Consider the following 72,089-nt stretch of genomic DNA (forward strand, 5'->3'; position numbering starts at 1 on the left):
ACAAAAAATGTAAGCGCACTTAAAGTGATCAATACAAATAAAACTTATTAACTGTCCCATATATTAAAGCTAATTTAAAAATCTATTAAACTACAAGATGAATTTTATAACTACTAAAACAAACTATTCTATTATACTTACGTGAAGTGATCAGAAGTGAAACTTGATACCTAACACATAGATACTAAACACTATAACAAATATTTATATAATGACTACAAATCTAAAAAAAATGTAAGCGCACTTAAAGTGATCAATACAAATAAAACTTATTAACTGTCACATATATTAAAGCTATTTTAAAAATCCATTAAACTACAAGATGAATTTTATAACTACTAAAACAAACCAATCTATTAAACTTACTTGAAGTGATCAGAAGTGAAACTTGATACCTAACACATAGAAACTTAACACTATAACAAATATTTATATAATGACTACAAATCTACAAAAAATATAAGCGCACTTAAAGTGATCAATACAAATAAAACTTATTAACTGTTACATATATTAAAGCTAATTTAAAAATCCATTAAACTACAAGATGAATTTTATAACTACTAAAACAAACCATTCTATTAAACTTACGTGAAGTGATCAGAAGTGAAACTTGATACCTAACACATAGATACTAAACACTATAACAAATATTTATATAATGACTACAATTCTACAAAAAATGTAAGCGCACATAAAGTGATCAATACAAATAAAACTTATTAACTGTCCCATATATTAAAGCTAATTTAAAAATCCATTAAACTACAAGATGAATTTTAAAACTACTAAAACAAACCATTCTATTAAACTTACGTGAAGTGATCAGAAGTGAAACTTGATACCTAACACATAGATACAAAACACTATAACAAATATTTATATAATGACTACAATTCTACAAAAAATGTAAGCGCACTTAAAGTGATCAATACAAATAAAACTTATTAACTGTCACATATATTAAAGCTAATTTAAAAATCCATTACACTACAATATGAATTTTATAACTACTAAAACAAACCATTCTATTAAACTTACGTGAAGTGATCAGAAGTGAAACTTGATACCTAACACATAGATACTAAACACTATAACAAATATTTATATAATGACTACAAATCTACAAAAAATGTAAGCGCACTTAAAGTGATCAATACAAATAAAACTTATTAACTGTCACATATATTAAAGCTATTTTAAAAATCCATTAAACTACAAGATGAATTTTATAACTACTAAAACAAACCAATCTATTAAACTTACTTGAAGTGATCAGAAGTGAAACTTGATACCTAACACATAGAAACTTAAACTTAAGTGATCAGAAGTGAAACTTGATACCTAACACATAGATACTAAACATTATAACAAATATTTATATAATGACTACAAATCTACAAAAAATGTAAGCGCACTTAAAGTGATCAATACAAATAAAACTTATTAACTGTCACATATATTAAAGCTAATTTAAAAATCCATTAAACTACAAGATGAATTTTATAACTACTAAAACAAACCATTCTATTAAACTTACGTGAAGTGATCAGAAGTGAAATTTGATACCTAACACATAGATACTAAACACTATAACAAATATTTATATAATGACTACAAATCTACAAAAAATGTAAGCGCACTTAAAGTGATCAATACAAATAAAACTTATTAACTGTCACATATATTAAAGCTAATTTAAAAACACATTAAACTACAAGATGAATTTTATAACTACTAAAACAAACCATTCTATTAAACTTACGTGAAGTGATCAGAAGTGAAACTTGATACCTAACACATAGATACTAAACACTATAACAAATATTTATATAATGACTACAAATCTACAAAAAATGTAAGCGCACTTAAAGTGATCAATACAAATAAAACTTATTAACTGTCACATATATTAAAGCTAATTTAAAAACACATTAAACTACAAGATGAATTTTATAACTACTAAAACAAACCATTCTATTAAACTTACGTGAAGTGATCAGAAGTGAAACTTGATACCTAACACATAGATACTAAACACTATAACAAATATTTATATAATGACTACAAATCTACAAAAAATGTAAGTGCACTAAAAGTGATCAATACAAATAAAATTTATTAACTGTCACATATATTAAAGCTAATTTAAAAATCCCTTAAACTACAAGATGAATTTTATAACTAATAAAACAAACCATTCTATTAAACTTATGTGAAGTGATCAGAAGTGAAACTTGATACCTAACAAATAGATACTAAACATTAAAACAAATATTTATATAATGACTACAAATCTACAAAAAATGTAAGCGCACTTAAAGTGATCAATACAAATAAAACTTATTAACTGTCACATATATTAAAGCTAATTTAAAAACACATTAAACTACAAGATGAATTTTATAACTACTAAAACAAACCATTCTATTAAACTTACGTGAAGTGATCAGAAGTGAAACTTGATACCTAACACATAGATACTAAACACTATAACAAATATTTATATAATGACTACAAATCTACAAAAAATGTAAGCGCACTTAAAGTGATCAATACAAATAAAACTTATTAACTGTCACATATATTAAAGCTAATTTAAAAACACATTAAACTACAAGATGAATTTTATAACTACTAAAACAAACCATTCTATTAATAGAATGGTTTGTTTTAGTAGTTATAAAATTCATCTTGTAGTTTAATGTATTTTTAAATTAGCTTTAATATATGTGACAGTTAATAAATTTTTTTTCTATTGATCACTTTTAGTGCACTTACATTTTTTGTAGATTAGTAGTCATTATATAAATATTTGTTATAGTGTTTAGTATCTATGTGTTAGGTATCAAGTTTCACTTCACGTAAGTTTAATAGAATGGTTTGTTTTAGTAGTTATAAAATTCATCTTGTAGTTAAATGTGTTTTTATATTAGCTTTAATATATGTGACAGTTAATAAGTTTTATTTGTATTGATCACTTTAAGTGTGCTTACATTTTTGTAGAATTATAGTCATTATATAAATATTTGTTATAGTGTTTAGTATCAATGTGTTAGGTATCAAGTTTCTCTTCTGATCACTTCTCGTAAGTTTCATAGAGTGGTTTGGTTTAGTAGTTATAAAATTCATCTTGTAGTTTTTTGGATTTTTAAATTAGCTTTAATATATGTGACAGTTAATAAGTTTTATTTGTATTGATCACTTTTAGTGCGCTTACATTTTTTGTAGATTTGTAGTCATTATATAAATATTTGTTAGTGTTTAGTATCTATGTGTTAGGTATCAAGTTTCACTTCTGATCACTTCACGTAAGTTTAATAGAATGGTTTGTTTTAGTAGTTATAAAATTCATCTTGTAGTTTAATGGATTTTTAAATTAGCTTTAATATATGTGACAGTTAATAAGTTTTATTTGTATTGATCACTTTAAGTGCGCTTACATTTTTTGTAGATTTGTAGTCATTATATAAATATTTGTTATAGTGTTTAGTATCTATGTGTTAGGTATCAAGTTTCACTTCTGATCACTTCACGTAAGTTTAATAGAATGGTTTGTTTTAGTAGTTATAAAATTCATCTTGTAGTTTAATGTATTTTTAAATTAGCTTTAATATATGTGACAGTTAATAAAGTTTTTTTCTATTGATCACTTTTAGTGCACTTACATTTTTTGTAGATTAGTAGTCATTATATAAATATTTGTTATAGTGTTTAGTATCTATGTGTTAGGTATCAAGTTTCACTTCTGATCACTTCACGTAAGTTTAATAGAATGGTTTGTTTTAGTAGTTATAAAATTCATCTTGTAGTTTAATGTGTTTTTAAATTAGCTTTAATATATGTGACAGTTAATAAGTTTTATTTGTATTGATCACTTTAAGTGCGCTTACATTTTTTGTAGATTTGTAGTCATTATATAAATATTTGTTATAGTGTTTAGTATCTATGTGTTAGGTATCAAGTTTCACTTCTGATCACTTCACGTAAGTTTAATAGAATGGTTTGATTAAGTAGTTGTAAAATTCATCTTGTAGTTTAATGGATTTTTAAATTAGCTTTAATATATGTGACAGTTAATAAGTTTTATTTGTATTGATCACATTAAGTGCACTTACATTTTTTGTATATTTGTAGTCATTATATAAATATTTGTTAGTGTTTAGTATCTATGTTTTAGGTATCAAGTTTCACTTCTGATCACTTCACGTAAGTTTAATAGAATGGTTTGTTTTAGTAGTTATAAAATTCATCTTGTAGTTTAATGGATTTTTAAATTAGCTTTAATATATGTGACAGTTAATAAGTTTTATTTGTATTGATCACTTTAAGTGCGCTTATATTTTTTGTAGATTTGTAGTCATTATATAAATATTTGTTATAGTGTTTAGTATCTATGTGTTAGGTATCAAGTTTCACTTCTGATCACTTCACGTAAGTTTAATAGAATGGTTTGTTTTAGTAGTTATAAAATTCATCTTGTAGTTTAATGGATTTTTAAATTAGCTTTAATATATGTGACAGTTAATAAGTTTTATTTGTATTGATCACTTTTAGTGCGCTTACATTTTTTGTAGATTTGTAGTCATTATATAAATATTTGTTATAGTGTTTAGTATCTATGTGTTAGGTATCAAGTTTCACTTCTGATCACTTCACGTAAGTTTAATAGAATGGTTTGTTTTAGTAGTTATAAAATTCATCTTGTAGTTTAATGGATTTTTAAATTAGCTTTAATATATGTGACAGTTAATAAGTTTTATTTGTATTGATCACTTTAAGTGCGCTTACATTTTTTGTAGATTTGTAGTCATTATATAAATATTTGTTATAGTGTTTAGTATCTATGTGTTAGGTATCAAGTTTCACTTCTGATCACTTCACGTAAGTTTAATAGAATGGTTTGTTTTAGTAGTTATAAAATTCATCTTGTAGTTTAATGGATTTTTAAATTAGCTTTAATATATGTGACAGTTAATAAGTTTTATTTGTATTGATCACTTTAAGTGCGCTTACATTTTTTGTAGATTTGTAGTCATTATATAAATATTTGTTATAGTGTTTAGTATCTATGTGTTAGGTATCAAGTTTCTACTTCTGATCACTTCACGTAAGTTTAATAGAATGGTTTGGTTTAGTAGTTATAAAATTCATCTTGTAGTTTAATGGATTTTTAAATTAGCTTTAATATATGTGACAGTTAATAAGTTTTATTTGTATTGATCACTTTTAGTGCGCTTACATTTTTTGTAGATTTGTAGTCATTATATAAATATTTGTTATAGTGTTTAGTATCTATGTGTTAGGTATCAAGTTTCACTTCTGATCACTTCACGTAAGTTTAATAGAATGGTTTGTTTTAGTAGTTATAAAATTCATCTTGTAGTTTAATGGATTTTTAAATTAGCTTTAATATATGTGACAGTTAATAAGTTTTATTTGTATTGATCACTTTAAGTGCGCTTACATTTTTTGTAGATTTGTAGTCATTATATAAATATTTGTTATAGTGTTTAGTATCTATGTGTTAGGTATCAAGTTTCACTTCTGATCACTTCACGTAAGTTTAATAGAATGGTTTGTTTTAGTAGTTATAAAATTCATCTTGTAGTTTAATGGATTTTTAAATTAGCTTTAATATATGTGACAGTTAATAAGTTTTATTTGTATTGATCACTTTAAGTGCGCTTACATTTTTTGTAGATTTGTAGTCATTATATAAATATTTGTTATAGTGTTTAGTATCTATGTGTTAGGTATCAAGTTTCACTTCTGATCACTTCACGTAAGTTTAATAGAATGGTTTGTTTTAGTAGTTATAAAATTCATCTTGTAGTTTAATGGATTTTTAAATTAGCTTTAATATATGGGACAGTTAATAAGTTTTATTTGTATTGATCACTTTAAGTGCGCTTACATTTTTGTAGATTTGTAGTCATTATATAAATATTTGTTATAGTGTTTAGTATCTATGTGTTAGGTATCAAGTTTCTACTTCTGATCACTTCACGTAAGTTTAATAGAATGGTTTGGTTTAGTAGTTATAAAATTCATCTTGTAGTTTAATGGATTTTTAAATTAGCTTTAATATATGTGACAGTTAATAAGTTTTATTTGTATTGATCACTTTAAGTGCGCTTACATTTTTTGTAGATTTGTAGTCATTATATAAATATTTGTTATAGTGTTTAGTATCTATGTGTTAGGTATCAAGTTTCACTTCTGATCACTTCACGTAAGTTTAATAGAATGGTTTGTTTTAGTAGTTATAAAATTCATCTTGTAGTTTAATGGATTTTTAAATTAGCTTTAATATATGTGACAGTTAATAAGTTTTATTTGTATTGATCACTTTTAAGTGCGCTTACATTTTTTGTAGATTTGTAGTCATTATATAAATATTTGTTATAGTGTTTAGTATCTATGTGTTAGGTATCAAGTTTCACTTCTGATCACTTAGTAAGTTTAATAGAATGGTTTGTTTTAGTAGTTATAAAATTCATCTTGTAGTTTAATGGATTTTTAAATTAGCTTTAATATATGGGACAGTTAATAAGTTTTATTTGTATTGATCACTTTTAAGTGCGCTTACATTTTTTGTAGATTTGTAGTCATTATATAAATATTTGTTATAATGTTTAGTATCTATGTGTTAGGTATCAAGTTTTACTTCTGATCACTTCACGTAAGTTTAATAGAATGGTTTGTTTTAGTAGTTATAAAATTCATATTGTAGTTTAATGGATTTTTAAATTAGCTTTAATATATGTGGACAGTTAATAAGTTTTATTTGTATTGATCACTTTAAGTGCGCTTACATTTTTTGTAGATTTGTAGTCATTATATAAATATTTGTTATAGTGTTTAGTATCTATGTGTTAGGTATCAAGTTTCTCTTCTGATCACTTCACGTAAGTTTAATAGAATGGATTTGGTTTAGTAGTTATAAAATTCATCTTGTAGTTTAATGGATTTTTAAATTAGCTTTAATATATGTGACAGTTAATAAGTTTTATTTGTATTGATCACTTTAAGTGCGCTTACATTTTTTGTAGATTTGTAGTCATTATATAAATATTTGTTATAGTGTTTAGTATCTATGTGTTAGGTATCAAGTTTCACTTCTGATCACTTCACGTAAGTTTAATAGAATGGTTTGTTTTAGTAGTTATAAAATTCATCTTGTAGTTTAATTGATTTTTAAATTAGCTTTAATATATGGGACAGTTAATTAAGTTTTATTTGTATTGATCACTTTTAAGTGCGCTTACATTTTTTGTAGATTTGTAGTCATTATATAAATATTTGTTATAATGTTTAGTATCTATGTGTTAGGTATCAAGTTTTACTTCTGATCACTTCACGTAAGTTTAATAGAATGGTTTGTTTTAGTAGTTATAAAGTTCATATTGTAGTTTAATGGATTTTTAAATTAGCTTTAATATATGTGACAGTTAATAAGTTTTATTTGTATTGATCACTTTTAGTGCGCTTACATTTTTTGTAGATTTGTAGTCATTATATAAATATTTGTTATAGTGTTTAGTATCTATGTGTTAGGTATCAAGTTTCACTTCTGATCACTTCACGTAAGTTTAATAGAATGGTTTGCTTTTAGTAGTTATAAAATTCATCTTGTAGTTTAATGGATTTTTAAATTAGCTTTAATATATGTGACAGTTAATAAGTTTTATTTGTATTGATCACTTTTAGTGCGCTTACATTTTTTGTAGATTTGTAGTCATTATATAAATATTTGTTATAGTGTTTAGTATCTATGTGTTAGGTATCAAGTTTCTCTTCTGATCACTTCACGTAAGTTTAATAGAATGGTTTGCTTTAGTAGTTATAAAATTCATCTTGTAGTTTAATGGATTTTTAAATTAGCTTTAATATATGTGACAGTTAATAAGTTTTATTTGTATTGATCACTTTAAGTGCGCTTACATTTTTTGTAGATTTGTAGTCATTATATAAATATTTGTTATAGTGTTTAGTATCTATGTGTTAGGTATCAAGTTTCACTTCTGATCACTTCACGTAAGTTTAATAGAATGGTTTGTTTTAGTAGTTATAAAATTCATCTTGTAGTTTAATGGATTTTTAAATTAGCTTTAATATATGTGACAGTTAATAAGTTTTTTTTGTATTGATCACTTTAGTGCACTAACATTTTTTGTAGATTAGTAGTCATTATATAAATATTTGTTATAGTGTTTAGTATCTGTGTTAGGTATCAAGTTTCACTTCTGATTACTTAACGTAAGTTTAATAGAATGGTTTGGTTTAGTAGTTATAAAATTCATCTTGTAGTTTATTGGATTTTTAAATTAGCTTTAATATATGTGACAGTTAATAAGTTTTATTTGTATTGATCACTTTAAGTGCGCTTACATTTTTTGTAGATTTGTAGTCATTATATAAATATTTGTTATAGTGTTTAGTATCTATGTGTTAGGTATCAAGTTTCACTTCTGATCACTTCACGTAAGTTTAATAGAATGGTTTGTTTTAGTAGTTATAAAATTCATCTTGTAGTTTAATGGATTTTTAAATTAGCTTTAATATATGTGACAGTTAATAAGTTTTATTTGTATTGATCACTTTAAGTGCGCTTACATTTTTTGTAGATTTGTAGTCATTATATAAATATTTGTTATAGTGTTTAGTATCTATGTGTTAGGTATCAAGTTTCACTTCTGATCACTTCACGTAAGTTTAATAGAATGGTTTGTTTTAGTAGTTATAAAATTCATCTTGTAGTTTAATGTGTTTTTAAATTAGCTTTAATATATGTGACAGTTAATAAGTTTTATTTGTATTGATCACTTTAGGTGCACTTACATTTTTGGTAGATTTGTAGTCATTATATAAATATTTGTTATAGTGTTTAGTATCTATGTGTTAGGTATCAAGTTTCTCTTCTGATCACTTCACGTAAGTTTAATAGAATGGTTTGGTTTAGTAGTTATAAAATTCATCTTGTATTTAAACGATTTTTAAATTAGCTTTAATATATGTGACAGTTAATAAGTTTTATTTGTATGGATCACTTTATGTGCACTTACATTTTTGGTAGATTTGTAGTCATTATATAAATATTTGTTATAGTGTTTAGTATCTGTGTTAGGTATCAAGTTTCACTTCTGATCACTTCACGTAAGTTTAATAGAATGGTTTGTTTTAGTAGTTATAAAATTCATCTTGTAGTTTAATGTGTTTTTAAATTAGCTTTAATATATGTGACAGTTAATAAGTTTTATTTGTATTGATCACTTTAAGTGTGCTTACATTTTTGTAGAATTGTAGTCATTATATAAATATTTGTTATAGTGTTTAGTATTTGTGTTAGGTATCAAGTTTCTCTTCTGATCACTTCACGTAAGTTTCATGTAGTGATTTGGGTTAGTTATAAAATTCATCTTGTAGTTTTTTGGATTTTTAAATTAGCTTTAATATATGTGACAGTTAATAAGTTTTATTTGTATTGATCACTTTAGGTGCACTTACATTTTTTGTAGATTTGTAGTCATTATATAAATATTTGTTATAGTGTTTAGTATCTATGTGTTAGGTATCAAGTTTCACTTCTGATCACTTCACGTAAGTTTAATAGAATGGTTTGTTTTAGTAGTTATAAAATTCATCTTGTAGTTTAATGGATTTTTAAATTAGCTTTAATATATGTGACAGTTAATAAGTTTTATTTGTATTGATCATTTTAAGTGCACTTACATTTTTTGTATATTTGTAGTCATTATATAAATATTTGTTAGTGTTTAGTATCTATGTGTTAGGTATCAAGTTTCACTTCTGATCACTTCACGTAAGTTTAATAGAATGGTTTGTTTTAGTAGTTATAAAATTCATATTGTAGTTTAATGGATTTTTAAATTAGCTTTAATATATGTGACAGTTAATAAGTTTTATTTGTATTGATCACTTTTAGTGCGCTTACATTTTTTGTAGATTTGTAGTCATTATACAAATATTTGTTATAGTGTTTAGTATCTGTGTTAGGTATCAAGTTTCACTTCTGATCACTTCACGTAAGTTAAATAGAATGGTTTGTTTTAGTAGTTATAAAATTCATCTTGTAGTTTAATGTGTTTTTAAATTAGCTTTAATATATGTGACAGTTAATAAGTTTTATTTGTATTGATCACTTTAGGTGCACTTACATTTTTTGTAGATTTGTAGTCATTATATAAATATTTGTTATAGTGTTTAGTATCTGTGTTAGGTATCTAGTTTCACTTCTGATCACTTCACGTAAGTTTAATAGAATGGTTTGTTTTAGTAGTTATAAAATTCATCTTGTAGTTTAATGTGTTTTTAAATTAGCTTTAATATATGTGACAGTTAATAAGTTTTATTTGTATTGATCACTTTAAGTGCGCTTACATTTTTTGTAGATTTGTAGTCATTATATAAATATTTGTTATAGTGTTTAGTATCTATGTGTTCGGTATCAAGTTTCACTTTTGATCACTTCACGTAAGTTTAATAGAATGGTTTGTTTTAGTAGTTATAAAATTCATCTTGTAGTTTAATTGATTTTTAAATTAGCTTTAATATATGGGGCAGTTATTAAGTTTTATTTGTATTGATCATTTTTAAGTGCGCTTACATTTTTTGTAGATTTGTAGTCATTATATAAATATTTGTTATAATGTTTAGTATCTATGTGTTAGGTATCAAGTTTCACTTCTGATCACTTCACGTAAGTTTAATAGAATGGTTTGTTTTAGTAGTTATAAAATTCATCTTGTAGTTTAATGTGTTTTTAAATTAGCTTTAATATATGTGACAGTTAATAAGTTTTATTTGTATTGATCACTTTAAGTGTGCTTACATTTTTGTAGAATTGTAGTCATTATATAAATATTTGTTATAGTGTTTAGTATTTGTGTTAGGTATCAAGTTTCTCTTCTGATCACTTCACGTAAGTTTCATGTAGTGATTTGGGTTAGTTATAAAATTCATCTTGTAGTTTTTTGGATTTTTAAATTAGCTTTAATATATGTGACAGTTAATAAGTTTTATTTGTATTGATCACTTTAGGTGCACTTACATTTTTTGTAGATTTGTAGTCATTATATAAATATTTGTTATAGTGTTTAGTATCTATGTGTTAGGTATCAAGTTTCACTTCTGATCACTTCACGTAAGTTTAATAGAATGGTTTGTTTTAGTAGTTATAAAATTCATCTTGTAGTTTAATGGATTTTTAAATTAGCTTTAATATATGTGACAGTTAATAAGTTTTATTTGTATTGATCATTTTAAGTGCACTTACATTTTTTGTATATTTGTAGTCATTATATAAATATTTGTTAGTGTTTAGTATCTATGTGTTAGGTATCAAGTTTCACTTCTGATCACTTCACGTAAGTTTAATAGAATGGTTTGTTTTAGTAGTTATAAAATTCATATTGTAGTTTAATGGATTTTTAAATTAGCTTTAATATATGTGACAGTTAATAAGTTTTATTTGTATTGATCACTTTTAGTGCGCTTACATTTTTTGTAGATTTGTAGTCATTATACAAATATTTGTTATAGTGTTTAGTATCTGTGTTAGGTATCAAGTTTCACTTCTGATCACTTCACGTAAGTTAAATAGAATGGTTTGTTTTAGTAGTTATAAAATTCATCTTGTAGTTTAATGTGTTTTTAAATTAGCTTTAATATATGTGACAGTTAATAAGTTTTATTTGTATTGATCACTTTAGGTGCACTTACATTTTTTGTAGATTTGTAGTCATTATATAAATATTTGTTATAGTGTTTAGTATCTGTGTTAGGTATCTAGTTTCACTTCTGATCACTTCACGTAAGTTTAATAGAATGGTTTGTTTTAGTAGTTATAAAATTCATCTTGTAGTTTAATGTGTTTTTAAATTAGCTTTAATATATGTGACAGTTAATAAGTTTTATTTGTATTGATCACTTTAAGTGCGCTTACATTTTTTGTAGATTTGTAGTCATTATATAAATATTTGTTATAGTGTTTAGTATCTATGTGTTCGGTATCAAGTTTCACTTTTGATCACTTCACGTAAGTTTAATAGAATGGTTTGTTTTAGTAGTTATAAAATTCATCTTGTAGTTTAATTGATTTTTAAATTAGCTTTAATATATGGGGCAGTTATTAAGTTTTATTTGTATTGATCATTTTTAAGTGCGCTTACATTTTTTGTAGATTTGTAGTCATTATATAAATATTTGTTATAATGTTTAGTATCTATGTGTTAGGTATCAAGTTTCACTTCTGATCACTTCACGTAAGTTAAATAGAATGGTTTCTTTTAGTAGTTATAAAATTCATCTTGTAGTTTAATGGATTTTTAAATTAGCTTTAATATATGTGACAGTTAATAAGTTTTATTTGTATTGGTCACTTTTAGTGCGTTTACATTTTTTGTAGATTTGTAGTCATTATATAAATATTTGTTATAGTGTTTAGTATCTATGTGTTTGGTATCAAGTTTCTCTTCTGATCACTTCACGTAAGTTTAATAGAATGGTTTGTTTTAGTAGTTATAAAATTCATCTTGTAGTTTATTGGATTTTTAAATTAGCTTTAACATATGTGACATTTAATAAGTTTTATTTGTATTGATCACTTTAAGTGTGCTTACAATTTTGTAGATTTGTAGTCATTATATAAATATTTGTTATAGTGTTTAGTATCTATGTGTTAGGTATCAAGTTTCACTTCTGATCACTTAAGTTTAATAGAATGGTTTGTTTTAGTAGTTATAAAATTCATCTTGTAGTTTAATGGATTTTTAAATTAGCTTTAATATATGGGACAGTTAATAAGTTTAATTCGTATTGATCACTTTAAGTGCGCTTACATTTTTTGTAGATTTGTAGTCATTATATATATATTTCTTATAGTGTTTAGTATCTATGTGTTAGGTATCAAGTTTCACTTCTGATCACTTCACGTAAGTTTAATAGAATGGTTTGCTTTAGTAGTTCCCCCTCCCCGCTCAGCTCGTTGTCGCCGTGTGGGGGCTTAGTGGGCGGCTGCCGGAGTGTGATGCTCCTTGGGACAGTCCTCTGTCCTTTTCTAGCCTTGTGCTCCTGCTGCCGTCCTCTCCAATTCTGCTGAGCATCTTTTCCTTTTCCTTCTGTTTCGTTTTTCTCCCCCCTCTTCTCCTATCTGCTTGCCGTTTCCAGCCGACCTTTTGCTCGTTCTGGTTCTTCCCTTGGACTTCTTCTATTTTGACGCCCGGGTGCTTGAGGAGGCATACTCTTGCACCCATAGAACTGCAGTACCCGACGTAGAGAGCGAGGGGAACCTTTTATTGTCAATCCCCACTTCGTCACTGAACCCGATCTCGCCGGACTGTCGGTTTCTTAAGGTGGCGTTTGTGGGGCGTATACTCACGACGCACCCCTAGGAGGCCCCGACAAGATCGGCGATAGCTTCTTGTTGGGTGTCCTGCCTCTAATTGTGGCTCCATGGTGGGTGTGGGGTCACATTCGTGAGTGAATTCTTCTTTCGTCAAGATGATTACCCCTGCTTCGGCTTCTTCTGGTTTACCTTCTCAGGCTCGTGGGGTGAGCGACCAAGCCGCCGAGTCGGTCCGTATTGGAAGACCGGGCTCTGTAGCCTCCGCTGCATTGGGCCCCGACCTTGCTCCCCCTTTGGCGTCTCTGACTCCTTCCTCTGGCTCCCCTCCCTCCTCTGTGGTTGGGTCGAGCCCCAAGCCCCCAGTGGTGACTACCTCGTCCCCTGGCGCGGCTGCTTCTCTGGTTGTAACTACTGCACCTTTTAACCCCTCTCTCTCTGGGGGTTCTCACCGCCGTCCTCGTCACGGCCGCCCTCGCTCGATTCCTTCCAGTTCTGCTACCTATCAAGCCTTGTTTGGTCCCGCTTCGTGGGCCAAATATTTTGATCTCCTCCCTCTTGATTCTGCGCCTCCTGACGATTTCTCCCTCCATCGACATCTCATTGATTCCGTGGATGCCTCCATTACTTTCAACCCCACTCGTCTCGGTACACGTGTCGTTGCTGCCCCTTCTCAGGATGCTGCTTCCCGCTTGGCTGCCTTATCCTGCCTTGGCGAGACCCCCGTTCGGGTCTCGAAGAACGCTCAGTTGAATGCCAGTGTTGGCACTATTTGGCTCCCGCCCCATGTTGCGACCGGTGTTCGGGACCTGCGCGACTGCCACGACGATATTCGCCATATCCTTGCTGCCCAGGGCCATTCTATTCTCCAGGTGGACACGTTTACTCGTCCCCCTCGTGGTAGTCGCCGTCAACCCCTCCGGGTTGTGAAGATTACCTTTGATGGTAGGACCCTTCCACCCTCTGTCATTCTTGCTGGTGCCAGGTGCTCTGTCCAGGAGTACATTCCTTCTCCTCGGCTCTGCAACAAGTGCTGGAGGTTTGGGCATGGTGCCCTCCGCTGCTCCGGGACTGTCTCTCTCTGTCCTTTGTGTGGTGGCGAAGGTCACTCTAAGTCGGAGTGCGCTTCTCCCCAGGCTCGTTGCCTCAACTGCGGTGAGGCCCATCCTACCTTCTCCCGTGCGTGTGTCCATTACAAGCTTGAGGCAGCTGTCCTCAACTTGAAGCACCGGGAGCGTTTATCTTTTCCTGAGGCGAGGCGTCAGGTTCGCCGGCTCCCGCCTTATGCTAATATCTCTTATGCTCGCGTGTTGCGCTCTTCCTCTCCTCGTCCTTCCCGCCTTCCTCAGACTCACAACCGTTTCCGGGCCTTGGACCCTGATGCGCCCACTGCCCCCTCCTCTGTCCCTTTGGGTTCTCTCCCGAAGGATCCTCCTCCTGGTCCTCTGTCTGGGTTTCCCCTTCCTTCTACCCGGTCTGTCGTGTCTTCTGTGTCTTCTTCCTCGTCCCCCTCCGATCCTCCTTCCCATCCTCTTCCTCCATCTATCGGCTCTCCCCACCGCCTGTCGGTGCGGGCGGATGTCCATCGCTCTCCTAACGGCCGTCGTGTGTGCTCTCGTTCGGCTTCTCCTGTTGAGACACTGGAATCCGTTGCCCGGTACGTAGTTGCTGGGACACCGGTCTCTTTAAGTCAGAAGCGTAAGCCTGGCTCCTCTCCTTCCTCTTCCCCGGCGGGTAAGAAGGCTTCGCTTTCTTCATCAGCTCCTCCTTCTGGCTCTGTTGCTCCTTCCCCTCCCGTTTCAGTGCTTGCGCCCCCTGTTCCTGCTATGGAGGTTTCTTTGGCCCCTGCTTCCCTTTCGGTTGCTGCTCTTGCTGGGGTGCGCTCCCCTCTTTCTACTCCCCCTCTTCCTGCTGCTGTCCTTGACTGCTCCTCTCCGTTGTCTCCTCCTCTTCCTCCTCCTCCTCCTCCTGCTCCGGACCCTGCCCGCCCACCTCTGATCTGTTCTCCCGTTTCCTTCCCTCCGTCTTTGCTCAGTTTACCCATGCCCCCTAACCCTGACTTTGCTGACCCTGATCCCGACCCTAATATTCTTTAACGTGCTCTGTTGCTCTTTCGCCTTTGTTTCTTCCTTGTTCTCTGTTTTTGTCCTTTCTCTTCTCGTCGTTGTCCATTCTTCAATGGAACGTTCGAGGTTATTACGCCAATTTCCTCGAACTCCAACTTCTGATTTCGCGGTTTTCGCCCCTTTGTGTCTGTCTCCGGGAGCCAATGCTTGGTGCTCGTCCTGGTCGTTTTCGTGGCTATTCCTTTCTCTCCCCCCCCCCCCCCAGCCATTGCTGGGGCTTCTAATTCTTCTGCTCTCTTGATTCGGGCTGATGTTCCCTTTGTTCCTTTACTTTTTCCTTCGCCTCTCCATTGTTCTGCTGCTCGTATCTTTGTGGGGAAATGGTACACAGTTTGTTCCATTTATCTCCCCCCGAGTGTCCCGCTCTCTTCCTGATTTGAAACACCTCCTAGACTCCTTGCCGGAGCCTGTGCTCCTGCTGGGTGACTTCAATTGTCGTCATTCTCTTTGGGGTGACGTTCTGACGAATACCCGGGGTCGCCTCCTTGAGCCGTTTCTCCTCTCTTCTTCCCTGTCTCTTCTGAATTCTGGTGAGCCCACTCATTTGGACTCTCGAACTCGCACCCTTTCTTGTCTTGATCTTTCTCTCTGCTCTTCTTCTCTTTACTTAGATTTCACGTGGCAGGTTCTTGATGACCTCCATGGAAGTGATCATTTCCCCATCCTTGTTTCCTTTTTCTCTTTTCGCCCTTCCCTCTCTTTCCCTAGGTGGCAGTTTGCTAAGGCGGACTGGACCCTATTTTCCCTCAGTGCTACTCTCTCTGACCTCTCCCTTCTGCCCCTCTCTCGCGCTCTCCTCCTTTTTCATGACTGTCTTCAACGCTGCCCTCCGCTCTATTCCTCGCTCTTCCTCTCGGGGTCCACGGAAGTGCGTTCCCTGGTGGAATGCGGACTGTGCTCGGGCTGTCCGCTGTAAGCGTGCAGCCTGGAAGAGGCACCGCCGTAGGCAGACGACCGATTCTTTTCTTTTCTTTCGGAAAGCGAGTGCGGTGGCCCGTAGGGCCATCCGTACGGCTAAACGTGAATGTTGGGCATCTTATGTCTCAACAATTACGTCCGAAACCCCTCTGGCCCAGATCTGGAAGCGTATCCGCAAGATAGCGGGTAAGTTCGTTCCCGATGTTTCTCCGGTCCTTCACCTCCATGATGCTCTTGTGGCGGACCCGTTGCAGGTCGCTTCCGAACTGGGTTCCCACTTTTCTTCTGTTAGCTCTGGTCTTCATCTTCCCCAATCTTTCCTTCTTCGTAAACCTGTCCTTGAGTCTCGTCCTTTAGATTTCTGCACTCATCTTCAGCTTCCCTATAATGATCCCTTCTCTCTCTCTGAACTTCGTTCTGCCCTGGCCCTCTGCGGTTCTACGGCGGCGGGCTCCGATGGTATTCATTATGAGATGCTTCGCCATCTCCCTCCGAGCACGTCTCAGTATTTACTGAGTCTGTATAATCGGATCTGGGAGTCGTCGTCAGTCCCTGAGGACTGGCTCGATGCCGTTGTCCTCCCTGTTCGCAAACCGGGGTCTCTGGGTACTTCCCCTAAGGACTTTCGCCCTATTGCTCTCACAAGTTGTGTCTGCAAACTCTTTGAACGTATGGTTAACGTTCGTCTGATGTGGTTCCTGGAACACCATCACCTCCTCTCCCCTTCTCAATTTGGTTTTCGCAAGTGCCGCAGCACGACAGATGTCCTGGTGAACTTGGAGGTCTATATTCGTGCTGCTTTTGCTGCAAAGACCTCCGTTGTTGCCGTCCTTTTTGACCTAGAAAAGGCTTATGACACCACTTGGCGTTATCATATCCTATCTCAACTTCATTCTTTTGGCCTTCGTGGTCATCTCCCTCTCTTTCTCCGCAGCTTCCTCTCTCATCGTACCTTTCGGGTGCGCCTTGGTACCGCTCTCTCTCCCTCCTTTCAGCAATACGAAGGTGTGCCCCAGGGTAGTGTTCTGAGCACTACTCTTTTTCTGGTTGCCCTCAATGGTCTTCTTTCCTCTCTTCCTTCTGGTGTCTTCTCCGCTCTCTATGTCGATGATCTTACCCTTTGTTGTCAGGGTGATGATTCGCCTCTCCTTCAACGCTGGCTTCAACTTGCCATTGATGCCGTGTCGTCTTGGGCCACAGGTCATGGCTTCAAGTTCTCTACTTCTAAGACTTGTGCCATGACTTTTACGCGGAAACGGGTTGTTCTTCGTCCCTCTTTGTCACTTTATGGTCATCCCCTTGAATACAAAGATTCCGCGAAGCTTTTGGGGTTATTTCTTGACACTCGTTTGTCTTGGTCTCCCCATATCTCTTACCTCCGTGTTGAGTGCTCTAAGGCCCTTACCCTCCTTTGGGTCTTGTCCCGTACTTCTTTGGGGGCAGATAGGCGCACTCTCCTTGCTTTACATTCCTCTCTCGTCCTGTCTAAGCTCGATTATGGTTGCCCTGCTTACTCGTCTGCTTCTCCTTCTACTCTTCGCCGTCTTGATGCTTTGCACCATACTGGGTTGCGTCTCAGTTCTGGTGCCTTTCGTTCGACTCCCATCCTTAGCTTGTATGTTGACACTGGCTTCCTGTCTCTCCAGGACCGCCGTGATCGCTACTGTCTTCGCTATCTTGCGCGGTCCTTACAACATCCTTCCTCTCGCCTCTGTCGTGCTTTAACTTTTACCCCTCCTGCGGTTCCTGTTCCTCTTCACCACCTCCCTCTTTCTGTCCGGTTATCTCGCCTACAGGATTCTCTTTCCGTTCGTATTTCTGATGTTTCTCCTCGTGTTGTTCCTTCTTTGCCCCCGTGGAGGGTCCCTCTTCCGCGGTTTTGTACATCCTTGACCCGTATCACTAAAGCTTTTACCCCTCCTACGGTTCTCAAACGCCTTTTCCTCGAGCACTTTTCTTCTCACTCCCGCTCCGTTTCTGTCTTCACCGATGGGTCTAAGTCAGCGGACAGTGTTGGCTACTCTGTTGTTTTTCCTGATCGCACTTATATGTGTCGCTTGCCTCCGGAGACTAGCATCTTTACAGCGGAACTTTATGCTATTCTCTATGCTCTTCGTCTCCTGCTTTCTCGTTGTCAGTCTTCCTTTGTGGTTGTTGTTGACTCTCGTAGTGCCCTCATGGCTCTCGGGTCCTTTAATCCGGTTCATCCAGTAGTTGTCGAGATCCAGCATTGGCTGTTTCTCGTTCACAGTAAATTTAAGTCGGTTGAGTTTTGTTGGGTTCCCAGCCATATTGGTGTGTCTTTAAATGAGCGTGCGGATGCTGCCGCTAAGGAAGCTGTCCGCTCTTGTCCCATCTCTCGTAAAGGCATTCCGTACTCCGACTTTTACCCAGTTATCCATTCCTCAGTCCTTACCCGTTGGCAGGCTTCTTGGTTGTCTGTTACTGGTAACAAGCTACGTACTCTTAAATATTGTGTTTCCTCGTGGCCGTCCTCCTTCCACTGTAACCGGCGGTGGGAAACAGCTCTGGCGAGGTTGCGTATTGGCCATACACGCTTAACCCATGGTCACTTGATGGAGCGCCGCCCTGCTCCTTATTGTCCTAGTTGCATCGTCCCTCTTACGGTCGTGCATGTCCTTCTTGAATGTCCTGACTTCCAGGACGAGCGTGTGTCTTGCTTTCCGACCGCCCCTCGCGGTCACTTGTCCCTCGATAGAATTCTTGGTGACTCGGATACTTTTGATGTCGTTCGCCTTATGCGTTTTTGTTCTCGTATTGGCATCCTTGGTGATATTTAGCGCCCTCTGATTATTTTGCGTACTTGATGGTGCTACATAGCCTTCCCGGTTTGGTGCCTTCTTTTGATAATTACTTACTTACTTACTTGCTTTAGTAGTTATAAAATTCATCTTGTAGTTTAATGGATTTTTAAATTAGTTTTAATATATGTGACAGTTAATAAGTTTTATTTGTATTGATCACTTTAAGTGCGCTTACATTTTTTGTAGATTTGTAGTCATTATATAAATATTTGTTATTTTGTTTAGTATCTATGTGTTAGGTATCAAGTTTCACCTCTGATCACTTCACGTAAGTTTAATAGAATACTTTGTTTTAGTAGTTATAAAATTCATCTTGTAGTTTAATGGATTTTTAAATTAGCTTTAATATGTGACAGTTAATAAGTTTTATTTGTATTGATCACTTTAAGTGCGCTTACATTTTTTGTAGAATTGTAGTCATTATATAAATGTTTGTTATAGTGTTTAGTATCTGTGTTAGGTATCAAGTTTCTCTTCTGATCACTTCACGTATGTTTATGGATTGGTTTGGTTTATTAGTTATAAAACATATCTTTTAGTTTAATGGATTTTTAAATTAGCTTTAATATATGTGACGGTTAATAAGTTTTATTTGTATTGATCACCTTAAGTGCGCTTACATTTTTTGTAGATTTGTAGTCATTATATAAATATTTGTTATAGTGTTTAGTATCTATGTGTTAGGTATCAAGTTTCACTTCTGATCACTTCACGTAAGTTTAATTGAATGGTTTGTTTTAGTAGTTATAAAATTCATCTTGTAGTTTAATGGATTTTTAAATTAGCTTTAATATATGTGACAGTTAATAAGTTTTATTTGTATTGATCACTTTAAGTGCGCTTACATTTTTTGTTGAATTGTAGTCATTATATAAATATTTGTTATAGTGATTAGTATCTGTTAGGCATCAAGTTTCTCTTCTGATCACTTCACGTAAGTTTATGGATTGGTTTGGTTTAGTAGTTATAAAATTCATCTTGTATTTAATGGATTTTTAAATGAGCTTTAATATATGTGACAGTTAATAAGTTTTATTTGTATTAATTCACTTTAAGTGCACTTACATTTTTGGTAGATTTGTAGTCATTATTTAAATATTGGTATAGTGTTTAGTATCTGTGTTATCAAGTTTCACTTCTGATCACTTCACGTAAGTTTAATAGAATGGTTTGTTTTAGTAGTTATAAAATTCTTCTTGTAGTTTAATGGATTTTTAAATTAGCTTTAATATATATGACAGTTAATAAGTTTTATTTGTATTGATCACTTTAAGTGAGCTTACATTTTTTGTAGATTTGTAGTCATTATATAAATATTTGTTATAGTGTTTAGTATCTATGTGTTAGGTATCAAGTTTCACTTCTGATCACTACACGTAAGTTTAATAGAATGGTTTGTTTTAGTAGTTATAAAATTCATCTTGTAGTTTAATGGATTTTTAAATTAGCTTTAATATATGTGACAGTTAATACGTTTTATTTGTATTGATCACTTTAAGTGCGCATACATTTTTTGTAGATTTGTAGTCATTATATAAATTTGTTAGTGTTTAGTTTCTATGTGTTAGGTATCAAGTTTCACTTCTGATCACTTCACGTAAGTTTAATTGAATGGTTTGTTTTAGTAGTTATAAAATTCATCTTGTAGTTTAATGGATTTTTAAATTAGCTTTAATATATGTGACAGTTAATAAGTTTTATTTGTATTGATCACTTTAAGTGCGCTTACATTTTTTGTAGATTTGTAGTCATTATATAAATATTTGTTATAGTGTTTAGTATCTATGTGTTAGGTATCAAGTTTCACTTCTGTTCACTTCACGTAAGTTTATGGATTGGTTTGGTTTAGTAGTTATAAAATTCATCTTGTATTTAATGGATTTTTAAATTAGCTTTATATATGTGACAGTTAATAAGTTTTATTTGTATTGATCACTTTAAGTGCGCTTACATTTTTTGTAGATTTGTAGTCATTATATAAATATTTGTTATAGTGTTAGTATCTATGTGTTAGGTATCAAGTTTCACTTCTGATCACTTCACGTAAGTTTAATAGAATGGTTTGTTTAAGTAGTTATAAAATTCATCTTGTAGTTTAATGGATTTTTAAATTAGCTTTAATATATGTGACAGTTAATAAGTTTTATTTGTATTGATCACTTTAAGTGCGCTTACATTTTTTGTAGATTTGTAGTCATTATATAAATATTTGTTATAGTGTTTAGTATCTATGTGTTAGGTATCAAGTTTCACTTCAGATCACTTCACATAAGTTTAATAGAATGGTTTGTTTTAGTATTTATAAAATTCATCTTGTAGTTTAATGGATTTTTAAATTAGCTTTAATATATGTGACAGTTAATAAGATTTATTTGTATTGATCACTTTAAGTGCGCTTACATTTTTTGTAGATTTGTAGTCATTATATAAATATTTCTTATAGTGTTTAGTATCTGTGTTAGGTATCAAGTTTCACTTCTGATCACTTCACGTAAGTTTAATAGAATGGTTTGCTTTAGTATTTATAAAATTCATCTTGGTGTTTAATGGATTTTTAAATTAGCTTTAATATATGTGACAGTTAATAAGTTTTATTTGTATTGATCACTTTAAGTGTGCTAACATTTTTTGTAGATTTGTAGTCATTATATAAATATTTGTTATAGTGTTTAGTATCTGTGTTAGGTATCAAGTTTCACTTCTGATCACTTCACGTAAGTTTAATAGAATGGTTTGTTTTAGTAGTTATAAAATTCATCTTGAAGTTTAATGGATTTTTAAATTAGCTTTAATATATGTGACAGTTAATACGTTTTATTTGTATTGATCACTTTAAGTGCGCTTACATTTTTTGTAGATTTGTAGTCATTATATAAATTTGTTAGTGTTTAGTTTCTATGTGTTAGGTATCAAGTTTCACTTCTGATCACTTCACGTAAGTTTAATAGAATGGTTTGTTTTAGTAGTTATAAAATTCATCTTGTAGTTTAATGGATTTTTAAATTAGCTTTAATATATGTGACAATTAATAAGTTTTATTTCTATTGATCACTTTAAGTGCGCTTACATTTTTTGTAGAATTGTAGTCATTATATAAATATTTGTTATTGTGTTTAGTATCTATGTGTTAAGTATAAAGTTTCTCTTCTGATCACTTCATGTATGTTTATGGATTGGTTTGGTTTAGTAGTTAAAAAATTCTTCTTGTATTTAATGGATTTTTAAATTAGCTTTAATATATGTGACAGTTAGTAAGTTTTATTTGTATTGATCACTTTAAGTGCGCTTACATTTTTTGAAGATTTGTAGTCATTATATAAATATTTGTTATTGTGTTTAGTATCTATGTGTTAAATATCAAGTTTCACTTCTGATCACTTCACGTAAGTTTAATAGAAAGGTTTGTTTTAGTAGTTATAAAAATCATCTTGTAGTTTAATGGATTTTTAAATTAGCTTTAATAAATGTGACAGTTAATAAGTTTTATTTGTATTGATCACTTTAAGTGCGCTTACATTTTTTTGTAGATTTGTAGTCATTATATAAATATTTGTTATAGTGTTTAGTATCTATGTGTTAGGTATCAAGTTTCTCTTCTGATCACTTCACGTATGTTTATGGATTGGTTTGGTTTATTAGTTATAAAACTTATCTTTTAGTTTAATGGATTTTTAAATTAGCTTTATTATATGTGACAGTTAATAAGTTTTATTTGTATTGATCACTTTAAGTGCGCTTACATTTTTTGTAGATTTGTAGTCATTATATAAATATTTGTTATAGTGTTAGTATCTATGTGTTAGGTATCAAGTTTCACTTCTGATCACTTCACGTAAGTTTAATAGAATGGTTTGTTTTAGTAGTTATAAAATTCATCTTGAAGTTTAATGGATTTTAAAATTAGCTTTAATATATTGGACAGTTAATAAGTTTTATTTGTATTGATCACTTTAAGTGCGCTTACATTTTTTGTAGATTTGTAGTCATTATATAAATATTTGTTATAGTGTTTAGTGTCTGTGTTAGGTATCAAGTTTCTCTCCTGATCACTTCACGTAAGTTTAGTAGAATGGTTTGTTTTAGTACTTATAAAATTCTTCTTGTAGTTTAATGGATTTTTAAATTAGCTTTACTATATGTGACAGTTAATAAGTTTTATTTGTATTCATCACTTTAAGTGCGCTTACATTTTTTGTAGATTTGAAGTCATTATATAAATATTTGTTATAGTGTTTAGTGTCTATGTGTTAGGTATCAGGTTTCTCTTCTGATCACTTCACGTAAGTTTTTGGATTGGTTTGGTTTAGTAGTTATAAAATTCATCTTGTATTTAATGGATTTTTAAATTAGCTTTAATATATGTGACAGTTAATGTTTTATTTGTATTGATCACTTTAAGTGCGCTTACATTTTTTGTAGATTTGTAGTCATTATATAAATATTTTTAGTGTTTAGTATCTATGTGTTAAGTATCAATTTTCACTTCTGATCACTTCACGTAAGTTTAACAGAATGGTTTATTTTAGTAGTTATAAAATTTATCTTGTAGTTTAATGGATTTTTAAATTAGCTTTAACATATGTGACAGTTAAAGTGATCAATCCAAATAAAACTTATTGTCACATATATTAAAGCTAATTTTAAAAACCATTAAACTACAAGATGAATTTTATAACTACTAAAACAAACCATTCTATTAAACTTACGTGAAGTGATCAGAAGTGAAACTTGATACCTAACACATAGATACTAAACACTATAACAAATATTAATATAATGACTACAAATCTACAAAAAATGTGTGCGCACTTAAAGTGATCAATACAAATAAAACTTATTAACTGTCACATATATTAAAGCTAATTTAAAAATCCATTAAACTACAAGATGAATTTTATAACTACTAAAACAAACCATTCTATTAAACTTACGTGAAGTGATCAGAAGTGAAACTTGATACTTAACACATATATACTAAACACTACAAATATTTATATTATGACTACAAATTTACAACAAATGTAAGGGCACTTAGTGATCAATCCAAATAAAACTAATTAAGTGCCCTTACATTTGTTGTAGATTTGTAGTCATAATATAAATATTTGTAGTGTTTAGTATATATGTGTTAAGTATCAAGTTTCACTTCAGATCACTTCACGTAAGTTTAATAGAATGGTTTGTTTTAGTAGTTATAAAATTCATCTTGTAGTTTAATGGATTTTTAAATTAGCTTTAATATATGTGACAGTTAATAAGTTTTATTTGTATTGATCACTTTAAGTGTGCATACATTTTTTGTAGATTTGTAGTCATTATATTAATATTTGTTATAGTGTTTAGTATCTATGTGTTAGGTATCAAGTTTCACTTCTGATCACTTCACTTAAGTTTAATAGAATGGTTTGTTTTAGTAGTTATAAAATTCATCTTGTAGTTTAATGGTTTTTAAAATTAGCTTTAATATATGTGACAATAAGTTTTATTTGTATTGATCACTTGAAGTGCGCTTACATTTTTTGTAGATTTGTAGTCATTATATAAATATTTGTTATAGTGTTTATTATCTGTGTTAAGTATCAAGTTTCACTTCTTAAACTTCACGTAAGTTTAATAGAAATGTTTGTTTTAGTAGTTATAAAATTCATCTTGTAGTTTAATGGATTTTTAAATTAGCTTTAATATATGTGACAGTTAATATGTTTTATTTGTATTGATCACTTTAAGTGCGCTTACATTTTTTGTAGATTTGTAGTCATTATACAAATATTAATTATAGTGTTTAGTATCTATGTGTTAGGTATCAAGTTTCACTTCTGATCACTTCACATAAGTTTAATAGAATGGTTTGTTTTAGTAGTTATAAAATTCATCTTGAAGTTTAATGGATTTTTAAATAAGCTTTAATATATTGGACAGTTAATAAGTTTTATTTGTATTGATCACTTTAAGTGCGCTAACATTTTTTGTAGATTTGTAGTCATTATATAAATATTTGTTATAGTGTTTAGTATCTGTGTTAGGTATCAAGTTTCACTTCTGATCAATAGAATGGTTTGTTTTATTAGTTATAAAATTCATCTTGTTGTTTAATGGATTTTTAAATTAGCTTCAATATATGTGAGTTAATAAGTTTTATTTGTATTGATCACTTTAAGTGCGCTTACATTTTTTGTAGATTTGTAGTCATTATAAAATATTTGTTATAGTGTTTAGTATCTGTGTTAGGTATCAAGTTTCACTTCTGATCACTTCACGTAAGTTTATGGATTGGTTTGGTTTAGTAGTTATAAAATTCATCTTGTATTTAATGGATTTTTAAATTAGCTTTATATATATGACAGTTAATAAGTTTTATTTGTATTGATCACTTTAAGTGCGCTTACATTTTTTGTAGATTTGTAGTCATTATATAAATATTTGTTATAGTGTTTAGTATCTATGTGTTAGGTATCAAGTTTCACTTCTGATCACTTCACATAAGTTTAATAGAATGGTTTGCTTTAGTATTTATAAAATTCATCTTGTAGTTTAATGGATTTTTAAATTAGCTTTATTATATGTGACAGTTAATAAGATTTATTTGTACTGATCACTTTAAGTGCGCTTACATTTTTTGTTGATTTGTAGTCATTATATAAATATTTGTTATAGTGTTTAGTATCTATGTGTTAGGTATCAAGGTTCACTTCTGATCACTTCACGTAAGTTTAATAGAATGGTTTGTTTTAGTAGTTATAAAATTCATCTTGTAGTTTAATAGATTTTTAAATTAGCTTTAATATATGTGACAGTTAATAAGTTTTATTTGTATTGATCACTTTAAGTGCGCTTACATTTTTTGTAGATTTGTAGTCATTATATAAATATTTTTAGTGTTTAGTATCTATGTGTTAAGTATCAATTTTCACTTCTGATCAATTCACTTAAGTTTAACAGAATGGTTTATTTTAGTAGTTATAAAATTTATCTTGTAGTTTAATGGATTTTTAAATTAGCTTTAATATATGTGACAGTTAATAAGTTTTATTTGTATTGATCACTTTAAGTGCGCTTACATTTTTTGTAGATTTGTAGTCATTATTTAAATATTTGTTATAGTGTTTAGTATCTATGTGTTAGGTATCATGTTTCACTTCTGATCACTTCACGTAAGTTTAATAGAATGGATTGTTTTAGTAGTTATAAAATTCATCATGTAGTTTAATGGATTTTTAAATTAGCTTTAATATATGTGTCAGTTAATAAATTTTTTTTGTATTGATCATTTTAAGTGTGCTTACATTTTTTGTAGATTTGTAGTCATTATATAAATATTTGTAGTGTTTAGTATCTATGTGTTAAGTATCAAGTTTCACTTCTTAAACTTCACGTAAGTTTAATAGAAAGGTTTGTTTTAGTAGTTATAAAATTCATCTTGTAGTTTAATGGATTTTTAAATTAGCTTTAATATATGTGACAGTTAATATGTTTTATTTGTATTGATCACTTTAAGTGCGCTTACATTTTTTGTAGATTTGTAGTCATTATACAAATATTAATTATAGTGTTTAGTATCTATGTGTTAGGTATCAAGTTTCACTTCTGATCACTTCACATAAGTTTAATAGAATGGTTTGTTTTAGTAGTTATAAAATTCATCTTGTAGTTTAATGGATTTTTAAATTAGATTTAATATATGTGATATTTAATAAGTTTTATTGGTATTGATCACTTTAAGTGCGCTTACATTTTTTGTAGATTTGTAGTCATTATATAAATATTTGTAGTGTTTAGTATCTATGTGTTAAGTATCAAGTTTCACTTCTGATCACTTCACATAAGTTTAATAGAATGGTTTGTTTTAGTAGTTATAAAATTCATCTTGTAGTTTAATGGATTTTTAAATTAGCTTTAATATATGTGACAGTTAATAAGTTTTATTTGTATTGATCACTTTAAGTGCGCTTACATTTTTTGTAGATTTGTAGTCATTATATAAATAATTGTTATAGTGTTTAGTATCTATGTGTTAGGTATCAAGTTTCACTTCTGATCACTTCACATAAGTTTAATAGAATGGTTTGCTTTAGTATTTATAAAATTCATCTTGTAGTTTAATGGATTTTTAAATTAGATTTAATATATGTGACAGTTAATAAGATTTATTTGTATTGATCACTTTAAGTGCGCTTACATTTTTTGTAGATTTGTAGTCATTATATAAATATTTGTTAAAGTGTTTAGTATCTGTGTTAGGTATCAAGTTTCACTTTTGATCACTTCATGTAAGTTTAATAGAATGGTTTGTTTTAGTAGTTATAAAATTCATCTTGTAGTTTAATGGATTTTTAAATTAGCTTTAATATATGTGACAGTTAATAAGTTTTATTTGTATTGATCACTTTAAGTGCGCTTACATTTTTTGTAGATTTGTAGTCATTATATAAATATTTGTTATAGTGTTTAGTATCTATGTGTTAGGTATCAAGTTTCACTTCTGAACACTTCACGTAAGTTTATGGATTGGTTTGGTTTAGTAGTTATAAAATTCATCTTATATTTAATGGATTTTTAAATTAGCTTTAATATATGTTACAGTTAATATGTTTTATTTGTATTGATCACTTTAAGTGAGCTTACATTTTTTGTAGATTTGTAGTCATTATATAAATATTTTTAGTGTTTAGTATCTATGTGTTAAGTATCAATTTTCACTTCTGATCAATTCACGTAAGTTTAACAGAATGGTTTATTTTAGTAGTTATAAAATTTATCTTGTAGTTTAATGGATTTTTAAATTAGCTTTAATATATGTGTCAGTTAATAAATTTTTTTTGTATTGATCATTTTAAGTGTGCTTACATTTTTTGTAGATTTGTAGTCATTATATAAATATTTGTTATAGCGTTTATTATCTGTGTTAAGTATCAAGTTTCACTTCTTAAACTTCACGTAAGTTTAATAGAAAGGTTTGTTTTAGTAGTTATAAAATTCATCTTGTAGTTTAATGGATTTTTAAATTAGTTTAATATATGTGACAGTTAAAAAGTTTTATTTGTATTGATCACTTTAAGTGCGCTTACATTTTTTTGTAGAATTGTAGTCATTATATAAATATTTGTTATAGTGTTTAGTATCTATGTGTTAGGTATCAAGTTTCACTTCTGATCACTTCACATAAGTTTAATAGAATGGTTTGTTTTAGTAGTTATAAAATTCATCTTTTATATTAAAGCTAATTTAAAAATCCATTAAACTATGTGACAGTTAATAAGTTTTATTTGTATTGATCACTTTAAGTGCGCTTACATTTTTTGTAGATTTGTAGTCATTATATAAATATTTGTTATAGTGTTTAGTATCTATGTGTTAGGTATCAAGTTTCACTTCTGATCACTTCACGTAAGTTTAATAGAATGGTTTGTTTTAGTAGTTATAAAATTCATCTTGTAGTTTAATGGATTTTTAAATTAGCTTTAATATATGTGACAGTTAATAAATTTTATTTGTATTGATCACTTTAAGTGCGCTTACATTTTTTGTAGATTTGTAGTCATTATATAAATATTTGTTATAGTGTTTAGTATCTATGTGTTAGGTATCAAGTTACACTTCTGATCACTTCACGTAAGTTTAATAGAATGGTTTGTTTTAGTAGTTATAAAATTCATCTTGTAGTGTAATGGATTTTTAAATTAGCTTTAATATATGTGACAGGTAAAAAGTTTTATATATATAAATATATATATATAGTTTTTGCATACCAGCCTCTATATATATATATATATATATATATATATATATTAGTATATATATATATATATATATATATTAGTATATTTTGGTAGCAGTCTTTCTTGTAAACATATGTTGTAAAATATGACCAAAAAAGTGTGATTATTAATTCTAACACGAATTTTCTCTATTTCTTATGTTTTTTTTTCACTGTCGATGGTAATTGAAAAATCAATTCTCCAAAATTCATTTTTATTTCTAGTCTGAATTGATGCCCGAACGCGTTTCATAATAACTTACTACATTTTCAAATTCTTTAGTTTACACACACAATTGTAACCTGTAAGCATGCAAAATACGTCCATAGTTATACTCGAATTTGGGTGAGGTGATATGGTACAACAGTTTTGGGTAAAGTGAACAAACTTGTGACAAAAACTAGACAAAACACGAAACAATGGGTATAAATTGGATATGAGAGCATAAGAATGGAAGTAACTGCCGAGGGACTATTGGCCCATACCTACTCCTGATGCTTATATATTGGTTTGGAGTTTTGAAGTGTGTAGAATATAGTTGTCCATTATTTGGCTGTTGATTGCTGGTGTTGACGTTTTGATGTGTAATGCCTCGCAGATGTTGAGCCGCCTGCTATCTATCGCTGTATCTATCGATGATTTCTGTGTTGTTTGTGAAGATTTCTCTGGTGGTGGTCTGGTTGTGAGAAGAGATTATATGTTCCTTGATGGAGCCCTGTTGCTTATGCATTGTTTATCGCTTGGAAAGAGACGTTGTTGTCTTTCCTATATACTGAGTTCTCTGGGGCTTACAGTCCCTAAGTGGGCATTTGAAGGCATAGACGACGTTGGTTTCCTTTACGGCGTTCTGCTTGGTGTCTGGAGAGTTTTTCATGAGTAGGTTGGCCGTTTTTTTTGGTTTTATAGTAAATCGTCGATTGTATTTTCTGATTTTTGTCTTTAAGGATAACGTTCCTATCAACACTATCTTTCAGGACCCTTTCCTCCGTTTTATGAGCTGGTAAAAAGAGTTTAATAACGGGTACATGTGTTGTGTAAGTTGACTCTTCAGAGGTTGCATGGCATTTCGCCTTCCTTTTTATGATGTCTTCAACAAAACCATTAGAGAAGCCGTTGTTGACTAGGACCTGCCTTACCCTACAGAGTTCTTCATCGACTTGCTTCTATCATGAGCTGTGACTGAGAGCACGGTCGACGTAAGCGTTGACAACACTCCTCTTGTACCTGTCTGAGCAGTCACTATTAGCATTGAGGCACATTCCTATGTTTGTTTCTTTAGTGTAAACTGCAGTGTGGAAGCTGCTGCTCCTTTCCATGTCTGTTACATCTAGAAAGGGCAGCTTCCCATCCTTCCCCATCTCGTAAGTGAAACTCAACACTGAATTCCGCTCATATGCCTCCTTCAGCTCCTGCAGACGTCTGACATCAGGTACCTGTGTAAAAAGGTCGTCAACATACCTGCAGTATACGGCAGGTTTGAAGACCATGTCAACTAAGACCCTTTGCTCGATGGTGCCCATGTAGAAGTTCTCAAACAGGACACCTAGGGAAGAACCCATGGCGACCCCATCTACTTGCTTATACATGTGCCCATCTGGGCTCACGAAGGGTGCCTCTTTAGTGCAGGCTTGGAGTAGTTTCCTAAGTATGTTTTCTGGTATTTCAAGATGAGTACAAGCCAGATCACAATACACTCTGTCCGCTATAATCCATCATCCATTAACAGCAAATGATAGCGGACAGAGTGTATTTTATCATTTCATTACACAAAGAGAGTTGTAGAGCTTCTCCAGCTTTTCAGATGGTGGGCAGGAACCATGGCTGCAGTGAGCATTTCTTCTCTGGATCGCCACACTAAGGCACTGAAAGAGAAAACTGGCGGCTCTAGGATCTCTAGTTTTTTTCAGTTACCTTGGACCCCAACTCCTTCAATAAAACTAGCAGCACATTTACCCCTGGCACCAAGTGTCTCTGAGGCAATGGGGACAAAACTGAAGTTGGAATCAAGGTCTCTGTATTTACGTGACTTGGCTGCTTCCCGGTGATAGGCAGCACCTCCTGCTTGAGTAGCACTGAAGGCAACGTAAGTGTTGGCTAAGGGTTAACGTAAGTGTAGTCACACACCAACTGTCTACCATTCTTCCAGGGGTTCATCGTGATCCCGTCTGGGCTACCGACATGCTCATCAGAACTGCGGGACATTAGGTAACGGGGCTCTCTCTCTGTTGGACATCCGGCCGTGGTAAGACTTCTCTTGATAATGTCGTTAACCTCGCCGTGTCTTGCTTTTCATCCTCTTGTCCTTTGGCAGAGAAGGCCATGCCGTCTATACCTGTCGGCCTCTGCCTTGCCGCAAATACACCTGTATTGGGTGTGGATTGTGGCAGCGAGGCAGAAAGCCACAACAATTCGGAGGGACTGCGGTGTGAGACGAGTGCCGGTTACTGACATTGGGTTGCTAATAGGAAGTCACCTGCATAGGGAGCTGCTACAGCTTTAAGTCGGGCAGTGTCTTGTGGTGTTGTCGCAGCTTTCTGGTTTGCAATGGGGAGGTCCCCAGCTGGATTACTTATGGGCTTCAGAAGGCGGTGGTTGGGGTGCTGGTCCTGCGAGAGAGACCCATTTGGTTGTGTAGTCTGTGAAGCTGGGATCATGTACCCCTGCCCGTTGAACTAGGTGCTCAGGTAGGATTTCCTTCACAAAGTTGTCAGACGCCACTGAAGAGGACAGGAATGCTGGTTCAGGTATTTGTGTTGCTGTGCGCACGCCAAGGCCCCCAACCATCTCCCACTTCCACGTCCCTGCGACCTGCCTACCATTTTCCCCCTCTCCTGCCCCCATCGTCCTCCCCACCATCCCCCACTCCTCTGTCCCTGTGTCCTCCCCACCATTCCTCACTCCTTTGTCCGATGCATTCCCAAATGATCTGATGTTCCCATCAGAAAATAGGGAACATTAAATAATCTGATGTTCCCATCACTGAAATATATGATAAACAGTTAAAAAAACGAAATGACAGTGATAAAATAAAATAAATAAACTATACTCACGAAATGAAAGGTATGGTAAACAACACAGCTCAATTCTAACGCAATGTCACACAAAATAATTATATCAAAATATCAATAAACAAAAATCTATGAAAATTAAATTTATCAATGCAATCCGATACATTGTATTGGAATCATAATATATTTAGTATAGAGTATGTTGCTATTATGTGTAACAGACGGCGCTGTTTTTAACAAAAAAACATGTTTTTACTAGTCACAGGTGTGGCATCTATATAAATGGTATATAAAAACACGCATGTGCTCGAATGGAATGTTGCATCAAAACTCAAAGCAATTGGTGAAGATCTTTTAGAGATTACAGTGTATGTTGCTCTTACGTCCCACAGATAGCGCTGTTTAAAAAAAAACATGTTTTTTCTTGTCACAGGTGAGTCATGTATATATATAGTAGGTATATAGAAACGCGCGCCAATTCAAATGCAATGGTGTGTCTCATATTTCAAAGCAATTGGTAAAGAGGTTTCAAAGATCTCCCTCACATGAAAATCCAATGAAAAAAAAAAGTTTTTCGAAAAAAGCATGTTTTCCCGTCACAGACGTGACATCTAAATAGTATGTATATAAACACCCGCTCGGATGCGAAGGAAACGTTGTGTGAAAATTTCATAGCAATCGGTTAAGAACTTTCGGAGATAATCGATTTTGAACCAACGAACATTTCAATTTTTATTTATATAGATATGGGTTCTCCTTCTTTCATCCTCTGGGAACTATCAGCACTGTTGCCAGAGGGACAATAGTGTGGCTTTGTCTTAATATATATATTTTAGTTTACTTCAGGTGCGATTTAATATGTACAAATATTGCGTCGTAATTACAAAGAATTTTTCCGTGCTTGATTCGAAAACTGAGATGGATTACACCTTAAAATTAATTAATATTAAAGTTTGTGACGGAGAGCACTGTGAACACTTCAACATGTACCCCGTGCCTGAGGTCTCTGGCGCAGACGCCTTCTAAACAATCAGTCATATTTAGTTCCTAAGCTGAATAAACCAATCCTCCGGCAACCCGTTCTCGCAAATTTAATAAGTCAATATTGACTTATTAAATATGTGCATAGGTGACATACTTAACATAATAGATACCCTTAAAAAGATTCATAGAAAACACCGACCTTACCTAACCTTGTTAGTATCTTAAGATAAGCATCTTATAGCTTCGTAATTACAATTATTACCTAACCTATAATAGGTATAGGTTAAGTAATAATTGTAATTACGAAGCAATAAGATGCTTATCTTAAGATACTAACAAGGTTAGGTAAGGTCGGTGTTTTCTATGAATCTTTTTAAGGGTATCTATTATGTTTAGTATATCACCTATGCACGTAGTTAATAAGTCAATATTGACTTTACGAATTTGCGAGAACGGGTTGCCTCCGGACAGTGATAATTGCCAAGCCATTGTGTCAACTCCCCGTGTCACTGGGCGCCTCAACCGTACCAGCGTTCCTGGCACTGGTACCTGCTATATAGTGCCAAACCTCCCAACACTTCTACTTCTACTGAGTCATCCCTACAAACAGCGTCCACCTCGATATTACAATCCCACCCGGTGGGGACAACAATCCTGGTAATTGTCACTTCCTGGATGTCAATTCTACAGAAGCAAGTATAATCCATAGTTCCAAATATCTTGGCCCTTTTCCCAGTGCCAGGTCACGTAATACTGAGCATGTCAACAGTGCCAGCTATACTGACTTCGTCAGCTTCCCAACGCCGACTATAATAACACGATCAGCAGTGCTACGCCTCCTCTACACTACCTCTACATATTAATGACACTTATTGTCAGTGTTCACTGTGTCAACTATTACCCTCCCAGCACTAACTTCTTCAGTGTCGAGTATACTGATATTATTTCTAGTGCCAACCCTCCCAGTACCAACCCTACTAGTACCAGCCCTCCCAGTACCAACCCTCCTAGTACCAACCCTCCCAGTACCAACCATCACAGTGCTAACCCTCACAGTACCAATCCTCCCAGTCCCAACCCTTCCAGTGTTATCCTTCCCAGTACCAACCCTCAAATTCCCAACACTCCCAGTACCAACCCTCCCAATACCAACCCTCCCAGTACCAACCCTCCCAGTACCAACCCTCCCAGTACCAACCCTCCTAGTACCAACCCTCCCAGTACCAACCCTCCCAGTACCAACCCTCCCAGTACCAACCCTCCTAGTACCAACCCTTCCAGTACCAACCCTCCCAGTACCAACCCTCCCAGTACCAACTCTCCTAGTACTAACCCTCCCAGTACCAACCCTCCCAGTACCAACCCTCCTAGTATCAACCCTCCCAATACCAACCCTCCCAGTACCAACCCTCCCAGTACCAACCCTCCCAGTACCAACCCTCCCAGTACCAGCCCTCACAGTGCTAACCTTCCCAGTACCAACCCTCCCAGTACCAACCCTCCCAGTACAAACCCTCCTAATGTCAACCTCCCAATACCAACCATCCCAGTACAAACCCTCCCAGTACCAACCCTTCCAGTAACAACCCTCACAGTGACAACCTTCCCAGTACCAACCTTCCCAGTACCAACCCTCCCAGTACCAACCCTCCCAGTACCAACCCTCACAGTTCCAACCCTCCCAGTCCCAACCCTCCCAGTACCAACCCTCACAGTACCAACCCTCACAGTACCAATCCTCCCAGTACCAAACCTCCCAGTACCAACCCTCACAGTACCAACCCTCACAGTACCAACCCTCACAGTTCCAACCTTCCCAGTACCAACCATCCCTGTACCAACCCTCCCAGTACCAACCTTCCCATTACCTACCTTTCCGGTACCAACCCTCCAAGTACCAACCCTTCCAGTACCAACCCTCCCAGTCACAACCCTCCCAGTACCAAACTTACTAGTACCAACCCTCCCAGTACCAACCCTCCCAGTCCCAACCCTCCCAGTCCCAACCCTCCCAGTACCAACCCTTCCAGTACCAACCCTCCCTGTACCAACCCTCCCAGTACCAACCTTCCCATTATCTACCTTCCCGGTACCAACCCTCCCAGTATCAACCCTTCCAGTACCAACCCTCCCAGTACCAACCCTCCCAGTACCAACCCTCCCAGTACCAACCCTCCCAGTACCAACCCTCCCAGTACCAACCCTACTAGTACCAACCCTCCAAGTACCATTCCTTCCAGTACACACCCTCCCAGTACCAACCCTACTAGTACCAACCCTCCAAGTACCATTCCTTCCAGTACCAACTCTCCCAGTACCAACCCTCCCAGTGCTAACCATCCCAGTACCAAATGTCCCAGTACCAACCCTCCAAGTACCAACTCTCCTAGTATCAACCCTCCCAATACCAACCCTCCCAGTACCAACCCTCCCAGTACCAACCTTCACAGTGCTAACCTTCCCAGTATTAACCCTCCCAGTACCAACCCTCCCAGTACCAACCCTCCTAATGTCAACCCTCCCAATACCAACCATCCCAATACCAACCCTCCCAATATCAACCCTTTCAGTAACAACCCTCACAGTGACAACCTTCCCAGTACTAGCCCTCCCAGTACCAACCATCCCAGTACCAACCCTCACAGTTCCAACCCTCCCAGTCCCAACCCTCCCAGTACCAACCCTCACAGTACCAACCCTCACAGTACCAATATCCCCCAGTATCAACCCTCCCAGTACCAACCCTCACAGTTCCAACCCACCCAGTACCAACCCCTCACAGTACCAACCCTCCCAGTACCAACACTCCCAGTACCAACCGTTCCAGTACCAACCCTTCCTGTACCAACCCTCCCAGTACCAACCTTCCCATTACCTACCTTCCCGGTACCAACCCTCCCAGTACCAACCCTTCCAGTACCAACCCTCCCAGTCTCAACCCTCCCAGTACCAAACTTACTAGTGCCAACCCTTCCAGTACCAACCCTCCCAGTACCAACCCTCCCAGTACCAACCCTTCCAGTACCAACCCTCCCTGTATCACCCCTCCCAGTACCAACCCTCCCAGTACCAACCCTACTAGTACCAATCCTCCAAGTACCAATCCTCCCAATACCAACCCTCCCAGTACCAACCCTCCAAGTACCATTCCTTCCAGTACCAACCCTCCCAGTACCAACCCTCCCACTCCCAACCCTCCCAGTACCAACCCTCCCAGTACCAACCCTCCCAGTACCAACCCTCCCAGTACCAACCCTCCCAGTATCAACCCTCCCAATATCAACCCTCCCAGTACCAACCCTCCCAGTACCCACCCTCCTAGTATCAACCCTCCCAATACCAACCCTCCCAGTACCAACCCTCCCAGTACCAACCCTCCCAGTACCAACCCTCCTAGTATCAACCCTCCCAGTGCTAACCTTCCCAGTACCAACCCTCCCAGTACCAATCCTCCCAGTACCAACCCTCCTAGTATCAACCCTCCCAATACCAACCCTCCCAGTACCAACCTTCCCATTACCTACCTTCCCGGTACCAACCCTCCCAGTACCAACCTTCCCATTACCTACTTTCCCGGTACCAACCCTCCCAGTACCAACCCTCCCAGTACCAACCCTCCCAGTACCAACCCTTCCAGTACCAACTCTCCCAGTACCAACCTTCCCAGTACCAACCCTCCCAGTACCATCCCTCCCGGTACCAATCCCACAGGGCAAGGTTACCTGATATACTCAACTTGTAACTTTTAAATTCCATTAAGCTAATTATCCGGCAGTAAACATGGCCGATGATTACATATCCCCGGCAGCAAATATTTGTGCCGTACGATAACTCTTCACTTCTAAATATTGTGAGGCCATTATGGTCGTCGACCAGACCCAGGTGGTGGTGGGGAGGTTATGATAACTATCCGGTGATAACTGTCCACTCACCGTCCAAGATAACACAATGTGGTGCCTTCATTTATATTAAATTTATTTGGAAGATGTTTGGAGCATGAGGATGGGATGAAGCCAGCATCCTTAATCATCACTGTCTGATGTATTGGGATGCTGCTCGATTCTGCCATCTTGTTCCAGAGATATCCTAAAAAAAAATATATTACGTTCATATTATTTTATTGTGTATTCAATGAAATATTCGCAATAAAATAAGTCTCAAATAGTATTATGTTTTCAATTTCCTCATTAAATATTGCTAAGTAATTAAAGATTTTGATTCGTTGTCTTGAAGGATTTTTATTGGGCCTGTGTATGCTACTTCAGTCATGGACCCTCCTAGGCTGCTACCAGGGCTCACCCCCCACACCTTTCTCCAGGTGTGCACATCCCCCCCCCCTCCTTAGGTCCTTTAGACACCTTTCTCCAATGTCCATCACACCCTTCAAGCCTGGGGAGGGGAGGGGGTGAGATGTTGCCTCCTCCTTTGATCCTCCAATATTCTCCTCCAACTGTTCCTTCCCCTCCTTGCCAAGGACTTGTAGTTACCCCATCGAATTACCCCATTACCCTCTTCCAGGTGCCCCCTACCCTCTCCCAGGTGCCCCCTACCCTCTCCCAGGTCCCCCCTAACCTCTCCCAGGTCCCCCCTACCCTCTCCCAGGTGCCCCCTACCCTCTCCCAGGTCCCCCCTACCCTCTCCCAGGTACCCCCTAACCTCTCACAGGTGCCCCCTACCATCTCCCAGGTGCCCCTACCCTCTCCCAGGTCCCCCCCTACCCTCTCCCAGGTGCCCCTATCCTCTCCCAGGTCCCCCCTACCCTCTCCCAGGTCCCCCCTACCCTCTCCCAGGTGCCCCTATCCTCTCCCAGGTCCCTCCTACCATCTCCCAGGTGCCCCTACCATCTCCCAGGTCCCCCCTACCCTCTCCCAGGTGCCCCTACCCTCTCCCAGGTCCCTCCTACCATCTCCCAGGTGCCCCTACCCTCTCCCAGGTCCCTCCTACCATCTCCCAGGTGCCCCTACCCACTCCCAGGTCCCCCCTACCGTCTCCCAGGTGCCCCTATCCTCTCCCGGGTCCCCCTACCCTCTCCCAAGTCCCCCCTACCCTCTCCCAGGTGCCCCTATCCTCTCCCAGGTCCCCCCTACCCTCTCCCAGGTCCCCCCTACCCTCTCCCAGGTGCCCCCTACCCTCTCTCAGGTCCTCTCTACCCTCTCCCAGGTCCCTCCTACCCTCTCCTAGGTGCCCCTATCCTCTCCTAGGTCCCTCCTACCATCTCCCAGGTGCCCCTACCCTCTCCCAGGTCCCCCCTACCCTCTCCCAGGTGCCCCCTACCCTCTCCCAGGTGCCCCTACCCTCTCCCAGGTCCCCCCTACCCTATCCCAGGTGCCCCTACCCTCTCCCAGGTCCCTCCTACCATCTCCCAGGTGCCCCTACCCTCTCCCAGGTCCCCCCTACCCTCTCCCAGGTGCCCCCTACCCTCTCCCAGGTGCCCCTACCCTCTCCCAGGTCCCCCCTACCCTCTCCCAGGTGCCCCCTACCCTCTCCCAGGTCTCTCCTACTATCTCCCAGGTGCCTGGTCTTTCCCCTGTTCCTCCCCTCTCCCCAGAGACCCCCATGAGCACCTCCCCTGGTAACTCTCCATAAGGACCACAAACTCAGGACAATATTCAGGTGGTCTTTGATGCCGACCTTCACAAGCACTAAAACTCCAAATTCATTTTACGAGTCAGGAATGATGCCGTTTAGAATTCACAACTCCTAAATTCTCCGGGATTCGCTTTCAGCTCCTAATTAATATTGGAATTAAAGAAAAATATTTCGAGAGAAAATCGGTGATTTTTATTCGTACCCGAGCGTCATTAATTATATTATTATTATTATTGAAAATATGAGGAAATTTCTTGTTTGAAGAAATATCAAACTCTATTAGAGGGTGACCTAATCTGTAATATACACTCCATCAAGATATATCAAGAGTTTAGGATATCAAGCTCTAATTTACAATACATTAAGTTGTATTGGAGGTTACATTTCGCTCAATATTCCGTTGAATCCTGATTCTTGATCATCATACAATGAATCATGAATATGAAACACAAACAAGTGGCCTGAAAGTAGTAAAATAATTTACTTTAACTTGATATGTATATATTTAGACCTTAATAACCTGTCTGAATTATTTCCATTATTTCTCTACTACAACAACGCTATATATGACGACTCGCGTGTAGACATTGGAAGATGACCATCTTTTTCGAAGGGGAACCTTCCACTTAGTAATCAATGCTCTTCAACTGTGAACTGAGTCCTGCTATAAGAAATCCACCTGGAGGTTGAATTATAACGAATGCGGTGTTTTCCCAGGACTACGCTGCAATAAAGAAAGAGAAGGTAGGGGAGGAGGCAGAGTGACTACTGATAAGAAAGGAATGGAGTTTCGAGGAGATGGTTATTCCGGGCTGTAAAGGGTTCAGAGACTACATAACAGGCACCATGACAATGGGAACACCGAAAGTAGTAGTAGCAGTGATATATAACCCTCCACCAAATGACAGAAGACCCAAGCAAGAGTACGACAGCAACAACACGGCAGTTAACTCTATAATTGAGAAGGCAACCTGTGCTGCCTGTAGAAATAGATCCCATGTGTTCATCATGGGGGCTTCAATCACGGAAGGATAGACTGGGAGAACAAATAACCGCATGGAGGTGAGGAAACATGGAGAGCTAAACTGTTGGTAGTGGCGACAAGAAACTTTTTAAGTCAGCATGTCAGAGAACCCACAAGAATGAGAGACAACGATGAACCAGCGAAACTCAACCTAGTCTTCACTCTAAATGACTCCGATATAAGGGAAATCAGTTTCAAAACCCCCATGGGAACGAACGATGAAAATGTACTGATGTTTTAGTATCTAGTCGAAGAAGAGTTAATGTACTAAAGGAAGGGACTAGAAAACAAAAGGCTGGCATTCCAGAAGGTAAACTATGAGGAGATAAGAAAGATCCTAACAGGTATAACTTGGGAAATAGAGCTCAGAGGAATGACGGCCAAGATATGATGGACAACATCACACATAATTGGAAAATGGCCGCAGACTAGTTCGTTCCAGTCCAAAACGACAAAAAATGAAATGCAGACAAGACACCCATGGCTTAATCAGAGATGTAAGCAAGCAGAGCAACTAAGTACAAGAGCGTGGAAAAACTATAGAAATACCAGAATACTAGAGATCAGAGAAAGATACCAGAGTACCAGGAAAGAATACGTCAGGGTGGAAAAGAGAAGCAGAGCGACAATATGAAAATGACATAGCAAGCAAGGCAAAGACTCAACCTAAATTGCTGCACAGCCACATCAGGAGAAAATCAAAAGTGAAGAAATAGATAATAATTCTGAAGATAAGGGGTAGGCAAATTCACTACAAACGACAAGGAAGTGTGCAAGGAACTCAATAAGAATTTCAAAGTAGGTCTTGACAGTAAGGCAAGGGGAAGTCCCAGAGATAAGAGAGAAACCAAACACCACTAGGTGAGTTGGTGATTAGCAGTGGGGAGGTGAGGAAGCATCTGCTACAGTTGGATGTGACAAAGGCTATAGGCCCGGGTAGAATCTCCATATGGATATTAAAGGAAGGAGCAAATTCTGCCACCATGGAGAGTGGCTGTGCCAGCCACTCTCTATGGTGAATAACAAATCACTGGTAACAGGTGAACTGCCAAAAATTGGTAAGATCGCTAATATAGTCCCGATATTCAAGAAGCGTGATAGACAGGAGACACTGAAATACAGGCTAATGTCCCTAACTTGCATACCATGCAAGATGATGGATAAGATTGTGTGAGAAAAGATGGTGGAATATCTGGAGAGAAAGAACTTTGTGACAAAACATCAACATGGGTTCAGAGATGGCAAATCATGCCTCACAGGATAAATTTAATTCTATGACCAGGCAACACAAATCAGGCAAGAAAGAGTGGGCTGGGCAGACTGCATATTTCTGGATTGCCAGAAAGCCTTTGACACTGTACCACATAAGAGAATAGTGCAAATGAGCCACAGATACATTGATAGAACTTTTTCTGTGTCAGAGTAGTTAACAGATGGAATGCATTAGGCAGTGATTTGGTGGAGGCTGACTCCATACACAGTTTCATATGTTGATATGAAAAAGCCCAGTAGGCTCAGGAATCTGTACATCAGTTGATTGATTGTTGAGAGGCGGGACCAAAGAGCCAGAGTTCAACCCCCATGCAAGAACAATTAGGTGAGTACAAGCTGGATATGCAGGCAAGAGTGAAATGGAAGGTACTTCCCTGGATAAGGGAGTACCTAAGCAACAGATATGTAAAAAATAAAGAAAAGAAGTGAGGGGTGAGGTCTCAGAGTCGCAAGGCCTCATCAGTGGAGTCCCTTAGGAATCAGTCCTTGGACCTATATTGTTTCTGATATATGTTATTATCTCTAAGAGGGAATAGACTTGCTCCTCTCCATGTTCGCTGATGATTCCAAATTTATGAGGAGGATTAAAACAGAGGAGGATAGTATGAGGCTATAAGATGACCTAGACAAACTGAAGGAATGGTCCAACAAATGGCTACTAAAGTTCACCCCCAAGTAAATGTAAGGTAATGAAACGAGGTGGAGAAAATAGGAAGCCAGACACTAACTTCCTATAGAATCCTGTGTAAGGAATCTTTCAGAACCTTGTATTCCACGTATGTAAGGCTAATCCTGGAGTATGCGGCTCCAGCAAGGAGCCCGTATCTAGTCAGGCACAAAACGAAGTTGGAAAAAGTTCAGAGGTTTGTCATTAGGCAAGTCCTAGAAATAAGAGGTATGAGTTACGAGGAAATGCTGAGTGAACTGCACCTCACATCGCTGGAAGACGGAAGAGCTCTTTAAGACATGATCACTACATACAAAATTCGAAGGGAAATCGATAGGGTAGACAAGGATGGATAATATGTCACGGGTGGTGCACACACAAGGGGACACAGGTGGGAGCTGAGTACCCGAATGAGCCACAGAGACATTATAAAGAACTTTCTCAGTGTAAGAGTAGTTATTAAATGGATTGCACTGGCAAGTGCTGTGGTGGAGGTAGACTCTATACACAGTTTCAAATGTAGATATGATGGAGCTCGAGAAGCTCAGGAATCTGTACATCAGAAGATTGAAGGTTGAGAGACTGGACCTAAGAGCAAAAGCTCAATCCCCGGAAGCACAAGTAGGTTAGTACACACACATATACCCAAGAAGTGTAAGAGCTAGAACTCAACCCTGCAGGTACAAATAGGTGAGTACACAGTGTCATTCAACACTGGTGGGACGCGAACAAGAGGACACAGGTGGAAACTGAGTACCCACATGAGCCAGAGGGACGTTAGAAGGAACCTTTTCAGTGTCAGAGTAGTTAACGGATTGAATGCATTAGGCAGTGATGTGGTGGAGGCTGACTCCATACACAGTTTCAAGTGTAGATATGATAAAGCCCAGTAGGCTCAGGAATATGTACACCAGTTGATTGACAGTTGAGAGGCGGGACTAAAGAGCCAAAGCTCAAACCATGCAAGCACAAATAGGTGAGTACAAATAGGTGAGCACACACACACACACACACACACACACACACACACACACACAAGGGAAACTATGAGGGGATAAGAAAATTCCTAACAGATATAGCATGGGAAACAGCTCAGGGGAAAGACGGCCCAAGATATGATGGATTACATCACACAGAAGTGCAAGGACGCAGCAAACAAGTTTGTACCAGTCCAAAAGGAAAACAGATAAATGAAAATGAGAAACCCATGGTTTAATCAGAGATGTGGGCTAGCTAAGCAGCAAAGTAAAAGGGCATGGAGAAACTATAGGAATAACAGGACACTGGAGAGCAGAGAAAGATACCAGAATGCCAGGAATGAATATGTCAGGATGAGAAGAGAGGCAGAAAGACAATACGAAAATGACATCGCAAGCAAGGCAAAGACTCAGCCTAAATTGTTGCATAGCCACATCAGGAGAAAAACAACAGTAAAGGGACAGGTTATGAAATTAAGGATAGGGGCGGAAGGATTCACTACAAATGACAAGGAAGTGTGTGAGGATTTGAATAAGAAATTCCAGGAGGTCTTCACCTTAGAGCAAGGAGAAATTCCAGAGGTAAGTGTGGGAATAGCTAACCAGGAACCACGGGAAGAGTTTGAGATTACCAGCGGGGAAGTGAGGAAGTGTTTACTAGAGCTGGATGTGACAAAGGCTATAGGCGCAGATGGAATCTCCCCTTGGGTTCTAAAGGAAGGAGCAGGAGAACTGTGCCTACAACTCTCCATAGTGTATAACAAATCACTGGCAACAGGGGAACTGCCAGATATTTGGAAAGCAGCTAACGTAGTCCCGATATACAAGAAAGGGGATAGACAGGAGGCACTGAACTACAGGCCTGTGTCCCTAACCTGCATACCATGCAAGCTGATGGAGAAGATTGTGCGAAAAAAACTAGTGGAGCATCTGTAGCGAAGGAACTTTGTAACACAGCATCAACATGGTTTCAGGGATGGCAAGTCCTGCCTCACAGGGTTACTTGAATTCTACGACCAGGCAACAAAAATATGGCAAGAAAGAGAAGGGTGGGCAGACTGCATATTTTTGGATTGTCAGAAAGCCTTTGATACAGTGCCACACAAGAGGCTAGTGCGAAAGTTTGAGACACAGGCTGGAGTGAAAGGGAAGGTACTCCGGTAGATAGAGGAGTACCTAAGCAACAGGAGACAACGAGTCTGTGTGAGGGGTGAGGTCTCAGATTGGCGAGACGTTACAAGTGGAGTCCCGCAGGGGTCAGTCCTTGTACCTATACTGTTTGGGATAAATGTAAATGATCTCCCAGAGGGTATAGATTCGTTCCTCTCAATGTTTGCCGACGATGCAAAAATTATGAGGAGGATTGAAACAGAGGATGATAGTAGGAGGCTACAAGATGACCTAGACAGAGTGAGTGAATGGTGCAACAAATGGCTGTTGAAGTTCAACCCGAGTAAATGCAAAGTAATGAAACTAGGCAGTGGAAACAGGAGGCCAGACACAGGATACAGAATAGGAGATGAAGTACTTAATGAAACAGACAGAGAGAATGATCTAGGAGTTGATATCACACCAAACCTGTCTCCTGAAGCCCACATAAAGAGAATAACGACTGCGGCATATGCGAGGCTGGCTAACATCAGAACGGCGTTCAGGAACCTGTGTAAGGTATCCTTCAGAATCTTGTACACAACATATGTAAGACCAATCCTGGAGTATGCGGCCCCAGCATGGAGCCCGTACCTTGTCAAGTACAAGACGAAGCTGGAAAAAGTCCAATGGTATGCTACTAGACTAGTCCCAGAACTAAGAGGCATGAGTTATGAGGAAAGGCTGCGGGAAATGCACCTTACGACACTGGAAGACAGAAGAGTAAGGGGGGACATGATCACAACCTACAAAATCCTCAGGGGAATCGACCGGGTAAACAAGGATGAACTATTCAACACTGGAGGGACGCGAACAAGGGGACACAGGTGGAAGTTGAGTACCCAAATGAGCCACAGAGACATTAGAAAGAACTTTTTCAGTGTCAGAGTAGTTAGTAAATGGATTGCATTAGGAAGTGATGTGGTGGAGGCTGACTCCATACACAGTTTCAAATGTAGATATGATAGAGCCCAGTAGGCTCAGGAATCTGTACACCAGTTGATTGACGGTTGAGAGGCGGGACCAAAGAGCCAGAGCTCAACCCCCGCAAGCACAATTAGGTGAGTACATAGTAAATAAACTGAAAGAAAGAACTAATGAATCAAACTAATGAATCAAAAAATCTGACATGATCATTATGCCTTATTCTCCAGACAAGACCAGTCAGTAGGAAGAGTAAGAAAGCAGAGGGAGGAGGACGGGGAGTCGCTCTGCTGGTCAAAACAGCTGGTAGGCTTGGAGCGATCACTTGACAGGAGGACACCACTAATACAACCGGTCTCTCAGGAATAATTTGAGTGGATGAAAAAAAAAGAGAGCAGTTGTGACCGTAATTTACAGACCGCATATAATAATAAAACATCCAGACATAAATACGAGAGTGCAAATAGAGCTTGTAGGAATATCACACAAAGTGCGACGGTATCCCTTAGGTTCAAGGCAAAGCTTCTGGTAACTGCACATTTCAGGCAATTCAAATTGACTTGCAGTCAATGGTTCCGAGAAGAAGAGGTAAGGTAATTACCAGGAGAAAGCGCTGAGCCATCACGACTTTAGGGCACTTGAATAGGATATTGAGGAAGATAATTTACTACAGCAAGAAGGACAGGAATGTTGCCCTTGCCACTGGGACGGTCCAGAGTTAGCGCCCACCTGCAAGTAACGAGACCGTCGCTCTACCATCTGTTTAAATGACTGGATCCGAGATGAGAAGAAGAAACACGCAGAGTAAAACCGGTAAAGGTTGCAGAGAGATATTAACAGAAAAAAGTATTATGGTGGAAACACGAAGGCGAGGGAGGAGGGGGTCCAGTCTACAAGACTGGACTTAGTCTTCATGCAAAGCGAGATGAACATTGAGAACATTGAGCATGAAATGCCACTGGGAGCAAGTGACCATTGTCTATTAATCACTGATTATGTAGTTGTTGTGAAAGCTTTGGCACAAGAAAGAGGAGAAGAAGTGGTTTATTAGTTTCTCATAATGGGGGGGGGGGTTAGAAGGGTAAGTTAAGAGAATACATGTACCTTGGAAATAGAACTAAGAGAAAAACAATACAAGGCCTGACGGACGTCATAACTAACTCATGTAATGAAGCTGAAGGAATATTTATACCGCCACTAAGGGTTAAAGGAGCTAACAAATATTGTCCATGATTTAATAGACCATGCTTTGAAAAAGAGTGAGGTAAAAAGAAAAAGTAAAAGATACTGAAAAAATACAGGAAGCATGGAGCAGAGGAGAACCCCAACATATTTACAAGAGAGAAAGGAATGAATACACAAGAATTCAAAGAAAAGCAGAGGAGCATGATTATTTTATAGCATCCGAGGCCAAGGATCACCCTAAACTGCTATACAGCCACATGAAGAGGAAGATGTCGCTAAATGAATACGTAATCAAACTACACATAAGACAAAAGGGTACACTAAGAATGATAAGGATGTTTGCAAAAATTCAACAAAAGCTTTCAGGAAGTTGTCAAGATTGAACCAAAACTGTCCCCCCAGATCTACGACTTTTAATGGAATTAATCGAAATAAAAACACCCCCAGAGTATGTAAAGATACAATTAGAGGAGCTGGATGGGATGAAAGCTATAGACCCTAATTGGATCTCACTATGGATACTAAAGAAGACAGCCGCAGTATTGTGCATACTTGCAATACTCCTCAACTCCTCCTCAGAAATTGGGAAATTTCAGGACATTTGGAAAAGAACATACGTGATTCCCATATTCAAGAAAGGAGAAAGACAGGAGATCCTGAACTACAGAATGATATCACTTTTCCAGTCACTTTGAGGCTTACTCCTCCTCCAGTCATGTTAGGGCTTACTCCTCTCCCAGTCACGTTGGGACTTACTCCTCTCCCAGTCACGTAGTGACACACTCCTCTGCCAGTCACGTAGGGGCTTATTCCTCTGCCAGTCACGTAGGGGCTTACTCCTCTGCCAGTCACGTAGGGGCTTACTCCACTCCCAGTCACGTAGGGGCTTACTCCTCTCCCAGTCACGTTGGGACTTACTCCTCTCCCAGTCACGTAGTGACACACTCCTCTGCCAGTCACGTAGGGGCTTATTCCTCTGCCAGTCACGTAGGGACTTACTCCTCTGCCAGTCACGTAGGGGCTTACTCCTCTGCCAGTCACGTAGGGGCTTACTCCTCTGCCAGTCACGTAGGGGCTTACTCCTCTGCCAGTCACGTAAGGGCTTACTCCTCTGCCAGTCACGTAGGGGCTTACTCCTCTGCCAGTCACGTAGGGGCTTACTCCACTCCCAGTCACGTAGGGGCTTACTCCTCTCCCAGTCACGTTGGGACTTACTCCTCTACCAGTCAGGTAGGGGCTTACTCCTCTCCCAGTCACGTTGGGACTTACTCCTCTACCAGTCACGTAGGGGCTTACTCCACTCCCAGTCACGTAGGGGCTTACTACTCTCCCAGTCACGTTGGGACTTACTCCTCTCTCAGTCACGTAGGGGCTTACTCCTCTCCCAGTCACCATGGCTTACCCATCTTTCGTATATGTCTGCTAACACCTCGCACCTCTACAGTTACCTTGAGTCATTCCGATTCAAGACTTCCTGGTTCACTTATTCCCTAGTTACCTGGCTGGCACCTTTTCCTCATCGTTCCCCTTGTGCAGCCCCACATCTCCAGACGCAGTCCACCAAAAGTCATTAATTATACTAATGCAAGATGCATTGATTTCCGAGTCTCTAATGCATTTATAATTTAGTACTTACTACATTATAAAATTTGTCGTAATTAAAAAAATTCCAAGCTCAGCGGTTATCTGATATTCAATATATATATTTAGAACTCTTTAGGGAGAATATGTAAACGAGCAATAACACTCTAATTGCTCTTAATTCTTGATTATTTTCCCGGTGAATGAAAGCCAAGTGCTGCTTACAGCATGTTTGTAAATATTCACTCATTTAGCTTGCAGACAGCTGGGGAATACGAGTTGAGTGATCCATATTGAGGTACTTTTTGTGTATGTTTTAGATGGAACTATCCTAAAAATATTATTAAATCTTCGTTTCCCTATGTCCTTTTATGACCACTGTGGCAATGTAGTGTGACGTGTTGTGGTATCGCAGCTACACTGAACCAAGATGATATGGCTCTCCCCCACATAATAAACAAAAATGCTGCTATTGGCCTTGCAGTGTGTAAGTCGCAGGTGGAAACAAATAAAAATCATCAAATAAATAATTAAACAATTTACTGAAATATTAATGAACATAAATGCCCCTGAAAATACTTGGCTCTCATGTAATGCAAAAGTGAACAAGTTAGTATGATCTTAAATGTAAAAATAAACTACAGTATAAGTAATGAAGAAAAGCATAAAGATATACTGGTGTACTGAAGACAGCTACCATACCACCATGGCATCAGTCACACGACGTTGGCTGAAGGCGGACGACGGGTGAGAGACACGAAGGTGATCCTAGAGCACTAAGGGAGAGACTGGCTCTCCAGGGTTGTTGTTGTTATAGATTCAGCTATTCAGAACAAGTTCCAAGTAGCTCCGGCTATGGTGAGCCCGTAACTTACCTAGCACAGAAGCGGGGCCAGTAGCACGGGCTATGGTGAGACTTACCTGGCACAGGAGCGGTGCTGAATGGAGCTCTCCAGGGAAGCAGCGCCCTTTATATAGTCCGGCGGTGGTGACTTATCCAGTGTCAATGCATGGTGGACATCTGGTCAACTAGCACACTGCTCGTTTTGGCTGGCGGTGCCTTTGTGTTGCACCACTGTCAGTTGAAGGCGGCTAACTGCTTGTTTGTGGGGGAAAACTACCAGTTAGCAGAGGCGCCTGGCTTGCCTCTGAGTCGAAACCAGGTCGTGTGCATTGGGAGTTGTGTAAAACCCTGGTTTGTGTCTCGGAGACACTGCAGGATCCAGTAAGTTCAGAAGAACTTCGGTTTCAACTCTTTTGACCATGTCGTAGCTCAGTCGATTAAGGCAGCGTCTAGGATGATCTTGGACGCAGGTTCGAATCCTCGTCACGGCCCATGTGGATTTGTTCGTTTGATGCATCACGTTATTGTGATTTCTGTGTATAGTGTAAAAGATTTGTATTCACCTATTTATGCCTGCAGATTCGAGCATTGACTTTTGGATCCCGCCTTTCGAGCATCGGTTGTTTACAGCGATGACTCCGGTCCTATTTCCCTAGCTTACCTAGTTTTAAAATTAAGAATAGAGTTTGCTTCCACAACCTGTTCCTTAAGTGCATTTCCATAATTCCACTACTCTCACGCTAAAAGAAAACTTCCTAACATCTCTGTGACTCATCTGAGTTTCTAGGTTCCACCCCAGTCCCCTTGTTCTGTTAGTATTCAGTGTGAACATTTCGTATATTTCCACTCTGTGAAACCCTGTGAGTATTTTATATGTTCCTATCAAATTCCCCCTTTTCCTTCCTTTTTTTACAGTGTCGTCAGGTTCAGTTCCATCAGCGGCTCTTCATACCCCATCCTTCGTAACTCTGGGACAAACCTCGTCGCAAAAATCTGAACCTTTTTCAGTTTCCTTATGTGTTTCGTCAGATGGGGGCTTCATGATGGTGCGGCATACTCTAAGACTGTCCTCACGTAGGCAGTGTAAAGCGCCCTAAATGCACCCTTACTTAGGTTTCTGAATGATGTTCTAACTTATGTCAGTGTAGAGTACGCTGCTGTCGTTATCCTATTTATATGTTCTTCAGGAGATAGATTAGGTGTTACGTCCACGCCCAGGTCTCTTTCTCGAATCATGTCGAATCGAATCATCTAGTCCAAGTGCAGTGAAAAGCTCTGTACCTCAGGGTACAGTCCTTGCACCGCTGCTTTTGCTTATTCTCATATCAGATATAGACAAAAATACAAGTCATCTTTTGCAGATGACACAAAAATCAGTATGAAAATTACCTCGCCTGAGGACATTGAAAAACTTACAGCTGATATTAATAAAGTTTTCGACTGGGCATCAGAAAATAACATGATGTTTAACAGTGATAAATTCCAGGTACTCAGGTACGGTAAAAATGAGGACCTTAAACATAATACAGAGTACAAAACACAATCAAATGTACCCATAGTAGGAAAACAGCATGTAAAGGATTTGGGAATAATAATGTCTGACGACCTAACGTTTAAGGAGCATAACCAAGCAAATATTGCGACAGCCAGAAAAATGATAGGATGGATTACGAGAATTTTCAAATCCAGAGATCCCATCACAATGGTTCTACTCTTCAAGTCACTTGTGTTGTCCAGTCTTGAGTACTGCTCAGTACTCACTTTCCCCTTCAGAGCAGGAGAGATTGCCGAAATAGAGGGAATACAGAGAACATATACGGCACGCATAGACGCAATAGAGCACCTAAATTATTGGGATCGTCTCAAAGCCCTCCAAATGTACTCACTAGAAAGAAGACGAGAGAGATATCAAATAATATACACCTGGAAGATACTGGAGGGCCAAGTACCAAATCTACACAGTAAAATAACAACGTACTGGAGTGAACGACATGGAAGAAAATGTAGAATAGAACCAGTGAAGAGCAGAGGTGCCATAGGCACAATCAGAGAACACTGTATAAACATCAGAGGTCCGCGGTTGTTCAACGTCCTCCCAGCAAGCATAAGAAATATTGCCGGAACAACCGTGGACATTTTCAAGAGGAAACTAGATTTATTCCTCCAAGGAGTGCCGGACCAACCGGGCTGTGGTGGGTATGTGGGCCTGCGGGCCGCTCCAAGCAACAGCCTGGTGGACCAAACTCTCACAAGTCGAGCCTGGCCCCGGGCCGGGCTTGGGGAGTAGAAGAACTCCCAGAACCCCATCAACCAGGTATCAACCAGGCATGTGTGTGTGTGTGTGTGTGTGTGAATTTACTATTACTATTTGTGTTTGCAGAATCGAGCTATTAGTTCTTGGATCTCGCCTTTCTAACCAATCTATTTTTCCTTTATTATATCTACTACACGTATATTTCATTTCGCACGCGCGCGCACGCACACACACACACACACTTAGTTTCAAAGCGTTTTATGACAAAGAGTGCTGGGAAGACGGGACACCACGAGCGTAACTCTCATCCTGTAACTACACTTAGGTAAACACACACACACACACACACACACACACACACACACACACACACACACACACACACACACACACACACACACACACACACACACGTGTGGGGTGGAAAAAAAAGTAGTTAGTAAACAGTTGATTGACAGTTGAGAGGCGGGCCGAAAGAACAAAGCTCAACTCCCGCAAACACAACTAGGTGAATACAACTAGGAGAATACACACACACACACACACACACACACACACACACACACACACACACACACACACACACACACACACACACACACACACAGTGTGTTGATTGACAGTTGAGAGGCGGGACCAAATAGCCAAAGCTCAACCCCCGCAAGCACAATTAGGTAAGTACACACACACACTGACAGAGAGAAAGATCTAGGAGTTGATATTACACCAAACCTGTCTCCTGAAGCCCGCATAAAAAGAATAACGTCTGCGGCATATGCGAGGCTGGCTAACATCAGAACAGCGTTCAGGAACCTGTGTAAGGAATCATTCAGAATCTTGTACACCACATATGTAAGACCAATCCTGGAGTATGCGGCCCAAGCATGGAGCCCGTATCTTGTCAAGCACAAGACGAAGCTGGAAAAAGTACAAAGGTATGCCACTAGACTAGTCCCAAAACTAAGAGGCGTGAGTTATGAGGAAAGGCTGCGGGAAATGGACCTTACGACACTGAAAGACAGAAGAGTAAAGGGAGACATGTTCACAACCTACAAAATTCTCAGGGGAATCGACCGGGTAAACAAGGATGAACTATTCAACACTGGTGGTACGCGAACAAGAGGACACAGGTGGAAACTGAATACCCACATGAGCCACAGGGACGTTAGAAGGAAGTTTTTCAGTGTCAGAGTAGTTAACGGATTAAGTTAACGGTTAAAGGACTCCTGGACTAAGTGAGGGGAAGGGAAAAATAGGAAGTTGAATAGGAAGGATAGGAAGAAAAATACTAATGAATAGAGAGAAATAGAAGTGGGAGAGGAGAACGCTGGTGGGACGGGATAGTAACACTGTGGAGAGGAAGGTAGAAAATGGGGAACGATGAGAAAGGAGTCAAAAGAATAGATAAACGAGAAAGATAGTATGGATGACGGGAGGGAAAGAAGTGGGAAATAATTCAGAGGAAAGTGAAGGAAGGAAAGGAAGAGGACAAGAGGAGGTTCGAGATGGAGCATAATTTATGGAAGATTAAGAGTAAAAACGTTGGAGAGGAGAGAAATCTGAGAAGAGGGAAAGCAAAGTGAAAATGTAATAGCAAGGAGTACGTGGGAAGGGAGGCAACAGTTGAAGATTAGTCGACTTGGAAGAATGACAGAGGTGATGGAAGAGAGGGAAGAGAAGAATGACAGAGGTAAAGAGGGAAGAGAAGTTGAAAGTTGGAATGGAGGGAGAAGAGATGGGAACAGAAAAGTACAGAGGGTAGAAAAAAGAGAATAAAGCTCAGTAGCACTAGAAATATGCTGAAGCCGCATACCTTACGAAAAAAGAGGAAGAGATGCAGATTGGAACGGGGACGTCGTTCCCTCCATGGGCGAAGAAAACGAATTGTGGATCAAATTGAGAGTCGCACCTTATCTCAAGAACAGCCAAGAAGGTTAGGTAGAGAAATAGAAACGATTGAACTAAAACTACAAGAATCATACAAAACCCAGGAGAGGCAAAATGAGCAAAAGACCATCAGTGAAATAGAGAGAAATCCAAAATATTTTTTCTCCTATGCAAAATCAAGATCAAAAACTACATTTAGTATCGAGCCCCTTCGAAAGGGAGATGGAACGTTCACTGATGACAAAGTAATGAGCGAAATACTGAGGAATCAGTATGAGTCTGTTTTCAGCGAGCCACTAAGCACACTGAAGATTGATAATCCAAATATTTTTTCATGGATATGATACCAACATCAAATCATATATCAGACGTCACCCTATCCCCTCTGGATTTTGAAGAAGCCATAAACAGTATGCCCTGCACCAGGCCCTGATTCCTGGAACTCGATATTCATCAAGAACTGTAAAAAAAATTACTATCGCAGGCCCTTCACATTCTGTGGAGACAAATCCAAGACACTGGAGTTATCCCTGACATACTAAAACAGCAGAGATAGCACCACTCCATAAAAGAGGAAAAAAGGCAGAGGGAAAAAATTACGTACCGATAGCACTAACATCACACATCATATAAATCTTTGAGTAGTGCTAAGAAGTAAGATCACAAAATACATGGAATCACAGCATTTCTATAACCCCGGACAACATGGTTTCAGAACAGGGCGCTCTTGCCTGTCGCAGTTGCTAGACCATTATGACATGGCACTAGATGCCATGGAAGACAAACAAAACGCTGATGTAATTTACACAGATTTCGAAAAAGCCTTTGACAAATGTGACCATGATGTTTTTGCACACAAAATGCGTTCAAAATTAATTACCGTAAAAATAGGCAGATGGATCTACAATTTCCTGACAAATAGAACCCAATGTGTAATAGTCAACAAAATAAAAACCTTCGATCAACCGTAAAAAGCTGAGTCCCCCAGGGTACTGTGCATGTTCCAGTACTTTTTCTCATCCTCATATCGGACACAGACAAGGACACAATCTGTAGCACTGTATCATCCTTTGCAGATGACACTAGGATTTTCATGAGAGTAGACAACATAGAGAGTACAGCAAAACTCCAATCAGATGTAAATAAGGTCTTTCAATGTGATACAGAAAATAATATGGTATTTAATGAAGATAAGTTTCAGCTCTTGCGCAACGGAAAAAAAAGTAAAATTATGAAAGCAGAAACCCAGTACAAAACGCAGTTAAATCATAACTTAGAACGAGAAAGCAATGTAAAAGATTTAGGTGAACTCATATCGGAAGACCTTACCTTTAAAGAACACAATAAAGTAGCCGTCACACCTACAAAAAAGGACAGGTTGGATAACAAGAACTTTTCAAACCAGATATGATATTGCAATGATGATATTCTTCAAGACGCCTCTGCTCTCTAGAGTGGAATACTGCTGCACAATGACAACCCCTTTCAAAGCTGTAGAAATTGCTGATCTGGAGAGCGTGCAGGGATTCTTTACTGCTAGAATCCACTCAGAAAAACATCTAAACAATTGGGACTGACTGAAATGCCTACATCTGTATTCTCTTGAGCGCAGGCGTGAAAGATACATAATAATTTACATGTGGAAAATAGTAGAGGGGCTGGTCCCAAACCTGCACACAGAAATAACATCACATGAGTCTAGATGGCATGGCAGGATGTGGAGAATAACCCCGTTGAAAAGCAGAGGTGCAACAGGTACTCTGAGAGAGAACTCTATCAACATCAGAGGCCCGAGACTGTTCAACACGCTTCTACTACATATATGGGGCATAACTGGCCGACCCTTCACAGTGTTCAAGAGAGAACTATCAACATCAGAGGCCCGAGACTGTTCGACACGCTTCCAATACACATAAGGGGCATAACTGGATGACCCGTCACAGTGCTCAAGAGAGAACTCAATAAGCACCTCTAAAGGATACCTGATCAACCAGGCTGTGACTCATACGTCAGGCTGCGAGCAGCCGCGTCCAACAACTTGGTCGACCAGTTCATCAACCAGGAGGCCTGGTCGACGACCGGGCCGCAGCGACACTAAGCCCCGATAATACCTAAAGGTAAGGACTGTAACTGGCCCCAGGTGTGGCAGACAGGAACTGGGCTCAAGGTGTGGCAGACAGTAACTGGGCCCATGTGTGTGGCAGACAGTAACTGGCTCAGGTGTGGCAGACAGTAACTGGGCCCCAGGTGTGGCAGACAGTAACTGGGCCCCAGGTGTGTGGCAGACAGTAACTGGGCCCCAGGTGTGGCAGACAGTAACTGGGCCCCATGTGTGTTGGCAGACAGTAACTGGGCCCCAGGTGTGGCAGACAGGAACTGGGCTCAAGGTGTGGCAGACAGTAACTGGGCCCCAGGTGTGGCAGACAGTAACTGGCCCCAGGTGTGGCAGACGGTAACTGGGCCCCAGGTGTGGCAGACAGTAATTGGGCCCCAGGTGTGGCAGGCAGTAACTGGGCCTCAGGTGTGGCAGATAGTAACTGGGCCTCAGGTGTGGCAGACAGTAACTGGCCCCAGGTGTGGCAGACAGTAACTGAGCCCCATGTGTGTGGCAGACAGTAACTGAGCCTCATGTGTGTTGCAGACAGTAACTGGCCCCAGGTGTGGCAGACAGTAACTGGCTCCCCATGTGTGGAAGACAGTAACTGGGCCCAAGGTGTGTTGCAGACAGTAACAGGCCCCAGGTGTGGCAGAGAGTAACTGGGCCCCATGTGTGTGGCAGACAGTAACTGGCCCCATGTGTGGCAGACAGGAACTGGGCTCAAGGTGTGGCAGACAGTAACTGGCCCCAGGTGTGGCAGACAGTAACTGGGCCCCAGGTGTGGCAGACAGTAACTGGGCCCCCATGTGTGTGACAGACAATAACTGGGCCCCAGGTGTGGCAGACAGTAACTGGGCCCCAGGTGTGGCAGAAAGTAACTGGCCCCAGGTGTGGCAGACAGTAACTGGGCCCCATGTGTGGCAGAGAGTAACTGGGCCCCATGTGTGTGGCAGACAGTAACTGGCCCCAGGTGTAACAGACAGTAACTGGGCCCCCATGTGTGTGGCAGACAGTAACTGGGCCCCAGGTGTGGCAGACAGTAACTGGGCCCTATGTGTGTGGCAGACAGTAACTGGCTCCAGGTGTGGCAGAGAGTAACTGGGCCCCATGTGTGTGGCAGACAGTAACTGGGCCCCAGGTGTGGCAGACAGTAACTGGGCCCCAGGTGTGGCAGACAGGAACTGGGCTCAAGGTGTGGCAGACAGTAACAGGGCCCCAGGTGTGGCAGACAGGAACTGGGCTCAAGGTGTGGCAGACAGTAACTGGGCCCCATGTGTGTGGCAGAAAGTAACTGGGCCTCAGGTGTGTGGCAGACAGTAACTGGGCCCCATGTGTGTGGCAGACAGTAACTGGCCCCAGGTGTGGCAGACAGTAACTGGGCTCCAGGTGTGGCAGACAGTAACTGGGCCAACATGTGTGTGGCAGACAGTAACTGGCCCCAGGTGTGGCAGACAGTAACTGGGCCCCAGGTGTGGCAGACAGTAACTGGCCCCAGGTGTGGCAGACAGTAACTGGGCCCCAGGTGTGGCAGACATGAGTAACTGGGCCCCATGTGTGTAGCAGACAGTAACTGGCCCCAGGTGTGGCAGACAGTAACTGGCCCCAGGTGTGGCAGACAGTAACTGGGCCCCAGGTGTGGCAGACAGTAATGGGCCCCATGTGTGTGGCAGACAGTAACTGGCCCCAGGTGTGGCAGAGAGTAACTGGGCCCCATGTGTGTGGCAGACAGTAACTGGCCCCAGGTGTGGCAGACAGTAACTGGCCCCAGGTGTGGCAGACAGGTAACTGGGCCCAATGTGTGTGGTAGGCAGTAACTGCCCCCAGGTGTGGCAGACAGTAACTGGGCCCAGGTGTGGCAGACAGTAACTGGCCCCAGGTGTGGCAGACAGTAACTGGCCCCAGGTGTGGCAGACAGTAACTGGCCCCAGGTGTGGCAGACAGTAACTGGCCCCAGGTGTGGCAGACAGTAACTGGCCCCAGGTGTGGCAGACAGTAACTGGCCCCAGGTGTGGCAGACAGTAACTGGCCCCAGGTGTGGCAGACAGTAACTGGGCCCAGGTGTGTGGCAGACAGTAACTGGGCCCCAGGTGTGTGGCAGACAGTAACTGGCCCCAGGTGTGGCAGACAGTAACTGGCCCCAGGTGTGGCAGACAGTAACTGGCCCCAGGTGTGGCAGACAGTAACTGGGCCCCAGGTGTGGCAGACAGTAACTGGCCCCAGGTGTGGCAGACAGTAACTGGCCCCAGGTGTGGCAGACAGTAACTGGCCCCAGGTGTGGCAGATAGTAACTGGGCCCCAGGTGTGTGGTAGGCAGTAACTGCCCCCAGGTGTGGCAGACAGTAACTGGGCCCAGGTGTGGCAGACAGTAACTGGCCCCAGGTGTGGCAGACAGTAACTGGCCCCAGGTGTGGCAGACAGTAACTGGCCCCAGGTGTGGCAGACAGTAACTGGCCCCAGGTGTGGCAGACAGTAACTGGCCCCAGGTGTGGCAGACAGTAACTGGGCCCAGGTGTGTGGCAGACAGTAACAGGGCCCCATGTGTGTGGTAGACAGGAACTGGGCCCCAGGTGTGGCAGACAGTAACTGGCCCCACGTGTGTGGCACACAGTAACTGGGCCCCATGTGTGTGGTAGACAGGAACTGGGCCCCAGGTGTGGCAGACAGTAACTGGCCCCAGGTGTGGCAGACAGTAACTGGCCCCAGGTGTGGCAGACAGTAACTGGCCCCAGGTGTGGCAGATAGTAACTGGCCCCAGGTGTGTGGCAGACAGTAACTGGGCCCCAGGTGTGTGGCACACAGTAACAGGGCCCCATGTGTGTGGTAGACAGGAACTGGGCCCCAGGTGTGGCAGACAGTAACTGGCCCCACGTGTGTGGCACACAGTAACTGGGCCCCATGTGTGTGGTAGACAGGAACTGGGCCCCAGGTGTGGCAGACAGTAACTGGCCCCAGGTGTGGCAGACAGTAACTGGCCCCAGGTGTGGCAGACAGTAACTGGGCCCCAGGTGTGGCAGACAGTAACTGGCCCCAGGTGTGGCAGACAGTAACTGGGCCCCAGGTGTGGCAGACATGAGTAACTGGGCCCCATGTGTGTAGTAGACAGTAACTGGCCCCAGGTGTGGCAGACAGTAACTGGCCCCAGGTGTGGCAGACAGTAATGGGCCCCATGTGTGTGTGGCAGACAGTAACTGGCCCCAGGTGTGGCAGAGAGTAACTGGGGCCCCATGTGTGTGGCAGACAGTAACTGGCCCCAGGTGTGGCAGACAGTAACTGGCCCCAGGTGTGGCAGACAGGTAACTGGGCCCAATGTGTGTGGTAGGCAGTAACTGCCCCCAGGTGTGGCAGACAGTAACTGGGCCCAGGTGTGGCAGACAGTAACTGGCCCCAGGTGTGGCAGACAGTAACTGGCCCCAGGTGTGGCAGACAGTAACTGGCCCCAGGTGTGGCAGACAGTAACTGGCCCCAGGTGTGGCAGACAGTAACTGGCCCCAGGTGTGGCAGACAGTAACTGGGCCCAGGTGTGTGGCAGACAGTAACTGGGCCCCAGGTGTGTGGCAGACAGTAACTGGCCCCAGGTGTGGCAGACAGTAACTGGCCCCAGGTGTGGCAGACAGTAACTGGCCCCAGGTGTGGCAGACAGTAACTGGGCCCCAGGTGTGGCAGACAGTAACTGGCCCCAGGTGTGGCAGACAGTAACTGGCCCCAGGTGTGGCAGACAGTAACTGGCCCCAGGTGTGGCAGATAGTAACTGGGCCCCAGGTGTGTGGCCGACAGTAACTGGGCCCCAGGTGTGGCAGACAGTAACTGGCCCCAGGTGTGTGGCAGACAGTAACTGGGCCCCAGGTGTGTGGCACACAGTAACTGGGCCCCATGTGTGTGGTAGACAGGAACTGGGCCCCAGGTGTGGCAGACAGTAACTGGCCCCACGTGTGTGGCACACAGTAACTGGGCCCCATGTGTGTGGTAGACAGGAACTGGGCCCCAGGTGTGGCAGACAGTAACTGGCCCCAGGTGTGGCAGACAGTAACTGGCCCCAGGTGTGGCAGACAGTAACTGGGCCCCAGGTGTGGCAGACAGGAAGTGTAACTCAGTAAATCTGCCCCATACCCATATTACAACTACCTCTGCCCAATAACTTCGGTGGGTCAAAATGTCGGTTTCTAACATTTCTCCAGCAACTGATTTACAACGGAGCTCTCTTGGCTCTAAATAGCTTTCAACAACTAAATAAAGACGATTTCCTTAAATTACTTGAAATTATAATAAATTTTGTAAAGAGTGAAACTGAAGCATCGATTAAGAGGACAATTACGAGTCGGAGTGTTTATAATGACAAGAGTTTGTCGACGGTCGAATTATATATTGATAATCATTAGTATATTGACCAGACCACACACTAGGAAGTGAAGGGACGACGACGTTTCGGTCCGTCCTGGACCATTCTCAAGTCGATTGTGAGACTTGACTTGAGAATGGTCCAGGACGGACCGAAACGTCGTCGTCCCTTCACTTTCTAGTGTGTGGTCCGGTCAACATATTTCAGCCCCGTTATTGTGACTCATCACCTGCATAATCATCAGTACCTGGTTTATATGTATGAGTCTGCGAGGGTTACCCACATACCGCTGACACATGTGACCTTACTGTAGATAACATCCACACACAGTAAAGGAGATCAAAGCGACACACTCCTGGTGTACCGAGCAGTATACCTTACGGTTTACATCTCATGAGAGCTGCTCGGTAACCAAAGCCGGTGTACAAATGCCGAGATCCTGAGGTGGGGGGGGGGGGAGAAGTTTCCCTGTTACTTATAGGAAACAATCTCTGAATTTGAACCCAATCAAAATTGTCAATATAAAAAAGGTTGCAAAACTTTTTTTTTTAGAAAAAACTTTATCATCCAACAGATATGAAGATAAACCAAAGATATTAAATACTGCCTTATATCTTTGCTTTATCTTTATATAGAGATAAACCAAAGAAAGAGAGATACCAGTGCTATATAGTGGTAATGACTAAGCGCTTTCGCCTGATATTTCCATCCGTGGTGTAGACAGAGCAGTTGTCATGACGAGGACGAGCATCACCTAACACCTTCATGCCAAGTGGCACTCCACGGGAAGATCTAATGTTCCAGTTGACCAGCAGTTAGATGCTTCAGGAGTCCTTCCTTTAATGGGGTATTGGTGGCTCAGTAAGTAGAGCATCTGGCTACTGCATATAGGTGGTCGGCGGTTCGAGGCTCCGAGTGTCCATAGATAGACTTAGCTAGGAAATAGTTTTGGTGTTGGACTTAAGACCTGTTCACCTCTGGGTGGTAATTTAGGCCGTGCGAGGAACGCACTAACAGTCCAACAACTAAACTTTGGTCCTGAACTAAATTCCCAAGAAACCTGGTATAAGCCCCCAGATGCTGCGGCGGCCTCACCCTGGGTGTATCCCCTCGTGAGATACACACTCACCAGCGCCTCACCCTGGGTGTATCCCCTCGTGAGATACACACTCACCAGCGCCTCACCCTGGGTGTATCCCCTCGTGAGGTAGACACTCACCAGCGCCTCACCCTGGGTGTATCCCCTCGTGAGGTAGACACTCACCAGCGCCTCACCCTGGGTGTATCCCCTCGTGAGGTAGACACTCACCAGCGCCTCACCCTGGGTGTATCCCCTCGCGAGGTAGACACTCACCAGCGCCTCACACTGGGTGTATCCCCTCGTGAGGTAGACACTCACCAGCGCCTCACCCTGGGTGTATCCCCTCGTGAGGTAGACACTCACCAGCGCCTCACCCTGGGTGTATCCCCTCGTGAGGTAGACACTCACCAGCGCCTCACCCTGGGTGTATCCCCTCGTGAGGTAGACACCCGCGCCTCACCCTGGGTGTATCCCCTCGTGAGGTAGACACTCACTAGCGCCTCACCCTGGGTGTATCCCCTCGTGAGGTAGACACTCACCAGCGCCTCACCCTGGGTGTATCCCCACGTGAGGTAGACACTCACCAGCGCCTCACCCTGGGTGTATCCCCTAGTGAGGTAGACACCAGCGCCTCACCCTGGGTGTATCCCCTCGTGAGGTAGACACTCACTAGCGCCTCACCCTGGATGTATCCCCTCGTGAGGTAGACACTCACCAGCGCCTCACCCTGGGTGTATCCCCTCGTGAGGTAGACACTCACAAGCGCCTCACCCTGGGTGTATCCCCTCGTGAGGTAGACACTCACCAGCGCCTCACCCTGGGTGTATCCCCTCGTGAGGTAGACACTCACCAGCGCCTCACCCTGGGTGTATCCCCTCGTGAGGTAGACACTCACCAGCGCCTCACCCTGGGTGTATCCCCTCGTGAGGTAGACACTCACCAGCGCCTCACCCTGGGTGTATCCGCTCGTGAGGTAGACACTCACCAGCGCCTCACCCTGGGTGTATCCCCTAGTGAGGTAGACACTCACCAGCGCCTCACCCTGGGTGTATCCCCTCGTGAGGTAGACACTCACTAGCGCCTCACCCTGGATGTATCCCCTCGTGAGGTAGACACTCACCAGTGCCTCACCCTGGGTGTATCCCCTCGTGAGGTAGACACTCACAAGCGCCTCACCCTTGGTGTATCCCCTCGTGAGGTAGACACTCACCAGCGCCTCACCCTGGGTGTATCCCCTCGTGAGGTAGACACTCACCAGCGCCTCACCCTGGGTGTATCCCCTCGTGAGGTAGACACTCACCAGCGCCTCACCCTGGGTGTATCCCCTCGTGAGGTAGACACTCACCAGCGCCTCACCCTGGGTGTATCCCCTCGTGAGGTAGACACTCACCAGCGCCTCACCCTGGGTGTATCCCCTCGTGAGGTAGACACTCACCAGCGCCTCACCCTGCGTGTATCCCCTCGTGAGTTAGACACTCACCAGCGCCCGGGAATAATCCGCCTTCATTATGACGCCATTATCACGTCAGGGAATTCACTGATGTTTACATGTTGAGCGGCCAGTAACTGTGGTCTCACGTGATGGGTGACTGATCCTCTTACCTTCACCATGCGGGTTCCAGCCGCTTCTCTCATCAGATTAGCTGCATCACTCCTCGAAGCCTCATTCAGTGTTACATAATTGTGTAGGCAATTAACTGAAAAGTTAGTAGAACTATTTGCAGGAGATGGGGGATGAATTACCACATTGATTATAACTTTGTGAGGATATACGAGGCTGGAACAACGGCTCCACGTCACAGGCTCTTCTGGTTTTACACAAGTAACGAACATATTTTTGTAATATGTTTTCTGCACCTCTCAGTCCATTGTTAGTCATGGCAAACATTTCAGATTTTTTAGTATTCTGCCTCTCTTATGTATTTTATACTTTGTAGCGGTACTCCGTTGTTCAGCAATCACCTCACTACTGTCAGCCCCCCCTAAGGGTCCCTGCCACACCCCCGCCACTCCCAGTCCCCTCCCCCCCCCACGACGGGTCCCAGCCACACCCCCACCACTCCCAGTCACCCCCCCACGACGGGTCCCAGCCACACCCCCACCACTCCCAGTCCCCCCCCCACGACGGGTCCCAGCCACACCCCCACCACTCCCAGTCCCCCCCCCCACGACGGGTCCCAGCCACACCCCCACCTCTCCCAGTCCCCCCCCCCCACGACGGGTCCCAGCCACACCTCCACCACTCCCAGTCAACGACGGGTCCCAGCCACACCCCTACCACTCCCCCCACGACGGGTCAAAGCCACACCCCCCACCACTCCCAGTCCCCCCCCCCCCACGACGGGTCAAAGCCACACCCCCACCACTCCCAGGCCCCCCCCCCCCACGACGGATCAAAGCCACACCCCCACCACTCCAAGTCCCCTCCCCCCCACAACGGGTCGCAGCCACAACCCCGCCACTCCTAATCAACGACGGGTCACAGCCACACCCAGTCCCCTCCCCCCACGACGGGTCCCAGCCACACCCCCACCACTCCCAGTCCCCCCCCCCCCCCCACGACGGGTCCCAGCCACACCCCCACCACTCCCAGTCCCCTCCCCCCCACGACGGGTCCCAGTCACACCCCACCACTCCCAGTCCCCCCCACATTGTGTGGTTCTGTGTCAAAGGCTTTCTGACAATCCAAAAATATGCAGTCTGCCCACCCTTCTCTTTCTTGCCTTATTTTTGTTGCCTGGTCATAGAATTCAAGTAACCCTGTGAGGCAGGACTTGCCATCCCTGAACCCATGTTGATGCTGTGTTACAAAGTTCTTTCGATCCAGATGTTCCACTAGCTTTCTTCACATCATCAGTTTGTATGGTATGCAGGTTAGGGACACTGGCCTGTAGTTCAGTGCTTCCAGTATATCCCCTTTCTTGTATATCGGGACTACATTAGCCATAGTCCCGGTGTGTGTGTGTGTGTGTGTGTGTGTGATTACCATTTGTGTTTGCAAATCTAGCTATTCTAGCTATTAGCTCTTGGACCCCGCCTTTCTAACAAATCTATTTTTCTTCTGTTATGTCTACTACTATATATTTCTAACAAATGCATACACACATGGGGGGCTTCATAGCTGAGTGGACAGTGCTCTAGTCTCGTAATCGTAGGGTCCGGGTTCGATCCGGGGTGATGGCAGAGACAAAATGGGCCAAATTTATTTCACCCTGATGCCCCTGTTACCTGGTAGTAAATAGGTACTTGGGAATTTAACAACTGTCACGGGCTGCATCCTAGGAGGGGGGGGGGTGTGGACGAAATGAAAAGATCAAATTAGTAGTTAGTAACAGTTGATTGATTGACAGTTGAGAGGCGGGCCGAAAGAGTAGAGCTCATCCTCCGCAAGCACAACTAGGTGAATACACACATACCCCCAGGAAGTGTGTGTATTCGACAGTAAGTGAGTTAGACAGCCCGTAGCAGCTGTCTAACTCCCAGGTAGCTATTTACTGTTAGGTTCACCCAGAGGCATTAGGGTGAAAGAAACTCGGCCCATTTGTTTCTGCCACGGCCGGGTACCATATGTAGTCACCTAGTTGTGTTTGAGGGTATTGAGCTCTGGCTCTTTGCTCCCGCCTCTCAACTGTCAATCAACTTGTGTACTGGTTACTAAACCTACTGGGCTCTATCATATCTACACTTGAAACTGTATATGGAGTCAGCCTCCACCACATCACTGCCTAATGCATTTCATTTGTTAACTACTCTGACACTGAAACGTTTTTCTAATGTGTCTATGGCTCATTTGGGCACTCAATTTCCACCTGTTTTCCCTACTGCGTGTGCCCCTTGTGTTAAATAGTTTGTTTTTATCAACCTTATCAATTCCTTTGAGAATTTTGTATGTGGTGATCATGTCTCCCATTACTCTTCTGTCTTCCTGTGTCGTGACGTGCATTTCACGCAGCCTTTCCTCGTCACACATGCCTCTTAGTTCTGGGACTAGACTAGTGGTATACTTTTGAACGTTTTCAAGCTTCGTCTTGAGCTTGACCAGATACGGGCGTAGGAGTATGTCTCCCAAGATTCTCCCACAGCTGACTGGAATGGCTCATTGCAGTGCACAGTGCACCGACTTCGTGCACAAGGTCCTATTTCTGTCAACCCTGGATAGTGACCTTAGTGAGTACATTGGCCGGTGCAGAGCGTGAGAGGGGAGAGACGCCAACGACCGTCTGACCTCTGGGGTCAACCGGCGCGATGGAGAATAACAGCTATGACGTGGTCATGACGTGTTCATGGCGTCACCTCTCCTACTGATCATCGAATGTTCAATATGATTGGTTCTCGCTCATTTGCTGCTATGCTATTGGTCAAATTGTATCTTTTGTGTTGGGTGCCCACGAGACGTCCTGAGCTTCAGGCAAGAGTATTCAAGTGAGGGAGACCTTACCCAGAGGACGTGTTCTGTTCTTGTTACCGGCCAATAGACTGAACACCGTCTAATCCTCATCGTCAAGCTAAGTCAGCGTCTGTGCGATATACCCCACACTCGCCCAGAATCACGAGTGTGAATATATTGTTCAGAAGCCTAAAGTGACAAATCTCCAGAGCGAAACAGACTGGTATCAAGTAACCCCTGGTGACAAAGATCGTTGTGAGTGACTTAGAGTGAACTAAGGCAGTGCCGCCACCTAAATAATCTGTGTGTGACTTTACCACAGTGTACCTGTACCACAGTGTACAGTGTAGTGCATGGTACCATATAACCTGCAGCCGCCAGCCGCCGCCGCCCTCACTGTACCACGTGACGTCACCACCCTTACTCACCGCCAGTGCCAAGAGTGTGTGCGCGTGTCTGTACGCCCTACTGCGAGTACCCTCCGTGTCTACGAGCGAAACCAGCTATCAGGCCACCTACGAGTTCTTGCAGAAATGTGTCTGAGTGAGTGAGTTAGGAAATGTACCTTATCTGTAAGTACAAGGTCTTGTCATTGTTTTATTGTGTCTGTGTTGATCTGAGGTATCAACCACAGTTTTCACGTTCTCATCCTGTCACAGGTCATAGGTGAATCGATGGTGAATGTGTGTTTATCTGTGTGGTATCACGGCATTTCACTTGTCTGTGAATGTGAGCTTCACATACACCACACATTTAGTTATTGTTTGACATTATTATTGTGCATGTTATTGCCTGTCCCATTGACAGTGTAGTTGTGATTATTGTATATCATTATTACCGAGTATCCAGTTGGAACGCTTGTGATCCCTTTGCATACCGGCAGTTAGGTTGCCGTGTTAATGATTGGCTGTCAACTGTGTTAAGTTAGGTGTTTCTCCACGAGTGGATACGAGTCGATTAGCCAGACGTCAAGAGTCTCGCTAATACAACCATAGCCTTTCTGACGCCAATCTAAAGTAAATCAACCACCCTTCGTATTAGTGGTTAAGTTAGTAAATAAATTACTGTTAAGCTTTATGCGGTGTTTCCGTTGAACCACTTCTGAATACTGCCAATATTACTCAAGCCTTCAGCTCTAGGTGTCTTCAACACCGAGTTGCCTAATTCACTAAACTATAAATGTGATGAGGACCCTAGGAGTCCCTTAAAGTGTTAAATCATTGAGGAGATTCCAACGATCAACGAAGAGCAGGACCAGGTGAGACTAGTCTGAGAAGAGGCCCTCAAGGACTCTAAATCGACCTTGCTCCCAGGCCTTGTACAGTTGCTCTCGTATTTTCTATTCTGCTAATTCCGACAGTTTCGTGAAGCGTCTGCCACATGTACATTGGCGACGCACGCATTGCAGTCGTGAAAGCAAAAAAGGAAACCCCCACAACGGGCTTCATGTTGGGGGTGCATACTCAAGGATTGGTCTTACATATGTGGTATACAAGGTTCTGAATTATTCCTTGCACAGGTTCATGAAGGCAGTTCTAATGTTAGCCAGCTTTGCATAAGCCGCAGATGTTATTCTTTTGATGTGGGCTACAGGAGACAGGTTTGGTGTGATATCTACTCCTAGATTTTTTTCTCTGTCCGTTTAATGAAGGACTTCATCTCCATTCGGTATCTCGTGTCTGGCCTCCTGTTTCGTCTGCCTAGTTTCATTACCTTACATTTCTTCTGGTTGAACTGAAGTCGCCATTTGTTGGACCATTCATTCAGTTTCTCATGGTCTTCTTGAAGCCTCAAGCTCTCCTCCTCGATTTTAATCTTCTCATAATTTTGGCATCGTTAGCAAACATTGAGAGGAATGAGTTCGATACCCTCCAGGAGATCATTTACGTATATTAGAAACTGGATTGTTGGACTCCACTGGTGACTTTACGCCAGTCTCAGGCCTCATCCCTCACTGTAACTATCTGCTTCCTATTGCTTAGGTACTCCCTTATCCACTGAAGCATCCTGCCAGTTACTCCTGCCTGTTTCTTCCACTTACGCACCAACCTCCTTTGAAGTACTGTGTCAAAGGCTTTCAGACAGGTCAAGAAAATGCAATCCGCCCAGCCTTCTCTTTCTTGCTTAATCTTTGTCACCTGATCGCAGAATTCTATTAAGTCTGTAAGGCAAGATTTACCCTCCCTGAACCCATGTTGATGGGTTGTCACGAAGTCCCTTCTCTCCAGATGTGTTACTAGTTTTTTTCTCACGGTCTTCTCCATCACCTTGCATGGTATACAAGTTAAGGACACTGGCCTGAAGTTCCTCTTGTTTGTCACCCTTTTTGTATATTGGGATTACATTAGACGTAATCTATATTTCTGGTAGGTCTCCCGTCTCCAGTAACCAACCAAACTCTATAGAAAGTGGCAAACAAAGTGCTTCTGCAAGCTCGTTCAATACCCATTTTGAGATTCCGTCCGGACCAACAGCCTTTCTCACTTCCAGATCCAACAGGTGTCTCTTGACCTCATCTCTTGTAATTTCGAACCCTTCTACGGACGCCTGGTTTACTGTTACTGTTACTAGCGCAGTGACCTCACCTCGTCCTATATTGAAGACCTCTTGGAACCTCTTGTTGAGCTCCTCATACACCTCTGTCAATCTCTGTATACCTGTCCTCGCCTGTTCTAAGTTTCATCACCTGTTCGTTCACTCCTGTTTTCCTCCTGATGTGACTGTGGAGTAGCTTTGGTTCGGTCTTCACTTTATTTGCTATATCATTTTCACACTTTTTCTCTGCTTCTCTTCTCATACCAACATACTCATTCCTGATCTCCCTGCTCTCTGGTGCTCTGTTATTTCGGAAGTTCCTCCACGCCCTATTGTTCAGTTCCTTTGCTTTTATACATGCCCTATTAAACAACGGATTCTTCTTTTGCTTCTCGTTTTTTTTCTTTTGGGCCGGGATGAACCTGTTTACTGCCTCCTGACACTTTTGGGTGACATAGTCCATCATGTCTTGTATGAACTTAGTTCTAAGTTCTGTGTCCCATGGTAGTTCTCTTAGGAATTTTCTCATCTCCTCAAAATTTGCCTTTCGGTACGCCAGCCCTTTGTTTACCAGTTCTTTTTTGGGGGAAATAATTCCTAGATCTACAAGGTATTAAGAGATCAATACACGGTGATCACTCATTCCCAAGGGGGCTTCCAACATAACTTCCTTTATATCCGACTCATTTAGGGTAAATGTCAGATCACGCATAGCTGGTTCATCCTCTCCTCTCATTCTTGTCGGTCCCTTGATGTGTTGGCTTAGAACGTTTCTTCTTGCCACATCCAGCAGCTTAGCTCTCCATGTATCTGGTCCTCCATGTGGGTCTCTGTTCTCCCAATCTATCTTCCCGTGGTTGAAGTTTCTCATAATTATTACTTTGGTTCCGTTCCTGCTAGCAACAGAAGCTGCTCTCTATAATATTAATGATGGCCACGTTTGTTTCAATCATATTCCTGTCTGGGTCTGTTGTCATTTGGTGGGGGGTTATATATGACTTCTGCAGTAAGTGTTTGTCCTCCAATTACTATGGTTCCTCTTATGTAGTCACTGAAACATTCACAGCCATGGATATCTATCTCCTCAAAACTCCAGCCTTTTCATATCAGCTGAACTACACCACCTCTTCCTCTTCCCTTTCTCTCTTTACTCACTACACAGTAATCCTGCAGAAACACTGCATTTCTTATGGTTTTCGTTAGCTTTGTTTCTGTGAGTGCTATTATGTCTGGGTTTTCTTCTAGTGCCCATTCTCCAAGTTCCCTTGTTTTATTTGTAATCCCATTTATGTTAGTGTACATTGCTTTGAAGCTGACTTTCTTCTGTTCATTTCTACTGTGTGTGTGTGTGTTTGTACTAGTCTTCAGTCACTGGGGAAATAAAAGGGTTTGACTGGTGGCCGGAGGTCGCCACGAGCGTATTTGATGACGGTAATGGAAGCCTGTGAGGGAGAAGGAGAGAAACATGCAGAGGGAGTAAAAAGGTTTGAATAGGTAAATAGAAAGGGGAGAGGGGCAGAGAGAGAGAGAGATAGGGAGGAAGAGAGAGAGAGAGAGAGAGAGAGAGAGAGAGAGAGAGAGAGAGAGAGAGAGAGAGAGAGAGAGAGAGAGAGAGAGAGAGAGAGAGAGAGAGAGACTAACTAGAACATAACCCACGACCAGATGATGCCCGAACATGAGTTTCTGTTCCATGACAACAACACACCACCAGTCCACGTCAACTCTGCCAAGTCGCCCTGCGGCCTGAACACTAAAACAATCTCCCGCTGCAGAAGATAATAACCCTATGGAGAGGAGCCTCAGGTCGAGGCCCAGTGATCCATGGTGGGTGCTCCGCTTCAAGGTGCAGGCGGGAAAAAGCCAAAGAGGAAATGGAGAGCCAATTGCCGCCCTGCTTCTTCCAGTAGGACCGTTATATATATATATATATATATATATATATATATATATATATATATATATATATATATATATATATATATATATATATATATATATATATATATATATATATATATCGTGGCCGACGGGTGAATACAGATATGTACACACGCACACACTCATACACTCACACGCGCACACTCATACACTCACACACTCACACACTCACACGCGCACACTCATACACTCACACAAACATGCGCACACTCATACACTCACACACTCATATATACTCACATATTCATACAATCACACACTCAAACATGCGCACACTCACACACTCTCACGCATACACACACTGACACTTATGAGAAGGTTTAAGACAGATGAGGACAGCATGAGGCTTCAAGGAGACCTGGACAAACCTAAGGAATGGGCTAATAAATGGTTGTTAGAGTTTAACCCGAGGAAATGTAACGTAATGTAGATAGGTGTATGTAGCAGGAGGCTAGATACAAGGTATCATTTGGGAGATGAAATTCTTCTAGAATCAGAGAGAGAGAGAGAAAGACCTGGGAGCTGATATCACGTCAGACCTGTTCCCTGAAGCCCATATGAAGAGGATAACCTCAGCGGCATATGTCAGGTTGGCCAGTGTAAGAACGGCCTATCTTGAGGTTATCTTGAGATGATTTCGGGGCTTTTTAGTGTCCCCGCGGCCCGGTCCTCGACCAGGCCTCCACCCCCAGGAAGCAGCCCGTGACAGCTGACTAACACCCAGGTACCTATTTTACTGCTAGGTAACAGGGGCATAGGGTGAAAGAAACTCTGCCCATTGTTTCTCGCCGGCGCCTGGGATCGAACCCAGGACCACAGGATCACAAGTCCAGCGTGCTGTCCGCTCGGCCGACCGGCTCCCTCCGGCCTTTAGAAACTTGTGTAAGGAATCATTCAGAACCTTGTGTACCAAGTATGTCAGGCCAGTCCTGGAGTATGCAGCTCCAGCATGGAGTCCATATCTCGTCAAGCATAAAACTAAATTGTAGAGGGCTCAGAGGTTTGCCACCAGACTTGTGCCCGAACTGAGGGGCATGAGCTAAGATTAGAGACTACACGAATTAAACCTCACGCCGCTGGAATGCAGAGGAGTCAGGGGGGGACATGATCACCACAAATAAGATTCTCAAAGTAATTAATAGGATAAACAAAGATAGTTTAACACAAGGGGCACACGCACTAGGGGACACAGGTGGAAATTTAATGCCGAAAAGAGCCATAAAGACATAGGAAAGATTTATTTTAGTGTCACAGTAGTTAATAAATGGAATGCATTAGGAAATGATGTGGTGGAGGCGGACTCTACACTCATTTTTGAGTGTAGATATGATAGAGCCCAGTAGGCTCAGGAACCTGTACACCTGTTTATTGACAGTTGAGAGGCGGGACCAAAGAACCAGAGCTCAACCCCCGCAAGCACAACTAGGGGAGTACAACTAGGTGAGTACCTGTTTATTGACAGTTGATAGGCGGGACCAAAGAGCCGAAGCTCAACCCCCGCAAGCACAACTAGGTGAGTACACTCAAAACTACTTTATTACGATAATGTAATCCATCATAACATTATTGATCCTATTTGTAGCATACTCACCCATAACCATCCTGCAGGACTTCCATGGAGTATTTATATTTATATTAGTAGGTGTAGTTTTATCTCTAATGAGCTTAATATTTGGGGTTATACAAACTTATGCATATTTTTTTCACCAAACAAGATAGCATCCGGTAGAGGTGCAGCGTCGTCTCCGTCGATGACGTATTACAGGTCCCGTGACGTAACAGACGGGAGACCTGTGACGTCCAGCGTCGGCGAGACCGTCAGTGATTGGTCCGTGGCCCGTTACATGATGTTTGAGTGCACTCAGCGAAGGTCCTTACCCAGGATCACTGTCGCAATCTATGTTTAGTTAATTTGATTAATATATATCAGTGTTTATATTGTCGACTGTTTTAATAAGGCTAACTGTCTGTGTCGTAGCTGCACACTGTCTGCTGAGGTGTTCAGGTGACGACTGTGTACTCTGGCCGTCCTCCTGTGTGACTGTTGAGGTGTTCAGGTGGTGACTGTGTACTCTGGCCGTCCTCCTGTGTGACTGTTGAGGTGTTCAGGTGGTGACTGTGTACTCTGGCCGTCCTCCTGTGTGACTGTTGAGGTGTTCAGGTGGCGACTGTGTACTCTGGCCGTCCTCCTGTGTGACTGCTGAGGTGTTCAGGTGGCGACTGTGTACTCTGGCCCTCCTCCTGTGTGACTGTTGAGGTGTTCAGGTGGTGACTGTGTACTCTGGCCGTCCTCCTGTGTGACTGTTGAGGTGTTCAGGTCGCGACTGTGTACTCTGGCCCTCCTCCTGTGTGACTGTCTGCTGAGGTGTTCAGGTGGCGACTGTGTACTCTGGCCCTCCTCCTGTGTGACTGTCTGCTGAGGTGTTCAGGTGGCGACTGTGTACTCTGGCCCTCCTCCTGTGTGACTGTCTGCTGAGGTGTTCAGGTGGTGACTGTGTACTCTGGCCCTACTCCTGTGTGACTCTCTGCTGAGGGGTTCAGGTGGTGACTGTGTACTCTGGCCCTGCTCCTGTGTGACTGTCTGTTGAGGTGTTCAGGTGGTGACTGTGTACTCTGGCCCTCCTCCTGTGTGACTGTCTGCTGAGGTGTTCAGGTGGTGACTGTGTACTCTGGCCCTCCTCCTGTACTCACCTAATTGTACTCACCTAATTGTGCTTGCGGGGGTTGAGCTCTGGCTCTTTGGTCCCGCCTCTCAACCGTCAATCAACTGGTGTACAGATTCCTGAGCCTATTGGGCTCTATCATATCTACATTTGAAACTGTGTATGGAGTCAGCCTCCACCACATCACTTCCTAATGCATTCCATTTACTAACTACTCTGACACTGAAAAAGTTCTTTCTAACGTCTCTGTGGCTCATTTGGGTACTCAACTTCCACCTGTGTCCCCTTGTTCGCGTCCCTCCAGTGTTGAATAGTTCATCCTTGTTTACCCGGTCGATTCCCCTGAGGATTTTGTAGGTTGTGATCATGTCCCCCCTTACTCTTCTGTCTTCCAGTGTCGTGAGGTGCATTTCCCGTAGCCTTTCCTCATAACTCATTCCTCTTAGTTCTGGGACTAGTCTAGTAGCATACCTTTGGACTTTTTCCAGCTTCGTCTTGTGCTTGACAAGGTACGGGCTCCATGCTGGGGCCGCATACTCCAGGATTGGTCTTACATATGTGGTGTACAAGATTCTGAATGATTCCTTACACAGGTTCCTGAACGCCGTTCTGATGTTAGCCAGCCTCGCATATGCCGCAGACGTTATTTTCTTTATGTGGGCTTCAGGAGACAGGTTTGGTGTGATATCAACTCCTAGATCTTTCTCTCTGTCTGT

The 72,089-nt window shown here is 40.8% G+C and overlaps 2 protein-coding genes across 2 annotated transcripts; one reads left to right on the top strand and one right to left on the bottom strand.

The window, feature by feature from the left end:
• Positions 1-33,844: 33,844 nt before the first annotated feature.
• Positions 33,845-36,731, top strand: LOC123751998 (mucin-2-like). Its single transcript, XM_069309272.1, has 2 exons — positions 33,845-34,861; positions 35,628-36,731. The coding sequence occupies exons 1-2, from the start codon at positions 33,845-33,847 to the stop codon at positions 36,729-36,731; spliced, it is 2,121 nt and encodes a 706-aa protein (XP_069165373.1).
• A 9,668-nt stretch (positions 36,732-46,399) lies between these two features.
• Positions 46,400-47,164, bottom strand: LOC138354781 (coagulation factor V-like). The gene has a single exon (XM_069309273.1). It carries the CDS (start codon positions 47,162-47,164, stop codon positions 46,400-46,402), a length of 765 nt encoding a protein of 254 aa, XP_069165374.1.
• Between the last annotated feature and the right edge of the window lie 24,925 nt (positions 47,165-72,089).

Source organism: Procambarus clarkii, chromosome 64 (genome assembly GCF_040958095.1).
Source record: "Procambarus clarkii isolate CNS0578487 chromosome 64, FALCON_Pclarkii_2.0, whole genome shotgun sequence".
NCBI classification, from domain to species: domain Eukaryota; kingdom Metazoa; phylum Arthropoda; class Malacostraca; order Decapoda; family Cambaridae; genus Procambarus; species Procambarus clarkii.

Coding starts and splice junctions, on each gene's coding strand:
- LOC123751998 (XM_069309272.1), top strand. CDS start 33,845: ATGACACTTATTGTCAGTGTTCACTGTGTCAACTATTACCCTCCCAGC. Junction 34,862..35,627: donor TCCCATTACCTACCTTTCCG/GTACCAACCCTC, acceptor CAACCCTCACAG/TTCCAACCCTCCCAGTCCCA.
- LOC138354781 (XM_069309273.1), bottom strand. CDS start 47,164: ATGGTGACTGGGAGAGGAGTAAGCCCCTACGTGACTGAGAGAGGAGTA.